The sequence below is a fragment of the Vigna unguiculata genome, chromosome 3, assembly GCF_004118075.2.
Source record: "Vigna unguiculata cultivar IT97K-499-35 chromosome 3, ASM411807v1, whole genome shotgun sequence".
Lineage (NCBI taxonomy): Eukaryota > Viridiplantae > Streptophyta > Magnoliopsida > Fabales > Fabaceae > Vigna > Vigna unguiculata.
The window spans coordinates 39,437,162-39,500,714 of NC_040281.1; the positions used below are offsets into that span (position 1 = coordinate 39,437,162).

Here is a 63,553-nt window from a genome sequence, read left to right on the forward strand (position 1 = left end):
GCGACTTCAAAAATTACTCCAGCAATTCGAACGTCGCTGAACTGCGATTCGCCACCTACTCCGACAACACCGTCAATAGGAAGCAGTCGTTCTCCAGCTACAATGAGGACTCAAACGCAGGCGATCAGTCATTCCAGAGCTATGGCAAGAACTCCTTTGCAGCGAAAAACGAATTCACAGGCTATGGAACAGAGTCCAACGTCGCCTCCTCTGGCTTCACCAACTACGGCAAGAAAGGCACAGGTGGCAATAGTACGTTCACCAACTACGGCGTTAACATGAACGATCCCCAAGAGAAATTCCAAAGCTATGGCGATGGAACCGTTGGTGCGACGCACAGCTTTGCCAACTATAGGGACCAAGCTAATGTAGGAGACGATTCGTTCCAATCCTACGAGAAGAACACGTTTGGGTCCACAGTGAATTTCAAAAACTACGGCAACTCCGCCAACCCTGGTTCCGACACTTTCAAAGGTTACGCTAAAGGAGCAGAACGTAACACGGTTGGCTTCACCGGCTACAGCGCTAACACCAACGCAACCTTTAAGGATTACGCCAAAGAGGGTGTTTCCTTCGCTTCTTACAACACCTCTTCCTCTTCTTCCACTGTTGGTGTTAGTTTGGTGAAAAGGTGGGTCGAACCGGGTAAGTTCTTTCGCGAGAGCATGCTGAAGGAAGGAAGCGTGATGGCCATGCCTGACATAAGAGATAAAATGCCCCAAAGATCATTTCTGCCTCGCTCTATTCTGGTGAAATTGCCCTTCTCTTCTTCAAAGATTGAGGAGCTGAAGAGCGTGTTCAAGGTGTCTGATAACTCCTCCATGGAAAAGATGATGATGGATTCTTTGGGTGAGTGCGAGAGAGCACCCAGCGTCGGAGAGATCAAACGTTGTGTGGGCTCTGTCGAGGACATGATTGATTTTGCAACCTCTGTTTTGGGCCGTAATGTCGGGGTTTGGACAACTGAGAACGTAAACGGGTTCAGTAAGAATGTAATTGTGGGTCGGGTCAAAGGGATGAACGGTGGCAAGGTAACCAAATCCGTTTCCTGTCACCAGAGCTGGTTCCCTTATCTGCTTTACTACTGTCACTCGGTTCCTAAGGTTCGGGTCTACGAAGCGGATCTCTTGGATTCGGAAACGAAGGCGAAGATTAACCACGGTGTTGCCATATGTCACTTGGACACCAGTGCATGGAGCCCCACCCACGGCGCATTCGTGGCTCTTGGGTCGGGTCCGGGTCGGATTGAAGTATGCCATTGGATCTTCGAGAATGACATGACTTGGACCGTTGCAGATTGATTGAGGAAAGAAGTGATAGTGATTAGAGTCGGTTTGCGCCAGCTAGCTGCTAATAAAAGTGAACGCTGTCTCCACCGCATGTTAATGTGTTTTTTCATTTTTAGTTTGTTATTTAAAATAACTAAATGGTTTCTGGAAGAATCCTCGTGTTTATGTAACCTGTCAATTAATTTAAATGTTTGCGACTGTTTGTAATTATATATGTTGTATCATATGGCTTCCTTCCTTTTATGATTTAAATGTCTGGAAATTTTATTTACCTTACATTACAAAACTTTAAACTCATTTAATCGAAATCACACTAAAAATATATTTTATTAATAATAAATTTCAATATCTCATTAGTGATTAATTTTAATATTTAAAAAGTTAATACTCATTATAATAAAAATTGGTTACTAAATATTAGTTATCAAAATTTTTATTATTAAATAAATTAATTTCTAAATTAGTCTCAAATTAATTAGTAATCAATTTAGCGACCACACAATTAAAAATTTGGTTAAATTATTCTATTAGTTTTCATTTTCGTAGGAAAATATTAAGTAGGTCCTTTTTTTTATCTCAATTAGCTTCTTATTTTGAAAAATATGTTTTAATTATGTCATTTTCGTTAGTATATTAATGTTAACTATATGCCACGTGTTATTAACACATTATTTTTTTAAATTTTCTTTTTAATTTTAATTTTTTCTTTTTATAATTTTAAAAATAGTAATAATTGTTACATGTTAAACTGATGTTGTGCCATGTAGTAGAGGCAGTGTGATTTGAAAGTGGTAGTGCCCTGTGTGAAAATTCTCAATTTAGTTCATGTATTTGTTATTTTGTTTCAATTTGGTCCTAATTTCGTCCTAATTTTTTTAAAACGGAAACAATTTCATCCCTATTGCGATTCAAACAAAATTTAACCTTTATATAAATGTCACAATGATATTTCTAACAAGATTATGTTTTTATTCTACATTGTACTTTATATTTGAATTTATAAAGTTGTTATTAAAGTAGCTTTAACATTTATCTATAAATTATAGATGTATAAATATTTTAAAAAAATTATAAAGTTCAATGAAAAATATACATTTAAATAAACTTAATTTTGTTAAAAATATCAATTATAATGAAAATACCATTGCAAAAATTTTATAAAAATTAAATTTGGTATTGGGATGAAATTGATTTAGTTTTAAAGAAATTGGACCAAATTGAGACAAATAACAAATACAAGGACTACACTTAGACTTTTCCCATCTAATAGTGACAAGTGCCACTATCACTGTCACAACACACTGTGACTAGGGATGTCAAAAAAATCCGTACCCGCGGATATCCGCGGATAAAACCCGCAACGGATAGAAAATGGATATTAAAAATGGATACCCGCTACCCGCGAGTACGGGTATTTTTGATACCCACATGTTAACGAGGCGGGTATGGGTATCATAGTATCCGTACCCGTGGATACCCGTACCCGCTAAACTTACACCCCTTGACATTTTTCTTTTTTCTTTCTTTGAAATTGGGCATATACATCAAACCTTATATAGACAATGACGTTTATGGTATGCTTGTTGCCAAATGATGAAATCAAAATAAGAATACTTGACACGTGACAATTGAGGTTTATTATTTGTTTATTTTTTAGAATCAATCAGAGAGAGTGGATTTGTTGATCAAAACATTAATTAAAGAATTTCCATTGTGTTGAACATCATTTTATATTTACTTCTACAATTATTTGGACTTGTATCAAATTGAGTTTATCTGAACTTTATTTAAAATTTATGGCAATGATGTATTTTATTTTATTTTATTTGAATTTATGATTAAATATTTATTTTTAAATAATTTTGCAAACACCCGCGGGTACCCGTGGATACCCGCCCGCGGATATGAAAAAAATAGGCGGATACCTGCATAACGGATACCCGACGGATATGGGTACGGGTACGAGGCAGATATTTATCCAGCGCGTAGGGTACGGAGGAGCTACTACCCGTACCCTACCTTTGACATCCCTAACTGTGACACAACGTCAACTTAACATGTGACAATTTTATTTTTATTTTTTTTAAATTAAAAAAATCAAAAAACCACGTGCTGACATGTGACACATCGTTAACACCGTTAGTATACTACTAAGGAAAAGTACCTAATTGCAATGAATTTTCCAAAATAGAGATCTAATTGAGTCAAAAAAAAACGGGACCTATTTCAGATTTTTCTAAGAAAATAGGGACCAATGGAATGATTTAACTTAAAAATTCTCGTATTACATGAGATTTTTCTTACAAATTTGTTAAAAAAAATTACAAGAGTTTTTTCTTTGCCATTTTTTCTATGAATTTTAATTAACAGGTAATTTTTTCATAAATAATTATTTCTCAAAAAAATTATTAAATTCACAAGTCTTTCCTACAAAATCATTTTGCGAAAAGTGTTTTATACAAAATATTTTGCAAAAAAGTTGACAGCAATTTTTTACAATTTTTTTTAATAACAAAATTTGTAAATATTTTTTATTAAAAAAATTTCAAAACAAAATTAATAAGAAATATGAATTTTTTAATAATATTAATTATAATTTTTATTATTTTAATAATTAGTAACTATTTATTTTATAAATTTATATAAATTCATCGTCATTATTCAGTGACGAACATTTTTATTCCTTAAAATTGGTTGAATTTAATTTTCATGTAATGTCAAGTCAATAATTAGACAATGAAACCAATACGTAATTTAGATAAATGTTTACCTCAAGGTAATATTTAAACAATAACCATTGCCTATTCTTAAAGCAACTAATAACTGATAATAAAGTTTAAGAACAATTTTGTATTAATAATGATTATTACTTTAGTAAAATTTCATTGTATATTTTTAAACAACAACCATTTTTAGGTTAGTCAATATAATTTTTAAATTTAAGTAAAGTATTTAAATTTATTAGAGACTAAATTAAAAATACAATAAATTTTCCACTAAATAACAAAATAATGACTTAAAATAACCTTTATTTTTTGTTGAAAATAAAAAAGGTATATGACCAAATACATTGTAACATCCACACTTAATCTTGAAATAGGAGTGTCAAGCAAATGTGGAATATATCATGAAGGTAACACATGAAAGTATATGATGTAAAGATGGCGAGAAAAAATTTCTTTGACTTAATATGAACATTTTAGAATGCAACTAAAAGAAATAATTTTAAATGTGAAAAAAAAAGATACAAATATCACAAATCATTTGTTGTGCTTGATAAAACTTTTGAGAAGGAGTTGAATGTAAGAAATATAAATGCTTTGATAGATCTCAACAACCAAAGGTTACTCCAATATCTTAATCAAAAGATTTTTTTTTCACTATATATGTGTCTTGGATCTTTGTTTGACGAGTTATAAGAGATTATGAATTAGAAATTAATAGACTACCTAAGTGAGAATTCAATGATAAAAAGAAGAAAGGGTGGACATTGAAAGTAATAATACAACAAGAACAATAAAGTGAAAATTAACTAATGGAAGAGAGTGATGTAAAAAATATCACTAGTGCAACAAAAGCTTTTATTATTGGTTCAAAAAGGGCTTTTTATGTCATTTCTGGAATAGATAAAGATACAATCAACATAGAAAGTTCAATTCTATGTTAGTTTTAGACACAACCGACATATAAAGTTACTGAGAGCAAGAATGTATTGACCCTTATTTCTTCCATCACTCATGCGTGGCTAACACTTTCTTCCATAAACCTTCACCTAACCTTTCATTACTAGTATTAGGCCATTGTAGTGCCACCATTGATGTAGTTTGTCGTTGCACCACTTCGTTAGAGTCGGTGCCACCAATGTTTTTCATCTTCCTCTCCGTCCAAGGGTTTCTACTTCTCCTCCCACATTAATACCCTAAATCACAAGAACATCAGCTCTCGACCTCTAGCAAACCTCCAAGTGTCACCATTGTCACAAAGTTGACCAGAATTGAAAAATGTCACCGCTTGCGATCGGAGCAACCGTTCTCCTCCTCGTGTGAGGATTCTTTCTACCAAATCTAGTATTGGTACCCCTACAACCGTTCTCCTCCTCGTGTGAGGGTTTATACTTCTCCTCCCATATTCTCTCCCCAAATCACAAGACCACCATGTTCTTAACCTCCGACAAACCTCCAAGCGCCACCACCGTTGCAAAGACTGTGATCGAAATCGAAAATGTCACTACTTGCGACCGAAGCAACCCTTCCTCCTCCTTGTGTGCTCCCTCTTATTTTGGGTGTTTTGAAAGTTGTTTGTGCAAATTTTGGATGTTCTGAAAACCATTTATGCAAAGTGCGGGAGGGTGAATTGTAGAGAAGTGAAAAAAGTAAATATGATTAGGGTGAAGTGAAGGATTAGAGTGAAATACAGTTGAAGTGCATTGAGTGTGAATTGAATGTTGCACGAAGGAGGGAAGAGAAAAAAGTTAAGATATTATGTCGGTTATAGTTTAGTAAGAAAACCAAAGGAGAGGAAAGGTATCGGTATGGGTGTGAAAGTGGGAAAGAGATTCGTGAGTTTAATAATTTCATAGATAAGACTAATGTTAAGGACATACCAGTAGTAGGGCGAAAGTACACTTGATATAGGCCTAACAAAACTGTAAAAAGTCGGCTTGATAGAATCTTAGTAACAGATGAGTGGTTAGAGCAGTGGCCAAGAAGTAAACAACACATTTTAGATAGGGTGATATTTGTTCACTGTGCACTCGTACTTAAACGGGAATAAATTGACTAGGTCCACAAACCTTTTAGAAGTCTAAACGTTTGGCATAATGTTAATGGTTTTAAAAAGTATGTGGAAACAAAGTGGGGAACCTATAATGTGTATAGTGATGATCTATTTGAACTAAAAGAGAAATTCAAGGAAATGAAAAGGGATCTCAAGTTATGGAATAGAGATGTGTTTGGATATGTTAATCTACAAAAGAAAAACATTGTCAATAAAATACGGGAGTTGGACAAGTTGGATGATGAGAGCACTTTAGAGGATGACCAAAGAGTAGAGAGAAGGGAGCTTTTCAATGAACTTAGTGTAATGAGTCATAAGCAAGAAGCGGTTTGTAAACAAAAGTCAAGAGCCAAATGGATAGGAAAAGGCGATTCTAATTTTAAGTATTTTCACTCTATAATGAAGTGGAGAAGAAAGAAAAATGAGATCAAAGACATGGATATCCTAGGGCAATGGTGTGAGAAACCAGATGTGGTAAAAGTGATTGTAAATGATTACTTTAAACAAAGGCTTATAGATTCAACATTATTACAAATTAGGTTGGAAAAAATGGAGTTTCATACTATAACATAGCAGGATAATGAAAAGCTAACTAGGATGATTACAAAGGATGAAATTACTCTATGGTAGTGTGATGACACTACGAGTCCTGAACCAGATGGGTTTAATCTTGGATTTATTAAAAAGCATTGGGAAATTGTAATAAGGGATGTTGAATAAGTTATAACTGAATTTCAGGTAAATAATTTCATACAAAAAGGGTGCAATGTTTCTTTCATATCCTTGGTGGGCTGCTTATATAAAATAATAGCTAAAATCTTATCTAATAGACTTGATCTTGTTTTGCCGAGTATAATCTATAGAAATCAATTCGCTTTTATTGAGGGCAAGGGTTTATTGGATAGTGTTATTGTGGCTAATGAAGTAATTGAGGAAGCACGCAATAATAGGAAGCAATGCTTGATAGTAAAGTTGGATTTTGAAAAGCCATATGACTTAGTTTGTTGGGATTTCTTATACTTTATGTTGGGCATATTGGGGTTTGGAACTAAATGGGTAAGTTGGATAAAGGCATGCCTTGAGTCATCCACAATTTTTGTCCTTGTGAATGATAGCCCAACTCAAGAGTTCACTCCAACAAAAGGACTAAGGCAAGGGGACCTTCTAGCACCTCTCTTATTCCTCTTAAAGGTTGTCGGCCTTAGTTAGACAAGTCGATAACATGAATTTGCTTGAAGGCATAAGGGTAGGGAGAAACAAGCTTAAAGTTAATATGTTGCAATTTGTAGATGATGCTTTGTTCTTTTGCAAGCGAAGTACTAATGATCTAGTGGTTATTAAAAATAAATAAAAAATCAACTTGATGGAAAGGAAGGTTCTTACCTTTTGTAGGGAGAGTGTGCTTACTTAAATCGATTTTGACATTTGTACCATTGTATTATATGTCCTTATTCAAAATACTGATTGTTGTTAGCGAGGATATACGAAGAATAAAAAGAAAATTCTTATGGGGTTGGGGTGCAAAATGGAGAAAAATAGCATGGGTGAAGTGGACAACATTATGTAAACCAAAGAGGAAGGGTGGTCTAGGTATCAAAAATATAAAACTATTCAATGAAGCTCTCTTGGCTAAGTGGAAGTGGAGATTAGGTATTGATGAAAAAGGTTTATGAAAATATGTGTGGCTGGTTAGTCTAAATGGAGTGCCAACAATGATTAACTTAAAGCATAGAAGGGTCTTTTAAAACAATGTTAGTTGTGTTATGTGCGGTGAGTAGGACGAAACCATAAGTCATCTTTTGTTTACTTGTAAAGTGGTTACCAAAATATGGAATATGTGTAACAAATGGACTAGGAACTTGAGGGTAAGCCATAACCAAATTCAAGCACATTTTGATCATTTTCATCTATTAGAGCTAAACCTCAAAGGTAATATGATATGGAAGGGGGTGTGGATTGCTATAGTGTGAACTTTATGGAATCATAGGAACAATATTGTCTCTAGGAAGGGTGTACTAGACCCAAAAGAGATTTTTAGTTTGGCCCAAGTGAGGGTATGAGCATGGTTGAAAAATAAAATGACAAATGTAAATTTTTCATTTTCTGATTGGTGCCTATGTTCTATATTGTGTTTAAGGTCCATAGCTTAGAAACTCATTATCCTTTTTGCGTTACTGTGCTAGGGGCAGTAATAGGCTACCTTATAGCCTATACTTTACAGTCTAGAGTGCTTGTTTTTTCCTTGCAAGTGTGGTCTTCAACTTTATATCTATGAAATAATCACTCTATATTATGCTTTGATGAACTCTTTATAAAGTAGGTGTAGGGAGATGTTTACTTGGGAATTAATTGGAACCACTTTCTCTACATGCATGTTCAATATGCAAGAGGAGTGTTTGTAACTTATGACAGGTTGATATAATGTGCTTGATGGCTGAAAAGAACATGAATGAGTAAAAAAATACGGATAGAGGACTATTCTTGGAGTTCATATAAGAAGAACTTGAAGATGAATCTTTACAATTCAAAGGACCTATGACAAGGGCAAGAAGCAAGATATTGGAAGATCAAATCTATTCAAGGATCTTAATGCTATAAGCAATTGGAAATTCAAAGGATTTGAAGATCATGACTTTTAGCACATTTGAAGGATAGTTTTTAGGAAAATGAGTTTATGTTTTTGGACTTTGAATTTTCTTTTAGAAATTAGTTATGTTTCTATGTTTTTGGGCTTTGGATTTTCTTTTATAAATTAATTTATGTTTTTATGTTTTTGGGCTCGACCCTTCTTGTAGGGTTCTCAGGGTTTCTTAAACTTATGTGCTTATATATAGAGGCACCAAAAACTAATATAGACACTTTTGAGTCATATTATATGCATTTTTATTATTTGAGAGATGATTGTCTTATTTCTTAGATTATAACTCTGATTCTTATTAAAGATTAACATCTTTGTGGCGAATCTTCACTTGACTTATCAATTTGTGGTGCCCTCCATCTTTGTCTTATTTTGTGTTCTTCTCTGATTTAATTTTATTGTGCCTTTGGAAGATTCAAATTCAGAAAAGATCAGACTCTTTCTCGGATACGATCGTATCATCTGGTATCTAGAGTAAGGTTTTGATTTGAATTTTAGTTCTATCTTATTTTTTTTCATAAAAAAAAACAACTAAAATTTTTGAATGTTTGTGTGTTTTGTGTTTTGTTTTGAAATTTTGTTTGTTTCATTATTCTTAAAATTTTGTAAGGAGTAAAACTCCTAAGGTTTTTTCCAATTCGGTTGAGTTTTTCTTTTTTCTATTCTCCGTTTAAATTGTATATTTTTACATTTGATTCGTGGAAATTATTTGTTTGTGTTTAGGGGTTTGCAAGTGCAATTACATTGATTAACATGAATTTAGGGATTTTAAGGATAATTTCCTTCGTTTGTTTGTGTGTTGAACAACAAAATTTAAAAAAAAAATATGGATCAAAGTCAAAAGGAAACAAATATATATTCAAAGAAAAAAAAAGGAGTTCAACATAAATTTTTGTTGCAATTTTATTTATGGTTTATTGATATATTTAGTTAGAATGGGTCTTTTTCTTATAGTCTTTGTGTTGTCTCCTTTAGCTCTCTTTAGTACTTTTCTAATTTTGTTGTTTTGTGTTTTTCAAATTCCTTGAAGTTTTGTCTAGAGTAGGGATGTCAACGGGGCGGGTAGGGTACGGGTAGTAGCTCCCCCATACCCTACCCGCTAGATAAATATATGCCCCGTACCCGTATCCATATCCGTCGGGTATCCGCCTATTTTTTCATATCCGCGGGTATCCACGGATACCCGCGGGTATTTACAAAATTATTTAAAAAATAAATATTTAATCATAAATTTAAATAAAATAAAATACATCACTGTCATAAATTTTAAATAAAGTTCAAATAAACTCAAGTTCATACAAGTCCAAATAATTATAAAAGCAAACATAAAATGACGTTCAACAAAATGAAAATTCTTTAATTAGTGTTTACATAAAAAAGTCCAATTTTTCCAATTGATTCCTAAAAAATAAACAAAATAAACAAATAATAAACCTCATTTACCACGTGCTAAGTATTCTTATTTTGATTCCATCATTTGACAACAAGCATACCATAAATGTCATTGTCCATTGTCTATATTGGATTTGATGTATATGCCCCATTTCAAATAAAGGAAAGAGAAGAATGTCAAGGGTGTACTTGGAAAAAGACAACCTACCAATACTTAGAAAAATGAAGACAAAATACTTTTTACTAATATATATATATATATATATATATATATATATATATATATATAAATAAGGGTACTTTTGTGAATTAAAGTTTAGCGAGTACGGGTATCCACGGGTACGGATACTATGATACCCGTACCCGCCCCGTTAACATGCGGGTATCAAAAATACTCGTACCCACGGGTAGCGGGTATCCATTTTTAATATCCATTTCCTATTCGTTGCGGGTTTTATCTGCGGATACCCGCGGGTACGGATTTTTTGACATCTCTAGTCTAGAGTTTTGTATTTTCTTTGACCTCTTAAGTCAAGATTTAGATCTCGCAACGCTTTTCACATTGTTTGTTCACTTTTTGCTTAAGCTATTGCAATCTTTGCCAAACCCTAAAGAGGGGATTTTAGTGGTAAAAGGCAAGAAAGCACATTCAAGAAAGAACCTATAAGTGAGATACACGAGTGAAAAATTGAGTGAAACACTTAGAAGAGTGATGAGGTCCAAAAAAAATTATTATTACTAACATTTTCTTGTAGGACCTAGCTTCTTCCTAGAATAATGGTCCTCCATCACTTAAGATTGCAACAATTATGTTGCACTTGATAAGCTCACATTACAAATGAATCAAATGCAACAACACAATCAACAACAGTTCGAAAGGCTCCAAAAATCTAATGAAGATGTGAGTGTGAGATTATAGGGGGTGGAGAGAAGAAGAAGGAGACATGATTATTTAGATCATTCTTAGAGGAGCCACATTTTTAGACCAAGTAGTAGAGGTCAAAGACGATAGGCGTTTGGGAACCACACGCCTAGGAGGGATAATGATCTCTTTCCTGGATAGGATCGTATCAAATACCCTCATGTATTCACTTTACTTGTGTGTATAGGATAATATACATAACTCTGTGAAAATTTATAGGAAGATAAAAAATGATCTTGGTAGTTGATAAACTAGTTTTTTCTCTGTAAAAGGGTTAAAGCACTCCAAGTGCTTTATCACTAATATATCTTTCATTTACCGATAAAAAAATCACAATGTTATAAGATAAAATCGAGCACTCTTCCTTTGTGGGGTTTACTAATGTCTAAAGTGAGCTGGAAGAAAAAGACCAAACTATTAAAGCGAGTATTCAAGATTTATAACTTAGACATGTTTTGCATGCATCAATATTTATGGACAGTTCAGAACAAATATAACAACAAATCACAATGCTATAAGATAAAATCGAGCACTCTTCCTATGTGGGGTTTACTAATGTATAAAGTGAGCTGGAAGAAAAAGACCAAACTATTAAAGCAGGTATTCAAGATTTATAACTTAAACATGTTTTGCATTCATCAATATTTATGGACAGTTCAGAACAAATATAACAAAAAATCACAATGTTATAAGATAAAATCGAACGCTCTTCTTATGTGGGGTTTACAAATGTTTAAAGTGAGCTGGAAGAAAAAGAACAAACTATTAAAGCGAGTATTCAAGATTTATAACTTAAATATGTTTATGCATCAATATTTATGGACAGTTCAGAATAAATATAACAAAAAATCATAACATTATAAAATAAAATCGAATTATAAAATAAAATAGAGTACTCTTCCTATTAGAATTTACTAATGTCTAAACTAAATCGAAAGAAAAAAACTAAATTATTAAAATAAATATTCAAGATTTATAACTTAAATATTGATGGACTTGTCAGAACAAATATAACGTTGATCAATTTGAAACAAATAATAAAGTATGTGGGGACTACAAAATGTAGAACCGCTTTTCAACAGGTGAAATGTAATAACTCATTAAGTGAAAAAGTTATTTCACCAAAAAAATAAGTATATATTATAAAAAATGATGGTATCAGCATTAATGTGAAATTGCATACATTTGGGACCACAAAAAATTGGTGGTATCAAAACATTAAAGTTATTGACATCCGTTACTAATATTTTGACAATCCTTCATGGTCTTAGCAAAAAAGTAAATTTTTATACTTTAAAAAAAAAGAAAAAAAATAGTAAAAAATTATGCCAAATAGATGAAAAAAATTTGGTTCTAAAGTTACATTGTCCAAAATTATGATATCAAAGTCAGGTCCACAATTGCGCTTGAGAATAGTCCTTTTGTGTTTCCTTTGGGTGGAACCTATAAAGGGTAATTGACCACAATTTCAGTGCTCTTTTCCATCTATTAATGTTTCATCTATTATCATGCATTTTAAAATAATTATGGTACCTGTCTTGTATGTCCCATCGGTCTATCGGCCAGGGCCAGTCCTCAGGTCCATCGGACAAGGCTGGAAAAGCTAATGTATAAAACATATCCACCGGTCGAACGACCTCACGAATGAACTGTATAAGACCATCGGTCAATCGGTTCTACAAATAAATCACGTATTTACGTCGTAAGAAAACATCAGTCGATCGGTCTCGCAATCGAACCATGTTAAGGGCCATCGGTCCATCGATAACACAAACGAGTGACATTCTGAGACGGTCGATCGACCTGCATATCAATCACGCTTTAATCTGCGACGGGACACCGATCCCTCGGTCCTACACGAACAACACCTTAACTTAATAAAGGACAATCATTTGATCAATTGTCCATCGGTCGGTCAATCTCCTGAGGATCGTGTAGCGCTTTATATACGTCCATCGGTCGATCGGCTATAAACGAATTATTCACTTGTTAAAATCAGGATATAACTAGCCTAGTCAGGCGGCCATCGGTCGCACGGCCAAACAACACCAGTCGATCAGATTAATTAACATTAAACAAGTCAGTAATTTTGATTAAAGGATCATTGGGCCGTGATTAAGGAACCCTGATCACAGGCCCACACCGGAAACTATAAATAGGGCCCAAAGGTAGGTTGGTGAGGATCTTTAATTCGCATTTATTACGGCAGTTACACTGATACACCGATCGGCCCTTTAACTGACTTAAGCATCGGAGCCTTTTAGACAGGTACCCCGATCGTCAGCCCTGCCGATCGAGCGAAGGAGTGGATTTCTTGGAGAAGAAGTTATTGCAGTAGTGAGAAAAGGAGATTTGGAGAGAAGGAGTAAGATCGAAGAGGCTTTTAGTAGACTCTTGGTCCCTATACCCGAAACAGTACCAAACCTATAAATGTTGAATATTTGTTTATGTTCATACCCGTTATAGAGATAATTACCAATTTACAAACTACTTGTGTATTGACTTCTAAGCACATTTATAATGGTGATACCTTAAGTGGGTATCTTACACAATAATATTATAAACAGTTTTTTTCGTTTCCACAATACTCATATAAAAGTTTTCTGTCAAGAAACTTGCATTTTTAACTAGAAACTGTATCATATCTTGTTATTGATGGCGGTATGGTTGTTAAGAAACTTCATTAATACATATCTAATGCATAATTCTTTAATGATAGGGCTACTTGTTTTGTTAAGAGACAACAATAATAAAATTTATCTATAAAGAATTGACATCATTTTTACCTAAAAATCTTAAAATAATAGATTTATGATCTTTATTATTGAAAAACACTCCCAAAATCACTTTATTAATATAGAAATAAAATAAACACAAAGAAACACATACACAACACACCATGCTCTTTGGTTCCAAGTACATCCATACTCTCCAAAGTAGTAATTTAACCAAAAGCTCACAACGCTTTTATTACAAGAGTATTAAAAAATAAGAAGAGTCAAATATAAGCTTGAAGTATCTTTGACTCAGGACAAAAAACATCATAGACTTAGAGTCCATTATATAGTCACTAACAATCATTTCCTTAATTGTCCTAGGATATGTGAGACTTTTCAAAACATTATTTTCATCGGCCCAACATTATATAAATGTTAACATTCTTATTTTTATTGAACATGAGACTAAGACTCATTCTTCAATTTTCAAAAGAGTTGAAATTAAAAAAACAGTTGGAGATTCTGAACTATGTTAACTTAGTTAATTGAGGGAAGTTTCCCTCGTTCAAAAATCATTAGTTTATGGAGGATAAGAAGGATTGTTGGAATGCCATGAGATGCTACTTTTAGCAAAGTTTATATTTAAAAACTTATAAAAAGTCTGAAAAAAATAAAGTTTGTCCTTGGATAAAGCTATATATATTATGGATAAAGGTGAAATTTGGAATGAGTTTTCATGCTTACGTTGTATAGAAAACACATATTTAATAAATCACAGTCCCGTTTCTGAATTGGATGTAACTAAAGAAGAAATTATTAGTACGTATAGTAGTAAAGAAAAAGCAGAGAGTGTGATAAAAGAGAGAAAAGGAAAAGTACGTACAGTTTCTATAACCCAATCTTTTGTCATAGAAGAGCTCCAAAATTTTTTGTGCTCTTTCATTGAGCAACACCAGAAACAGAAAGCTGTTATATATAGTCAATTTTGTGAGAATTTTTACTTTGGTGTCAGCTTTGACTAAAGTTGCAGCTACCTCATGCCATAATCATTAATTACTATGTAACTATTTCTATAAACAAAAAGAAGTATATTAATGTTGAGTATGAGAAATATTCAGCTCAAAGGTAACAACTATAAACTCAAAACACAACTAACCAAACCCTTCACATTTATTTTCTTACATGCAAAACAACATATCTGGTTGGGGAATTCTAGTATGGGGACAGTCACAATTTCTCCATTACAACCATAGAATAACCTTAAAAAAACTTAAGTGTTTAAATCTAATAATTATATATATATATATATATATATATATATATATATATATATATATATATATATTTCAAGTGAGAAAGAAGAAGGAAGGAAAATGAAAATAAGAGAGGGACACAGACGTTGACATAAACGTGTAAACACGTGGACAAACACATCAAACAATATTTAATACCATTTGTTGATAAAGAATAAATTTATTTTTATTTTTAAAGTTTAAAAATCAAACTAATTCAGAGTTTAAAACAGAGAAAAAATTTAATTAACTTTTGCGTGATAGTTTAAGTACAGAAAACAGAATTTATTATCATTCTTCTGTTATTGTAATGATTTCATCTTAATTATTCCAAAAGACTAAATTATTAAAAGAATATATCACACTAAATTATTATATTAATGTAATTTTTTATAGAATTTATGTTAAACATTAATTAGTATGAACTTATGACACTGAAGTTAAACTAATATTCCAATTCAACAAAATCATTAATTTAGTTTTCAAAAACCGAATTATTTTTAAATAATTTAAGAAGACTATCTAAATCATTATATAGTTTAATTTTTAATTATTTAAAATCAATAAAATTTAATTCAATTTATTTTCTCCATCAATAACTGACATATATCTAGCGTCATGTCCATCAAATTCAAATCTAAGTTGTGGAATTTAATTAGTTATATTGTTACAATGAGTAACAGAAGCTAAAAAGTCAACTCCACACATAGACAAGTGTTTTCGAAAAAAACATTCTGTAGTGATAGCTTTTAATTAATTACCAATAGATATAATTATTATTAAAATAATTAATAATATATATATATATATATATATATATATATATATATATATATATATATATATACACTAAACATGTTATAATTAATAACATGGGAGCCTCCACTACATGGTTCTCAACAATATCATCATCACCATGCTGAGTCCAAGAACAAATCATAACTCAAACATTTGCACATACTTTTTACTACCAAGTGGCTTCATGAATCACAGATCAGTGGAACATGGGGTGGCTATGATGTCATGCATATACATATTGTCTTTGTTTAAGTCACACTCAACTCCCATAATCATGTATTGGATTAGTTAATTATGCTTTAAACACATAATTACGATATTTATTGTAAAGTGAATTTTGTAAGCGAAAGTAAAGTGAAAAGAGAGAATTACATATTTGAAAAAGAGAGGTTCAAAGATTACTATTGATAAACGTCGTCAGAATTATTATACGTATTAAAAGTTGGTATAGTGTCGGTGAGATATTGTTATTAGAACTTAGAATTGGTATAACTTTCTTAAAGTTCGCAACTTTTTATGCTTCATTAATTAGTGACAAACAGGATAAAACATAAGTAGTTTTACTATTTATGGCTTAGATCTAACATCGAATGCTGTGGAACTCACTAGGACCGACAAATAATGAAAAAGCTTTTAAATTTAAGAGGTTTTCTTGTTCATTTTGATTTTTATTTTAAATCTAATTAATGTTTTGTAGTGATGATATATATAATAATAACGTAAAGAGAAATTGTATTTTTTTATTTAATGTTTTATTTATAATTTTGAAACTTATAATAAAATTAGCTGAGAACAAAAGAATGTATTTTAAGGAAATATGATTAAGTGTGTTAAATAATCCTAATGCAAAAGCCAGGATTTCTCCTAACGAAAATCCATATTTAACTCTGAGTGCAATTTTTCTACTGAATTTTTAATTATTTTGTTGAATTTTGTTGTATTATTTTCTGTTGAGTATTAAAAACATATTTTTTTTATACTTTAAAGATAATTTTAATATATTTTAAAATTTTAAAATCATGATCATCGATGTGTATTTTAAAGAGACATAAGAAAAACAACAGAAAAAAATTAATAGAAAATTCAAACTCATTTATCTCCCGGCTATCAAGCTAAATTGAAGATTAATTCTTCGTGAATGTCTTTTAGACTACTTAGAAAAAGAAAATAAAAAACGAATTAATAAATTCAATTTTGTTTGTAATGAAAATATAAAACTCTCCCCTTTAACCGATTCAAGAGTTTGTTTTTAGGTTATAATAAGATAACTTTAATTTGTTGAAGAAACTTAATTTCTTTTCTTTTCTTGGAATGCTTATTGAAATATTTATCAACATATAGATAACACATAGTTACCACAAAATTTATTAACTAGTTACTCATACTGATATAAGTGCTTATGAAACGAATCTGCATTCATATAACTAGCTATTTATTCAAATAAACAATTATATAATTTGTGGTTTGAATACTCCAAATATTCTACTTTCAATGATTTTTTTTTTTTGCTAATTAAACCAGAAAATATGCTACAGTTTTATATCAGTATTTTTCATTATGCATCACTGCAGTACTATATAATTAAGGGAAGATATAACTTGTTATTATGAAATCATAAGTTTTACAATATATATACAAATTAAAATACAGAATATTTTAACCAGCATATCAAATATTAAGTAACAAAGCAGGGAGTAAATAACCCTCCTCGTCTCTATCCACTTTTTCTTTTTCTTTCTTTTCTTTTCCTTTTTCTTTTTCTTTTTGAAATGGTCACTCATCAATTATGTTTATCGTGCTTGAATTAGTACCCGCGAGATCATGATGCATCTACTTTATGAGTGGAGCATGAAATTTTCTTTTTGTTTTCTCTATTATCCTTATAAATGTGAATGTTAATTTTACCACTAAATTTGACCAATAAAAGAACTTTTAAATCATCTAATAAAGATTTTTAATGACCATTAGCTCAAAGTTATTTTTTTAATAACATTTATTTATTTTGAACATCGGAGACGAATATAATGCTAAAGCTCTGAATTTACCGTGATTCACGAAGTATAGAGGAGTCTAAAAATGGTTCAATTGCTATTTTCATGTAATATTTAGAAAGTGCTTACTTATAAACCAATTAATTAAATAATTAATTATTAAACGAATACATAACTAAAAGCACTATTTTGGATGACTTTTGTACAAAACTAGATTCAAAATATTTTAATATCTCCGATCAAGCAGTTTTTTCTATATTATGTGACTTCATTCTTAAGATTTTCTTTTACAACATTTATTCAAATACAAGAATTTTGTAATACTCACGTCATTAATATTTTATTTAGTTATTGGCAGAAACATATATTTTTAAGATAAAAAATAATTATTTATTTATTTTTATAATCTGACTTTGAACCTTATTTTTGTATATTATGTTAGCATGTTCCAATTAAAAAGGTATCGTAAGACTCACATCTTAATGTCATTACTATTATATATATCTTTTGCCATATAGATGCTGAAAAGTTGTTAGTATGAAAACCCTAGTACCAAAAGATTTAGTCTCAAATCTCTACACCTACTAAATCAAGACAAAAGAAGCATTTGTGGTTTATACTTCTAATGTCAGTATTTTAAAGATTATGTTGTGATAAAAACAAATGAAAATCAAGTTTAAAGAATATATTTATTCTTACACCTTTCTTTTACGTGCAAGACACTACCAGCTACTATTCCAGTATGCTTGTAACGGAAAAAGAAAAATATTAAAAGTATAAAATGGTAGTAGATTTTTATTTTTTTATTGACAAAAATATTAGTTATTAGTATGTGAATTAAAACTATAACTTTTCTCGCCCTTATTTTTAAATTTAACAAATCAACTTTATAATTCTTGAATGTTAGTAACCTCCTCTTTCATCTTTCCTTCAATTTTTTTTTTATGTGATCTGTTTTCGAAATACACGTGCGAATTCTTATATTTCAAAATATATTAAAAATTTTATTATATTAAAATTAAGTATTGTGAAAATATAAAATCAACAAGAGACCCTGAATTGAGAATTGAGTGTACAGTATTTCTGCTTTCATTCGATGAAATAATTATTTGAATTTTTTTTTCTCTGATGCCATATTTCAATTTCTTCCCGTCACTGAAAACATAAAAGGAGTGATAAATAATGTGAAAGAAATAACTGCACATTTGATAGTTAAAAATAGATCTATGATCAACATAGAAGTTACTTTTCAGTAAGGGATAAATCATTTGATTCCTATTATTCCCCACCTCTGCCATGCCACGTTCATACAAATAACAGGTGTTTCTTCATAATTTAGTTTCTACTGATATCTTATTATTATTTAGAACTAAATCAACTCGATGCAAATTTTTTCTTAATGTAAATTTTTTTATTTTAGTGGACGATTGTTTTTCGATCTAACTATAGTATCTTGTGTTTAAGTGTCGACGAAAAAAAATTAATTTAATGTAAAAATTAATAATTTCCTGAACTAATCTCATCCACACACACAACGAATTCGATATTTTTTTACTTGGACCTTAATGAGAATTTCTTGCACAATACAATCTATATTTTTATTTCTTTTTTGTTTTTTGGTAAAATGGAAATGGGAACATACTAACAATGGATGAAGTGTAATGTAAAGATAGTAAAATCTAAAATGGTATGTGTGGTGGTATGAGGAGAATTACACAAGTTGCAATCAAATGGAAAGAACAACAAAATAAATTGTCAAGGAAAGTAAAGAAATGAGAGTAGTGACCCAAATTACAACGACCAACATTGAATTATTCCACAATTTGTCACTTTTGTAAAATACAAAATAAATCTATTTATATTTTCTAGCATTTATCAGACAGTTACAAAATTTTGAATTTGAAATTTAAAAAAGTTACATACCAACTCTTTCTATAATTATCCTATAAACTACCATTAAGGGTTTGAAGTCCACATATCTTAACGGTTAGTACCCATCACACTTGCATAACGGTTGTTGTTTTGCTCTCATTCTAAATTTGCTTCGACCCTTTATTTCTATTATTTTTTTCTCGGTCGATGTTTTAATAGGGGTAAATAATCTGCTTAGATCACCTGATCGAGGTTAAATAGTCGGTTTCTAACGAGTCACAGGTGTCTTATGGCATTATTCACTTACACTATTTCAGTAAAATATTATGCATTGTGATTCTTTTTCATAAAATTTGGCTTTCGATCGATTGAACGACATAAAACTTGACGAATGATCTGCAAAACATACTTCTATTAGCACTCAATCCCACATCGACTCTCGATATTTTCAATAATTTTTCTTACTTCTCTAGTCCTCAACCATAGACAAATAAACTTGATTTTTATTTGCAAATTTGCTTGGTTAGTAATAAGTTAAAAAAATGATATTAACTTAACCTTACAAAATTAATTAACAAGAAAATATTTACACTATTAGTGAAAGTGATAATGCAACATTGGATCAGAAAAGTTGATAGAAACTGGTTGTGTTGAATTTTAACCAAAAGAATAACATATGCATGTGCAGCAGATGAAGACGTACTGCTTCATCATAGCCAAAAGAAAAGGCCAAGAAAGGTTAGAAAACAACCAATCCTTCCAAAGAGTATCCCTTTTGTTTCCTCTAATCGATCATTACTTAGGGAACTAAATTCATCACTCTATGCTATGCAGCCATGTTATGTGGTCCAACGCACTATCATGCAAAATCCTTTGCCATTGCGTTATGACAAAACAAAGTTTTCTTTCTCGTCGGGTTTTCTACTCTAAACTGGAGGGAAGGAATTTTTGATGGAGGAGGTAAGTTGCATAAACCTTCATCTTTTTCTTTCATCAGGAAAACACAAACGCATTCATCTGCATCGTAACTTTATTTTACCCTAACTTCTTTGTCTGGATGCATGCATCGTCATAATTTCATAATCAAAAATGCCATAATTGAAGAGAGACGTAGCAGAAAATGCTGAGAAAATACATAACAGTGGGGAGCATTTTCTGACCTCACTTCCAACCAGATACTCATATTTAAGGTTGTTTCTAAGCTAAATGGGGACCTTCCATTTATTTAATATGAATTCAATTTTTATGATACGGATATTTATCGTGCTTAACTGTTGAGAGTACGTTCTCCTATTATGTCCTGCGCATGCGAATAATTTTCTGCTCCAAAGCATATTGGGGACCTTGCACTCATGCTTGCTTTTAATTAGCTCAAATTTAAGAGGTACACTCAATAAAACTTTTTATTTAAATACATATAAAAGTATATTTTTTAATACATTTCATATATTATATAAGTGAGTCTTAATTAATAGTACAAGAAAAGTAGATCATGAAAATGAAAATAAGTGATACTAGTAGGACTCACCTAATTTCCTCAATCTTACCTAATTCACTCCCGCATCATTAATAGGTCAATCGATCTTTAATGTGAATGCATGCATAAGGGTTATATGATATTTGATCTAACATCCGGACAAGATATATCTTAATGTGATCTGATAATAAATTGGAATTGTAGGGTGATGCGATTTGGATTGGACGAACCGTTTACTTACAAGACATTTTTTTGATTAATTGAGTGATGTTTCTTGGTTCTTTTATGATATTTTGAAAGATTAAGAAACAATTAATGATCTATACTCTTTTGTAGAGACTGAATATCACTCTATGAGGATGAATACATAAGTTAAAATGGCTCAAATAATTATTTAGTGATTTGAGGTTATTGATTTTAAAGGAATATGATTGTATTGTAATAGTTAATCAATATATAAATATATAAAACTCAAAATCTTATTTTTCATAAAAGATTTGAAATTGATTGTTATTTTAACGTAATGATATAACAACTGACATCATTTATCCCTTGTACGTCCCTACCATATATAATACAACTAAGAGATATTTTTACAAAGGCTCTGGGAAAAACAATTCGAATTTTTTATTTACAAATTAAGCATAGATTTTTATGTTCGAGTTTCTTATTATTGATTAAGGGATATATTATCAACCTATTTATGAGTATAGCTATGATCATGTTTATGGAGATTAGTTGAGAGACAATTTTTGTAGTTGTAATTTTGCCTTATTTTGGGTAACAAAGTCCTATATTATAGCTTCTGCAAAAATTATGAATTTTTTTCTGTAAAACTTACCGGATGATTTAAGAACAACTATATTATTACACTGCACTAAAAAATCGTATAAACATTGTTTTATGTAGTTTCAAGAATGTTTGTTAATAAACTTGGTTTTATTGTTGAAAATAAATCATGTTTTATAATTTTATTTTAGTTGTTAAGAGCTGAAGAAACAACCCTAAAATTTTCCCAGGACAAAGATAACAGACAATGAGTGAGGTTGTGAAAGCCTCAAACCAATGAAAGATAAAAGAAAAAGATAGAGAAATTAATCTAATATCATACTATTACTGAAAAATTAAAATGTTGTATATTATTCTTCAATAAATTATTTAAGTATAAACAAGAATTTATCTAGTAAAAAAAAACTTATCAAACTAAATTTATATAACAAAATAACTAATTTTATTTACTAATAAAAGAGGTACTCTTTGCTGAAAAAATAAACACATCTAAAATTAATTCCTGGATAAATAATAAGTGAAATTCAGGTTAATATTGTTAAAATACTTAATAATAATAGTTTTACTATAATTATTTTGCTGTTTTTTGTCCACTGAGGACAATTTGGATTCTCAGTATTAACCGTGTCGAACGGAATGTTTCAGTTCTCCACATTGAATTGAACGTGCAATGGAATAACGTTTGCATTATTTATCATCTATCTCTGTAGCCCCACAGGGGACTTTTGGTTGCTGCACTCAGAGTTTAAGAAACTTCACCAAAATAATTAAGGTTATCCAAATATTCTTCCAACACCAATCACAAAATCTTATTGTGCTCAGTAAAGTTGGCTACGTAATAAAACTGCCTTAAAAATCAAATCACTTTTAAAGTCCAAATCTCACCACAAAATTCTTACAATAAATAAATAAAGGTAATATTCTCCTTGTTGTTCCCGTTAAAGCTAGTAGGATGGGCTGGGCCGTTAGGCGCTCCAAGTTTTCTCGGCCCATCCAAAATAATAAAAGACAGTTTTCAGAGCCTATAAATCGTAAAGAAAACCGCTTTGTTCATGCAGAAGCAAGCATTGACGACAAATTGGTCGGGTGAGAATGTGATAGCATTAATCTCCACATCTTTCTTCCTTCTTCATTCAACTGTGGCCTTCAAATTGTAGCAACGATTATGAAGAAGAAGCAGAGTGATAACATGAGTACTCTCTTTCTCTTCATCCTCCTTTCAACGCTCACTGTAAGAATATATACTTCTCCTTCACTCTCACTGCTTCATCGTCATCACCATCTTTAACATCTAACATCGCAAATGCAGGTTGCTTACGGTGGGGGGAACTCAGCAGATCAAAACCCCTTCACGCCAAAGGCTTACGTCTCACGTTATTGGGATAGACACGTTCGCAACACCCTCCCAAAACCATCCTTCCTTCTCTCCAAAGCCTCTCCACTCACCGCCACCGACACTGCCTCCTTCACCAACCTCGCCGCCACCAACACCCTCTCCACTCGCTTGCCGGATTTCTGCTCCGCCGCGCACCTTCTCTGCTTCCCGGAGGTCCGTCCAAGCCTCGAGAAACACACCAAAGACGAGAATTTTCAAACCTACGACGACGGCCAGAATTTCACTAACTACGGAACGAATAGAGCAGGTGGAATCGACACGTTCAAAAACTACTCCAACGATCTCTTCAGCACTCCGGTCAACGATTTCCGCCGATACAGCCGCGGAGCCGCTGGCCGCCAAGAAACCTTCACCGCCTACGCCAGTGGCACCAACGTCGCCGACCAGAGCTTCAGCACGTACGGCACCAGCACCGCCGGAGGCTCCGGCGAGTTCAAAAATTACTCCAGCAATTCAAACGTCCCCAACCTGCGATTCACCACCTACTCCGACTTCACCGCTGGGAGGACACAGTCGTTCTCTAGATACAGCGAAGACGGAAACACGGGCGGGCAGACATTCCAGAGCTATGGCAAGAATTCCGCCGGCGCTGGGAACGACTTTACTGGCTACGGAACAAACTCCAACACTGCCTCGTCTGGTTTCACGAACTACGGCAAGGGAGGCGCCATTCCCAACGACACCTTCACCAACTATGGCGTGGATATGAACGTCCCTGAAATAACCTTCAAGAGTTATGCAGATGGAACGCACGGTGGCAGTGAGAGTTTTGCCAACTACAGGGATCAGTCCAACGTTGGTGATGACTCCTTCCAATCCTATGCTAAGAACACCAAAGAAGGGACCCAAGTGGACTTCAAAAACTACGGCAACTCCGCCAACCCAGGTTCCGACACTTTCAAAGGCTACGCCAAAGGAGCAGAAGGCGATCACAAGGTTGGCTTCACCGGCTACGGCGTTAACACCAACGCTACGTTTAAGGATTACGCCAAAGAGGGTGTTTCCTTCGCTTCTTACAACACCTCTTCCTCTCCTTCCACTGTTGGTGGCAGTTTGGTGAAAAGGTGGGTTGAACCGGGTAAGTTCTTTCGCGAGAGCATGCTGAAGGAAGGAACCGTAATGGCCATGCCAGACATAAGAGATAAAATGCCCCAAAGGTCATTTCTTCCCCGTTCTATTCTGGTGAAATTGCCCTTCTCTTCTTCAAAGATTGAGGAGCTGAAGAGCGTGTTCAAGGTGTCTGATAACTCCTCCATGGAGAAGATGATGATGGATTCTTTGGGTGAGTGCGAGAGAGCACCCAGCGTCGGAGAGATCAAACGTTGTGTGGGCTCTGTCGAGGATATGATTGATTTTGCAACCTCTGTTTTGGGCCATAATGTCGGGGTTTGGACCACTCAGAACGTAAACGGGTTCAGTAAGAATGTAATGGTGGGTCGGGTCAAAGGAATGAACGGTGGCAAGGTAACCAAATCCGTCTCCTGTCACCAGAGCTTGTTCCCTTATCTACTTTACTACTGTCACTCCGTTCCTAAGGTTCGGCTCTACGAAGCGGATCTCTTGGATCCGGAATCGAAGGCGAAAATTAACCACGGTGTTGCTATATGTCACCTGGACACCAGTGCATGGAGCCCCACCCACGGTGCATTCACGGCTCTTGGGTCGGGTCCGGGTCAGATTGAAGTATGTCACTGGATCTTTGAGAATGACATGACTTGGACCATTGCTGACTGATTGGGAAAAGTTGTGTTAGTTAGCAGCGGTGGGCAATGGATATAAAAGTCATTAAGTTTGTATTTAATAATTAATAATCACTAAGGAGCTTGTGTTTGTTTGTAACGGTAAATTATATGGCTTCCGAGTACAAGCCAAAGTGTTATTTTATTTAAAAAAACAAGTATTGTGATGGCTGCATAATCCATTTATTTATATGACTACGAGTGTTTTCCACCTGGTCGTGCATTGCAACTTCAATCATTTGAAAAATAATACCGTGGCTTTCCTCTAAACAAATACATTCACAACCCATTCTAATATATAATAATATATATTGAAATTTCAAGTTAAAAGTAAAATAAATGTAACTAAAATATCTTTATTTTGAATTATTAAGGAGTTATTTTATATTTGGTGGGTATTTAAATATCATCGCTCTTACAATTTTATTTTCCTGGATTTTAGGATTTGCATTCTATTTTATGTGTCTAATCTAGTTTGTTAATATTATTGTAAATTATATTAATTATTCCGTATCAAAGATCAAGTGAATTAGGTTATTATTAAATCGTGACGTTTGAATTATTATATTCTTAAATAAAAAAGGTTGTGTCCTGACTAATAACTATAATTTTTAAATTAGTAATAAGCGTTATCATAACAATTGACGTCTGAGTCAAAATCATGAATTTAAATTTTAATGGACAATTATGAGGAGATTATTGCGATGAGATCCTAAAAAATAATACTATCATTTGGAAAAAAGAAAAAGTTTTAAACATTATAAAACAATGTGCTGGAAGAGGATATTATTATTATTATAGCCAGTTCATTTCATCTCTTTATTTACTTTAATGATTGTTGTTATTAAATTTGTTAAAACGTATAGAGTGCTAAATAATGTTATTTATTAAAATTGATGTATTCTTTGATTTATCTTCAACATTGGGGATTAAGATATAATTAATGTTATAACATTAGTTAGTCTAAAGAAGAAAATTACAAAGAAAAGATAGTGGTTAACATACTTTTACTATATGAATTGTCATTATTTTTCGAGAAGCAAGATATTGACACTCTAGGTTGTTTAGACAGTTGGTTAGTACAGGTGTAAAAGAAATAAAAAGAAATATAATATCTTTGTATTGCTTTTATGTTAAGTACATAACCTTTTATTGACTGTAAGTTGATGTTTCTTTTCAGATATATAATAATTTGATTTTGTTTTTATCACTAAGAATAAATAGAATTTATTATTAAATATTAAATATTCGAATCAATTAATATATGAATATTTAATACATGACCTCGAGGTTGAATATAAACATAGTTAAACATAGAAGAAATTATATTTCATAATAAACTTGTGTAGCTCAAAAATAATTATTTGATGTTGTTGGTTTCCACTTTACTTCTCCTCAAGGTCTGCAACTTGACCTTCTTGTTCTTGTCTCCATCTCCATACGTTTTCACTAAAATCTCCTACCATTCCTTTGCAATTGTAGCTTTCGAAATTTTGTTCAAGATTTTCGACCCAAGACATTGATAGATGAGGAATTTGGCTCTGCTGTCCAGTTTTTGCATGTTCTTGAAATTTTTCTTGCCTTCAATAGTAGCTTTGCTTCCAAAAAATCACTACATTACCAATTATTTTCAAATTTCTACAACTCACACATATTGTTTTTATCGTAATTAAAATTTTGAGCTTTTAAATTAGTTTTATTTTTCAGGGTTATCCTATTAATTAATCACGTACAAGCCGTTTTGTTCAATGGAGAAAGTTATAATAGTTTGAGGTCACTCTCTCAAAATGGTTCCTTTTTTTTTTTTTTTTTAAATTTACTTATTAACAATAAACAAAGATTTTAAATTGTTTTAGGACTGTCCATTTAACTTTTATTTAATTCTCTTTCACTCTTTCTATCTAACGCAAATCCTATCTAATTAAAATTATATTTGCTACTGATATTCCTAAATCTAAATTTAGTAGCTATTTGTAGTTATTCTAAAATACTATGTAATCAACTTTTGATATTTATAATCTAAATGAATCATTTATGCATAATTGCACAAGTATAATACTCAACGTTATTAAAATGCGACCATGAATTCTCTAAGTATGAAAACAGTACATTACAAAAAAAATCTTAATTAATAATCTGTAGTGACAAAAAATAAGTATTATAGTGTTTAATTTAGATATCAATTTATTAACTAAAAATAAAATTATTGGTAACTAAAATAATTGTAAGAAATTATAATTAATTTCTAAATCGGTAACTGTCACGTCCCATCTAAATAGAATAAATCTACTCAATAAAACATCACATAATTATAATAATAAAAGAGCAACTAGATGAATAGTATACATATAAGGATCCACTATTACAGTCATCCATAAATACACTTAGAAAGGAAACTTAGACATACCACAATGCCATAAACAAAACATAAATAAAGAATTTTCACAATTTTGCAAAAGAGATGCTCCTACAGCCAAGAATTACATAGGTCTAAGGGCCTTACGATTGCTCATAAGAGCCACAACTAATAGATCCAAACTAAGCAGCTGCATCACCACCATCAGATCTATCATCAGGAATTCTCCCATCTGCTCCCACCATTAAGGTGATCATCGCAAAAGAGAAACCAAAGCCCGGAAACAGACAAAAAGGAAAGGGTAAGCTAGTATAAAATAATTTTCAACATGTTATAGCAAATAGGTACTTAAAACAGTTCTCAAGCATACAAGGTAGGCACAAAATCATGTTATAGCAAACAAGCAGGACACTATGACTCAATCATCTTGGATACATATAATAAGATCGAATTCATTGGACGCTTGCACTTGTGGTGGCCTCTACTACTCTGCAGAGCCATTGCCAATGGGTTTCACCCTACCACACACAAGGTTAGCCTTCAAGCATCTAAGGCCATTATCCTGCCAAAGACTAGGGTCTCCCGCTACTCTCACCACTTGGATCAGTTTGCTCTACGTGAGACAAACTGATCCTTTAGAGTTTCGGGATGCGATCTTTACTTGAATCCTTTTCTTAATTATATACACTACACACCATCATGAGATCTCCCCACGAGACTCATGGAATTACATCTATCTCATACCAAATTCATGTTCCTCATATCATAACCACAACTTTTATCTCAAACATCCAATTCTCGTGCCAAAACACCACCAACCAACAATTCCATCCCTCAATTCATTCCAAGCATACCAATTTTAGTTCTCACCAACCAAATAACACATGCATATTCATATACTTCACGCATTTTCAAGATAAACAACCAGCCACAATTTAATTGAGAAAGTAAACCACAAAATTTGCACTGTTTTTGCTTAGGCTAGAAGTCTTCACCCAAGCGACAAGGACTGTCTCGCTTAAGCTAGGCTCTCTCGCTAGAGCGAGCGTGTTACAGTGACACTCTATGAGCTCTCTCTTGGGCGAGACCTTCTTGCCTATGCGAGATTGTCACTCGCCCAAAACTAAAGTCCCTCGCCTGAACAAGGATTCGCGCAGAGGACGCAACTGGTTTCCTCAAGTGCTAGCAGAGCCGTTCTCGTCTGATCGAGATGATGCATCGCTCAAAACAAAAACTCTCCGCCTGAGCAAGATGCTCGAGCAAAACCAGGGCGAGCTTCTATTACTCTCGCCTAGGCGAAATGAGCTCGCTTGGACGAGAATATCAATTCACGTCACTATTCTCACGTGCAGGGCAGAAACACAACTCAAAGCAACATCCAAAATGCAAGCAAGCTAGTTTCACACGATCAAAAATATTATTCAAGCACCAAAGACATAGAACAGACCGAAAACATGCAGAAATAACTTTAAAACGTTAAAACCTAGCTTCCCTTACCTGGAAAATGCTAGCAAATAGAATGGTAACCCAAGGAAGAGCAACAGGGCATTGAAGCAAGCTAAGGAACTGAAAGCAAACACACAGAGTCGAGAATGAGGTACTAGGGAGAACCAAGACAAAATTAGAGCCTCTGAACCGGAAAAGAGTGCGAGGGAGAGGAACAATTCTGGAAAAGAGCATAATGAAAAGGTTTGGGGCGGGAAAGGGGATATTAGGGGTCCCCTAATGGGCTGGCATTGAGCTCAAGAAAAAGGCCAGGTCCAAACACTTATAAGCTAAAAAATGGGGCTTACAATCACTAAAATAGTTTCAATTATAAATTGATTTTTAAATTAGTCACTAATATTAGCTATCTATGTTTTAAATTCAAAAGATATTGGTCTCTAAATTATTCTCTAATTAATAAATTAGTTATTTGATAGTTTTTTTTAGTGATACTAATTTTGATGTGGTGAACATATTTTTTTTTAGAAATTTATCCTTACTGTTTTTTAATACTCTTTTATCCTTACATATATATGCAATAGCACTTATATTTCATTAGTTATGACGTTAGTATTTTGAATTTTTCATATTTATTAGCCTTTGCAAAAAGTCTTATATTTTAATAATAATCAATGTTATTATCAGCAAAATTATAATTTTATCTTATGCAATTTAAATAATTCCCGGGGTAACAAAATTGAAACTAGCTAAACTGATAATATAAAATTGGTCTGAACCAATTATTTTTTAAAAATATATTTTATTTTAATTTTTGAAAATGATTTCAAAATAATTTTCAGTAAAATAGTACTGAAAGAACAAATAACTAAGAGGGAAAGATTGTATTGGAGGAGGAGTTTGAGCGTGAGGTGCGTGATGGCTATAGGAGCAGTTGCAAATTCCACTCTTCTCCTATCTTCTAAACCCAATCACTTCTCCTTCTCCCTCACCAAAACGTCGCCGTTTCTTTCTCTTCTCTCTCCTCGCCTACGCCGCTTCCTTTCTGTTTCTTCTCTAACCGCCGACCACCACAACCTCTCTGATTTCGGTCACTACTCTTTCCCTAATTTTAAATAAATGCATAAATCCTTCTCTTGCTTTGTGTACTTTATTTTTTTTTTCTTTTTGTCTCTTTAGTTCATTACGTGTGTTTGATGCAGGAGATGGTGATGGCGTTGGAATTTCAAGTCAAGGTTCGAAGACCCTTCTCAAAGGGATGACTTACCCTGATCTTGAAGTATGTTTTTCTTTTTAACTATTTAAAAAGTCTGTGCATGTTTATAGCGTAAATGGTAATGAAATTTAAAATGTAATTTAGTATGTCATTTACCTCTGCGTCTGCATCACCACGTTTGTTCTCTTTTGGTTCTGAAATTTAACCTTTCTACATTCATTTTAATTTGTCATTTTAGTCTCTAGTTCCAACTGTCATTTGAGTGACTTAATTAAAAATTCAGAGGTACTGTTGTACACTAAAACATCTGGAAGTAAGTTGTTGAGTTCAGAGACTAAAATAACAGTAGGTCCTTAAATTCAAGGATCAAAGTAATAAAAAATATGTGATATAGACACACATATTAACTTTAAGGAAGATTTTCTAGCGGCAAGACTAAAGTGACACACAAATTACACTTCCTGAAAGCATTTTAATTTTAGTACTCTCAGCCAGCCCAGTGAGGTTAAATTACACACTAAAATGACTGTTCTCCCTTAATATTATGATACAATACATGTATGTATATAATCGTTACTAAATCATGATGTTGATAAAATTCCAGCAGTTAATTTTCTAATCAGTCTTCAGATTTAGCTTTTATCTCTCAAAGTGTACTTTATTTTAGAGGATTTAAATTATTTTACTTTTGGTTTCTCTTATGTTTGTGACAGGATAAGTAACATTGAATACGTTTTACTAATTATTTTTAAAAATTCTACATTATGTCTATGCTACACGTTGAAAAATGTTTGTGCTCTTTAACATCTGAATAAAATGTGATAAATATGATGTTTATTGCTATGGATGTGTATTAGGTTAGAGATGAGAGTGGAAGCGGAGTAAATATTTGTATGCAACATTTAACTAAAATAACGTTTAATCATTCATATATGATTAAGATTAACTCTTACTTCTCACGTTCTAACTAGATACACCCGCAATTAGTTATTTCTTACGGAAGTCACCAGGATTTGAACTTGTTTTAGTTCCCTTGTCGGATTCCCTGTTTTTGGTTCATCAGTTTCATTCTGAATAGCTCATGAACAAAAAGTTTCCGCATGTGACTCCAAATTTTATTGCTAATGGTTTATCATTGGACAGAAATGGGTTTACTCACATGGATACAGGCCTGGGCAGGCCATGATGTTATGGAAGCGAATGTATGGAAACAACATTTGGGCCCAACATGTTGATGAGTTGGAAGGTTATTTCTTCTTCATTTAATGCTGTATGTATTTGGGAGGGGGTTAAAAACTATTGTTTTATAATGTTTGTACTTGGTACGTCAGAAAATAATGTTTGTAAGCATAGTTCTTCAGACCCTCCTGGTGAAAAGTGAAGTTTTGCTTATGAATTTTGAGTTGAATAATTTGAATTGACTAGTAATTCTAGTAACTTTATTATATCTTATTCAGGATTGAATAAAGATTTCAAGAAAATGTTGAATGAAAATGCCGCGTTCAAGGCACTTGCTCTGAAAGAAATTCACACAGCATCTGATGGAACAAGAAAGGTTAAATTGATCTTTCTCTGTTTTATTTTCATAATTTTCATCATTCAATCAATCTAGCTAGAAAATGATATGAAACCTGGATGCTATTTATGTTTATGTTTATAGCTTCATAGTTACTTGCATACCTTGCTTATATCTGGTTGTGTTTCTGTAGAGTATTCTTGTTGACTTTAAACTCACAGGATATTGCAGATTTTATTCACATTGGATGATGGGCTGGTCATAGAAACAGTTGTCATACCTTGTGACCGAGGTAGGACTACTGTATGTGTTTCAAGTCAAGTTGGGTGTGCCATGAATTGTCAGTTTTGCTATACTGGAAGGTAAGTCTTATTTTTCCCTGAAGATGGCTATTTGATGGTTATGGTTTACTTTTCATGCACTTTATTATGCTTTATTATTTTTGCAGAATGGGTCTTAGGAGACATCTTACTGCTGCAGAAATAGCAGAGCAGGCTGTTTCTGCCAGACGCTTGCTCACAGATGAAGTTGGCTCCATCACAAATGTTGTCTTTATGGTAGGTCTGTCAGATCTTTGACCGCATTTAATGTGCATTTTGTTTATTGCCATGCTGACAACTCAGTATAACGATACCTATGTCTCTTATCCTTGAAATTAAAGCATGGTTTCTATTTCAATGTGCAAGTGGACTTTTTTTATATATTCATGTTATAGTGCAAGCAATGTGCTCCTTTCTTTTTTAATTGTCTTTGCGTATCCATAATAATGTTGTAGATAGGCCTTCACTTTTCCAAATGGTTTCCAAAGTACTTCTGTGTATGGTTTCTTATGTGTCAGCAATATAGAGCATGTTAGTGAACCTGTTTGTATTATTGTAAATGGATGTTCATAGGTCCATTACATGAAATGGAGAGGTAAGAATTTGTTTCTGGTGTTTAAACATGGATTTAAAAGTCTGGATAACCAAACATGCTCTTAGCTGTACTATTCTAATCTTCTAGTTAAAAGTTTGGATACCCTTCTTCAGATTCTTTATGAAACTGGTACCTAGAAAATAAGAGAATTCACGCAGTATGCAGAGAGGTAGAGATAGAAAGAGAATTTCTGTGTTGTCATATTGAGATTTCGAGTCTCAGCACCCAACACTATATTGAGTTTCCAGAAACTGCTTCTGAAGTATTGATAAGAACCTTGGGTGTATCACACAACAAGAGCTGGCAAGACTGGTTGGAGAACCCAAGACCTTATGATTTCCACACTGAAATTCTGCACTTCTAATATAAGACAAAATTCTCATTCCTAGCAATTGGATATTAACATGCACCACACGTTGCACCCTTGGCACTCATGCAGGATGGCTGTGTGCACTAGTCTGCAGTGAACATTGCAATTTTGGTGTCACCACCTATACTGTTCTTTTGCAGCTAAGAGATAAATGGAATGCTCTAGTACCAGTTTCTATCTCTATGAATTTCCGAAAAACTGACTGTCTTATTGATAAGTCCAGACTAAGACAGATATGTACAATCCCTGTATGATCTTATTATGGCTATTGTTCTTTCACTTGAACAAGAACAGTAACAACAAACGTTTACAACTTTAAAGGTCTTTCGAGAGGACCCCCTTCTCTCCTAATCTCCCACACTCCAAAACAATTCAAAAACTCCCCACCAATCCTAAAACACAGACTATTTATATTAGTCTTGTCTGCAGGAGGTTATAACTGCAGGAGGTTATAACTGCCCCTCTGCTTTATTTCTCCCAGTGTAGACCTTGCCACTAAACCTATCAGTACCCCCTCCATGAAGATTCACCTTGTCCTCAAGGTGAAATTCAGGGAACTCCTTGATGATGGTTGCTGCTGTTTCCCAACTATTTTCACTGTTTGGAAGATGCTACCATTGGATTAAAACTTCCATGTCGCCTTGGCTATTAATTCGTGTATCCAACAGTGTTGCAGGGTAAACTTCTAATATCAACTCTTTTGTAAGCGCTGTGGGTAATGCCTGGACATGAGTGGCCGGTTGGACCGCGCGTTTGAGCAAGGAGACATGAAAATCTGGGTGGATTCTGCTGTGATCAGGTAAAGCTAGCTTGTATGCAACCGTCCCCATGCGTTCGACAATTTGGAAAGGTCCGTAGAACCTAGGACTGAGCTTTTCATTTGGTCTGCGTGCTAAAGATTTCAATCTATAAGGCTGCAGTTTAAGATAAACCCAATCACCTATTTGATAATCCACATCACGTCTATGTTTGTTAGCCTGCACCCGATTTTGCTCTTGAGCTTTGCATAGGTTCCTTTTTAACTCCTGTAATAGGTCATCACGTTCTTGTTGGAGTTGATTAATACTTTCGATTTTAGATGGAATGGTGGTGCCCTTTAAAAGTAACGGAGGGTCTCGTCCATACAGAGCTTTGAAAGGAGACATTTTTGTAGAGGCACTGTAATTTGTATTAAACCAAAATTCAGCCCAGGGCAACCATTGTGGCCACTTCCGTGGTTGAGAACCTGTCATACAACGGAGGTAGGTCTCTAAACAGCGATTAGCAACCTCTGTTTGGCCATCGGATTGGGGATGGTAAATTGTACTGTATTTAAGTTTGGTGCCTGCGTGTCTAAACAATTCTTGCCAGAAATTACTCAAGAATAATTTGTCTCGATCGGAAACTATGGTGGAAGGAAATCCATGTAGTTTGACAACTTCGTTAATGAATAATTGAGCTACCTCAACTGCTGTGAAAGGGTGAGCCAAGGCAAAGAAATGAGCATATTTGGTGAATCTGTCCACCACCACCAGAATAGTATCTTTGTGCTGGACTTTGGGTAACCCTCCAATAAAGTCCATAGAGATGTCAGACCAAACTTGGGTGGGAATTGGTAATGGCTGTAAAAGTCCAGCTGGCGCTAATGTTTCTGTTTTGTTGCGTTGACATATCTCACATTGCATTACAAACTCCTTAATGTCTCTTCTCATCCCTTCCCAATAGACTACACCTGCTATCCTCTTAAAAGTGCGAAAGTACCCGCTGTGGGCCCCTAAAGGAGATTCATGCAGCTCCTTAATGAGGCAAGGTATGCGAGAATACTTCTTAGGTAGCACCAATTTCCCCTGATAGAATAATCTCCCTTTCCTTAACTCATAACCTTCCTGAGCTTTAGAATTCACCAACAATTCTTGGATTAAAGAAATCAACTTAACGTCCTGCTGAATTTCTTCCTCCCAAGTCTCCCATTCATCAGTTTGGAACATAGACACAACCCTAAAATATTCTCTTCTAGATAATGCATCAGCCACTTGATTTTCTTTGCTTGGTCGGAAACGAATTTCGAAATCACACCCAATGAGTTTGGAAGCCCATTTAAACTGTTCTTCTGTCAATAACCTCTGCTCAGTGAGAAACTTTAAACTTTTTTGGTCTGTAATGATAATAAAATGGCTACCCATTAGGTAGTGTTTCCATTTTTGGACTGCTTGAACTATTGCCATCAACTCCCTTTCATACACAGACTTTTGTTGACCTCTGTATGACAAAGCTTGGCTCCAAAAAGCAAGGGGTCTACCCTCCTGTAACAACACAGCCCCCAAACCTTTGCTAGAGGCATCTGTCTCCAAGGTGAAGGATTTAGAAAAATCCGGTACTGCCAATACGGGCAACTGGGAAACCGCACCTTTAAGACTGTTAAACGCCTGTTGAGCTGTTGCAGACCATAGAAATCACTCCTTAGTCAATAATTGTGTAAGAGGTTTGGCAGTCTTACCATACCCTTGCTCAAATCTTCTATAATAGCCGGTTAACCCCAAAAATCCTCTCAAAGCCTTAGCATCCTTAGGAACAGGCCAATTCCACATAGCTTCAACCTTCTTTGGATCTGCAGCCACACCTTCCTTGGAAATTATATGGCCTAGATATTCTAAACTCTGCTGTCCAAAACTGCACTTCTTTTGGTTGAGTTTCAATTTATGCTGCTGCAATACTTGTAGGATTTCCTGTAAATGTTCCACATGCTTGGCCATAGTAGGGCTGTATATCAAAATGTCATCAAAGAAGACGAGCACAAACATCCTTAAAAATGGTTTAAGGATATGGTTCATTAAGGACTGAAAGGTGGCTGGAGCGTTAGTTAGCCCAAAGGGCATGACTAGAAACTCATAATGGCTATCATGAGTGCGAAAGGCCGTCTTCTCAATGTCACCTTTTCGCATGAGAATTTGATGATATCCGGATTTTAAATCCAATTTGGAGAAAGTAGTTGCCCCAGCCAATTCATCTAGCAATTCTTCTATAACAGGAATAGGGAATTTGTTTGGAATAGTGATTTTATTGAGAGCCCTATAGTCCACACAAAACCTCCACCCTCCATCTTTCTTCTTGACCAATATGATTGGGCTTGAATAAGGACTGATACTGGGTCTGATGATTCCAGCTTGCAACATCTGTTGCACTAGTCTCTCGATCTCATTCTTTTGGTGGTGCGAGGACTTGTAGGGCCTGAGGTTAGGAATAGAACCACCTTCTTGAATATGGATGGCATGATCATAGGTGCGGCTAGGAGGTAGGCCAACTGGATCATGGAAAACTTCTTCATTCCCTTTCAATATTTCCACTATTTCTGTAGGAACCATGATGCCTGATGCCTCTTGGGCCTAGTCCCATGTAATGAAATAACATGCTTCTTCATTTTTCAAATCATGCAACATGGATTTGAAGGAAGATTCTGATTTAGACAGTGTGGGATCACCCACCAGAAGTTTCTCCTTCTCACCCTTACCAATTGTCAACCTCAAATTCCTGAAATCAGCTCGCACCTCGCCAAGAGATGCTAACCATTCCAGTCCTAAAACCAGATCAGCACCACCTACTGTGAAAACAAAAAAATCTTGTTGAATTTTCAGGCCCTGTAAATCCAAAATGAACCTTGTACACTTCCCTTGGCACTGTACCTTGTGCCCATCTCCCACCTGGACCACGTAAGGCCGAGTCTGCTCCTGTTGTAATCCACATTTAGATATCAATTCGTGTGAAATGAAATTATGGGAAGCACCACAGTCTAATAAAACCACCATGTCCTCTTTCCCAATTGATCCCCACAGTTTCCAAGACTTCTTAGTAGTAAGGCCAGCCATGGTACACATTGATAATTGCAAGGTCTGGCCTTCGTCCTCCAATTCTTGCGCCTGATTGGAATTCTTGTCTGGCAAGGCATCCAATCCTGATAATTCCTCTTCCGACATAAGCAACATGTGTAATTGTTTATTTTTGCACATATGGTTGGGGCCGAATTTTTCATCGCAACGAAAACATAACCCTTTTTTGATTTTATCTTGCAACTCTTCTTGGGTTAATTTTCGAAAAGGAGCCCCTCTTGGCCGCTGCATTCCCGAGGTACTGCTACCTATACTCGCAACTTCATTGCCCTCCCCTCTTCCTTTATTGGAGCCATCCAGAACTACTGAATTTCCTCCTTCCTTGGAATAACTTCTGGTTACCGAGAAAGGTTTGTAAGTGTTGTTGGTTTTGTTAACCACTGGTGGTATTGTTTTTGCTGTCACCCTTATCTTTTCTTCCACCATTTGGGCCTTCATCATTAACTCAGCCAGATTTGCAGGTTCATACAGTTTGACCTCTGCCTTGACCTCTTCCTTTAATCCATTCAAGAAAATACCGACCAAGTAATCTTGGTTAATTCCCTTCAAGAAACCGGCATATTGTTCGAATTTCTCAATATAATCCTCCACACAGCCTGTTTGTCTCAATCCAATCAGAATTTCAAAAGGGTTTTTTAACATATTCGGTTGGAATCTACGCACCACAGCTACCTTGAATGCATACCACTTTGGATTGGGGTTGCATGTTTCCGACCATTGGAACCAATTCAATGCTTTTCCTTCTAAAGCAATCATAACAACACTCATTTTTTCCTCATCACTGACTTCTTTTAATTTGAAATATCGTTCCAGCCTATTAATCCACCCGTAAGCCTCTTCTCTAGCAAATACTGGAATATCTAGTTTTCTCCATGTGGAGGAGAACCCAGAGTGCCCTATCACATCCTCATCATCCCCTGTTTTTCCTTCATTGACCACAGAATTGTCATTAGAAGCTTTTCCACCACTACCGTAAGCCCCTTGATCATGTCTTCCGGTCTTTGAAACCGCTCATGTTGTTCATTTTCATTCTTGCCCTGATCTTGAACCAAATCTTGAATCATCCTTTCCAGCCCATCAATTCTTGACTCCATTCTGGTATTCACCATACCCTGTCCGTCGTGCTCCACAGAACCAAGATCGCCGCTCTTGATACCAATTGATAAGTCCAGACTAAGACAGATATGTACAATCCTTGTATGATCTTATTATGGCTATTGTTCTTTCACTTGAACAAGAACAGTAACAACAAACGTTTACAACTTTAAAGGTCTTTCGAGAGGACCCCCTTCTCTCCTAATCTCCCACACTCCAAAACAATTCAAAAACTCCCCACCAATCCTAAAACACAGACTATTTATATTAGTCTTGTCTGCAGGAGGTTATAACTGCAGGAGGTTATAACTGCCTCTCTGCTTTATTTCTCCTAGTGTAGACCTTGCCACTAAACCTATCACTTATCTGCATGGCTATTTGTTGCAAACGAACCTCTAACTGCATGACTGACCGATTTAACTGCTTATATAACTGACTTTATGAGTCTGTTGGATCTGTTATCTTCCTTTTCTTCCTAGAATACCGTTCGGAAATTTGGATCATTATTGCTAACAATTATCCCTCAGTCTTGCTCTTTGTTTAGCCAAATGGAACCCAAAGCTCCCTGATATTCTATTTCTGTAACCATTTAGTATTGTGAAAAATGAAATATATTTTTGGTTTTAAAAATTGTGTCGTTATGGACATCTGCTTCTAGTACACCACTATAAATTCTTTGATGCTTATTAATGTTGTGTTGTGGGTTGTAGAGATGGGAAGGGGAAGAATATGCTAAATAGAACTCCTGATCCTATGTCTTATTATTGATAGGATGCTAATAACTGCTATACATATTTTAGGGCATGGGGGAACCATTTCATAACATCGATAATGTCATTAAAGCTGCAAATATAATGGTGGATGAGCAAGGGCTTCAGTTCAGTCCTCGCAAAGTCACTGTCTCAACCAGTGGGCTTGTTCCACAGCTCAAACGTTTCCTCCATGAATCTAACTGTGCATTAGCTGTTAGTTTGAATGCAACTACCGATGAGGTGAATTACTTAATACTTTGCTGTTATTGGTTGCTGGATCACCCTTAAAATTAGATATGAAAAGGCAAGTACAGCAATACAATAGAGGAATGAATGGTCACATTTGAATCTAATGTCAGGTAAGAAACTGGATCATGCCTATAAATCGAAAGTATAAACTGGACTTGCTTCTTCAGACACTTCGAGAGGAGCTTCGTCTCAAAAAGAACTACAAAGTCCTGTTTGAGTATGTGATGCTTGAAGGAATTAATGACAGGTTAGACATCTTTTTGCAAATAAAACTTACGACAGTGAACTATTTTGAAATGGATCATATTCATACTTGTAACTGTGCATAAAGGACTTTGTATGTTAGCACTGCGTCTTGTCATATGCACATATGTTATGTATTAATTGCGTTGACAATCATAGGTGTTTGAGTTGGAATGTTATAATGAATTTTAGATTGCACGATGTTCTGTACAATATTTGTAGAGAAACCTTAAAATTGTATTGTTTTCAGACGTTCTCAGTTTCCTTTGCGTTTTCATCCTATTCAGGGTAGCATTTGCCCTTTCATCCTCTGCATTCATTGCCCTCATCAACCATACCATGCATATGTAGTGTTATTAATATAATCACCGCATTCATTGCATTCATTAATATTGTGATTGTTTGATATGTTCCATCTCCTTGTTCCTTTTTTATTTGTAGCTGTTAATTTTCATTATGAATCATGAAGATAAACTGCTATGGTTGAAGAAGTCTTGGTTGACATTTAACTTTTCTGGTTTCCCCACTGTACACCTTTATTATATGTTAAAAGTAATTTTGTTGGCTGATTTACATATTTTACGGCAGTGATGGAGATGCAGAGAGGCTTATCGAGCTTGTGAAGGGCATTCCTTGCAAGATTAACCTAATCTCATTCAATCCTCACAGTGGATCATTGTTCAGACCAACCAAAGAGGAAAGGATGATTGAATTCCGTAACACAATTGCTAGGGCAGGATTGACAGTCTTTTTAAGACTTAGTAGAGGTGATGATCAAATGGCTGCTTGCGGTCAACTGGGTAAGCCTGGCACCATTCAAGCTCCACTGCTTCGTGTTCCACAGCAATTTCAAATGGCAATTGGAGGTTCATCTTGATTCATTGTGGAAGATACTGTTAACAGAATTCTTCCGTACGATCCTTGTGGTGGTGGTAGCTATGCTCACTTCATATTGAGAATGCAAAAGACAAAGAGCTAAACAAGGGGGGTGTCTGTCTCCATATTGCTTAATTCCTATTTTACAGTTAATTGACATTATTTTTTATAAATGTGAAAGATCCAAATTCTTTACTGACTAAAAACAGGATATAATAATATAAAAAAAAGAGATAGAAATAAGAGACATATATAACAATGTAGAAAAAAATATAGTTAGTATTTAATGGTATGTATTTTTCTTAAATTACTAGTAACATGCAATTTAAAGGCCTTTTAAATACAACATTATATATTTTTTAATATTATTATTTGATTATAAATTATGTCTTATAAAGAATTATAGTTTTATGCATGATAAGATTATTTGCTCTTTTGTTACTTTAAAAGTTATAGCCATTGTGATTCTAATTAGTTGACATTGTGTAATTTGTTACGCAAATAATTTATAGAAGTTAAACTCTAGTTTAAGTCCTTTAGGATTTTCAATTTTTTAGTTTTGTAAGTCATAGCGTTAAAGAAATCAGTTCAACATCAAAAAATGTTCAACTTGACATTATTTATAACAAAATATAACGAGATTTTCTAATTACCTTTAATTATTTTTTAAAATTAAAATAAATAAATACAATTTATTTATTTAGTATATGATGAGATTTTTTGTATGATAAAAAATCCATTGTTCACATTAACAACACAATTCACTGATTTCTGAAGAGTATAACATAATACAGACTTACTACTTGTTCTTTATGTAATTATCATTTATTTTACTTTTGTAAAGGAAACGTAGACATGGAGTAGATACTAATCACGGAGTGTCTCTCGTCACTAAAAATTAATTACAAAAATAAGTAGTACAAAAATATTGATATTATTATTGTGAATATTTTTCACGCTAATAATTACTTTTTAATATGTTATTAAGTCAAAATGTTTAATTTTTTTTCTTAAGTTTATGAGACAGCGTATATTATATTATTTTTTAGTATTTTTTTACAAATTAAATTTCAGAATTTAGAAAATTGAAATTGTAAAAAAAAAAACACGAGAAAATGCAAAAGATTAAAACAATGATTAATTCATAAATTCAAAATTTATGACTTTTTTATTATAATATTTAGAAAATTATATTTAAATTTGAATAATTAACGGATTCAATTGACAAACATTAAACCAAATATACAAGTGTAATTAAAATATCAAATCAAAATTGAATTGATAAAGTTAGACACGCATAATGTAATCATAAAGTTTAAATCTTAATTTAGATAAAAGAACAAACTCGGAGCACCGATGCTAACCACAATTTGACCGGTATAATATTGATTTTGTGAATTGAATCTCAATGTTTAGTTTTATGTTGATCAAGAACAATAAAATACAAATAGAAAGAAGGTGAAAAGACAATTGGGAAATAGAGAGAGAAAGAAAGGGAGATACAATTTCTAAAATTAAAATCCTAAATAAATTATTTCTATCTATGTGATTAAAACTCATTTAGCAATTGATTTCTATCTAAATGACTATATATAAGCAATTGTGTTGAGCCATGGATGAACTCAAGAAAGAAAGTGTTTTAAATTCTGTAATTTAAAAGTTATTTTTAACTTTTGAATTGTACAATTTTGAAGTAAAAAAACTTTCAATCCAAAAGTAATTTTTAAGAACAAAGTTGAAAATTTTGTATTTATAAGATTGTAGAAGAAAAATGTAAGTGCCAGAAGAAATGATCTTGAAACTTATTCTTTCTTCTATACGTAGAATGTTCATTACATCATTTCGGCTTGATCCACCAATGTACCGAGAAGCAGAACGTGAAGATTTTCTCCATACATAAACAAGATATTCTCCTTTAAATTCTCGACACATTCTGAAAAATATAGATCGAATGCATTATTACTCTTTCAATATTAGGTCACAAATAAACGAGTGAGGATGTTTCTTTAATAAAAAACTAATTACATATTATATTTTGATATTTCAATTATGTTGATAGTCCAATAACATCTATTATTTGTTATCATATATAAAAAGATATTAAAAGAAAAAAAATAATAAATCCTAAGGAAACTAGACCTAACACATGATAAAATAATAGAAGCCAAGCTTCAAAAGGAAATAAATACTCATATACATAAGAAATTAGTGCCAATTATAAAAAAAAAAAAAAACTAAAATTAGGAACATAAAAAAATACAACTTAAACTGTTTCCTATTTACCAAGCTCAAATTAACGAATTCATCAACAAAATGGTTCCCTTGCCTAAAACATGTAAAACTTAAATTTCATATCACTGTAAGCCTTAAGAAGTTTCTTTCAATCTGAGGACAAAACTTGTTAAAAACACAACTGGCCTTCAAAAGTAAGAAGAGGATGAGGATAACATAGTTTTAAAATTAATGGTTAAGATTATACCAAACTATCGTGCAGTTCAGAAACTAGAAAGCAAAGTCTGGATAAGTTGCATGGAAATAATAATATGAAAAAATTATTAAAGTATAAATAAGGGGTGGATACGAAAGCTATTAACTCTAATAGACAGCTCTGTGCCGTTTCCTGCTATACATTTGGAAAGACGAGGTAACCCACAAGAAATGGTTGATTGTTATTTGTTCATACCAAAGGGTGACCCATTCTTTCTTGTATTAACCACTGCTGCAGTAACCATCCAAAAATTATCAGCTCAATGGCTGATGTCTGTACAAACAAAAAAAATATCAACAGATTGTTGGTTCAAGGAAATCAGAATTGCAATTCATGATTGCATGTTACGCCATAGAATCCTTCGCGGACTCAACACACTCAGTTGCAAGGCCACCAGATGATGAAGGTGAAGAAGATTCTAAGTCACAATTATCCATCATTGAATTCTCTAATTTTTCTACAAGCAATTTACGGATTTTCACTCTCAAATTGGAAGCCTCTTCGGGTTTGAACCATCGTTTTCCAAACTGTGAGTTGATAAGTATAAGTAAACAAGCAAAACTAATTTTTTGAAAAAACTTATCTTTATAAAGAAGCGTAGCTATTACCATTGCCAAATCTTTCTTTTTCAGTCTCTCAGGTGCCTCCTCCATGAAACGCTCAATGAAGTACAATACAAAAAGACCACAGTCATACTCGTTCTTCTGTTGGGGAACCTGGTGCAATGTGTAAATGCAACACGATGAAAATTATTTTCAGGAAAAAAAAAAAGAATAGGACTATAATTGTTGAAACAACTGCAAAAAAGTTTTGCTGCTTTCCTTTTCATCATCAATTTTAAAAATCTAACTTCAATAAGAGGTCAAACATTCATTTCACCAAGAAAATATGGTGAAAGATATGCTTATCTTCAAGTTCAAACTATCATAAATAGTATCACCAAGTTAGCACAGTACTCTAGATGTACAGCTTGCAAATTTACCGCAATGATCTGACATTCAATTCTACGAGGAAGGCACTTCCATATTCTGTCTGCAATTGAAACATTTGAAGACACATCTTCCTGATCCATATAGTTCTTTTCTTCAATCAAATAGCTACAATACATAATTTCACATCATTAAGTCTTGATGTTTGAATTAAGAAAAAATGCCTATAGCATATACAGAATTGGTTTGCACCGTTCAAACCATCAATTTTACTGAGCTCACGAGGTTTGAGAGAAAATTATCATGCACTTTAAAGGTGCTAACTAAGTGTGCCTAGGTCAGTCACTTTCTCAGAAACAGTGACAACAACGTTACAAAGCCACATAACTAAAGCATGTATTGACGAGAATAAAGTGACCACATTTGGTTGCAGCTGGGAATGCATATAGAATATAAAGTAAAAAAGTCATCAAAAGAATTCCAGTCAAGATTCTGAAATCTGAAGATATTTAGATGCATAAAGGTTGAGAAAAAAAAAATGATTGCTAACTAAAAGTTTACAAATACATAGATGTGAAGTTGAAATAGAATTTGGATTGCGGCAAAAACATTCATTTCCATTAGCAAATAATATACTGATATCTATTCCAATACTTCCCATGAAAATGGTAAATCAAAACACGTGATTTTTTTAAAATAAGACTTCATCTTTGTACGTTACAAAAACTTGATCAAATAATATTTGCTGACTACAAGAAAACCTCATCACAATTTAATAAAAAAAAGAATATATATATATATATATATATATATATATATATATATATATATATATATATATATCATGCCAACTTTACAAGCACCTTAAAATTTATAGCAGAGTAGAAGTGGCAAGATGTGTGTTTGAGCAAATTATCATTTGTATCGATGAAATGTTAATGTAACATGAGATACAATCATACATACAATTCTTTAATCTCACCTTTTAATATTATCAAAAACTGATTTACTAGAGTGAAGACCCAAAGAATCCAAATGAAGTATGATTGGCCCCGATTCATCTTCTTTGTCTGGGATACAAATAATGATCAAGCTCCAGTGAAGGCTGGATATATCAAACATCATGAGTAACAAACCCAGAAATGAGTAAAGGGAGAAGGTCATACAAAGATTTGACAATATGCTCTTGTCAACTAAAAAATTTGGCAGGAAAGGCATAATAGAATAAAGCATGGACATGAGTATAACAGTAGCCAGTGTTAGTTAATCATATGAAAATAATGTTAAGGCAGAAGAAGAGATGCTTAGAAAAGTTATACCAAAGAAAACCAACAAAGCATGAAAATCGCCGGAGCATCCAAAATGGTAAACCAAAAACAAGAAAAAGAAAATCCAAAATAAATTAGAATCCAATTGTTAGATATATTTCATTTTATGTTAATTAGGGAAATACGGTGTATATTATTTATTAGGAAAACATAGACATTGTTTGATATTAGTAAACATTGTTAATATTGTTTGTAACAATATCTTCTATTTACCATATTTATGTTTGATTGCCATATATACTTGTATCACTCTTTATTATAAATATATTCACCCTATGTATTTTAGACACATGGGAGATTCATCCTTTACAGTTTTTCTCGATATTTAACACAAATATTTGAATGAAATAGAGATTTTGGCTACCTTACTATGATATTTTATTACCGTGCCCCGTATCAAATTTAGATCAACTTTTGCAGTTCCTTTCCCTATTTCGGCAAACTCCAATTTAATTTGCACTTTCCAACTTGTGCTTATATCAATTTATATATACCATTATATCAAATTAGCAACAATACCATATTTATCTCTTCGATTCCTTCTTACTCCTCTTTCCATCTTGGCATTACTTTCCAGTCATTGGGCACTTTAAAGAAAAAAACTCCCTATGCTATTTTTAGTTTGCATCTTATTCCTCCATATTACCAAAATTTGCTCCCAAAAGCATTCAGTATCCTAAGGAGGACCTACTGTCTGCAATTGATTCTGAATTACGCATTTGTCTATACCTCCAAGAACAGCTCTTCAAATATTGAAGAATTTTGTTTACTGCCTCTAAATATGTGAATCATACATAAATTGACTAACCATAATAATGCCACAACCATGAGTCTGAAATTTCCCACAAGCACTGAAAACAATGGTCAAGATAATGATGTGTAAATTACACACTTCAGAGAAGGACCCTGCGAGTGCAATGCATGGAGGTCTTTCTGGCTCATATGTTCCGGGAATTGGCCAGTCTGGTGGTGGCAACTCTGTCAGGGGTGCTCAAAGTCAAATAACGGTCTACTCCAATTATGGGTATTCCACTGCAAACAAGGAGATGCAGTGTGTATACTACTATAGAAATTATCAGAGTGCTGCAGTCCAGGGAACAAATGAGGAAACAGAGCCGCCAAGATCAAGCACTCTAATACAAATTTGGAAAAAATTTACATTTTCACTTACTTCACATTGCAGCAACAAAACAACTATATATAGGATCCATAAAGCTCTTCCATCACGGTGGGTAGTTAGAATTAAATCAGGAAGCCCACAATCCTAGCCAACATTATTTGTGAACTGATGATTTGCACTAAAACAACTTCAAGATTGAAGTTTGGTGACACCGGATGATATTATGCTGTGATCATCAGCCTTCACAAACCTTTCAATTCAGTGGTTCATGAAAGAACTGAATATATAATGAAATTGGCTGTCATTTTTGTTCAAGAGAAAGTTCTTTTGAAGGAAGTGAACACTGAATCTACTGGTTCCAATGATCAACTATCAAACAATTTCATAGTTTCTCGAATTTCAATATTTTTGTGTCAAGGTTGGAGCATTTGGTTTATATGACCAACCTTGCAGGGAGAGTGTTGGAAATACGAGCGTGAATTGGTTCAGATTCATGTATTATGTAATTTGTGCACTTAGAATTAAGAATTCACAAGCATAGGAAGTAGCACTCTAGTTACTTCCCACTCGCCATAAAGTATAATTATTTCAAAGTGTGTATATATGTCGATCTTAACTAGTATTCAATCTCTACTATAAAATAATCTACATATTTTATGTTTTAACTTATAAATGAATATTTTTCAGATATTATAAGTCATAACCCAGTCCAAAGCTTTGCATGACCAGCCCCAAATGTTTACGGGACAAGGAAAATGCCAGAAGTACACCAAAGTAAATGGATGGACACTTTAATTGGCTAGCAATTACATAACAGTAGGGATATATATATACACGAAGTATAGGATGTTTCACTTACGAATTTCCACCTGTAACATGCCCACTACTTATAATCAAATATATTCATCATTTAATTTCATGGAACCCAATGTGTTTTTATCAAATTTTAGTAAATGTCAAAATATAAAATAAGGCCTTTCCGTCTCGTGAACAGTCATTTCTTCAGATAATAGAACATAATTCCAAGAAAAGCACAAAAAGAACTTCTAAACATTCACAAGATCATCATTTACAAACAAAAGTTCAATGATAATGAAGAAAACTTACTCCTCGTGTATTGGAATCAAAACATATGCCTTCTGAAAAATATTTACACCCTTCCACCATCTTCTGAACTTTGCAAAGATCACATCTCGATCACTTTGCTAGATATTTAACAATAAATAATAAATTAGAACATGTATAGAAAAAAGTATAAATTGAAAGGAATTTAAGGAATGCAAATATAGAAGTTAATTACAAACAAAAGCATCTTTGCAACAAATAGAGAATCAAACTAACAGATTCTCATTATGTTCTGACCCAAAAGACTCTACACTCTTGTTTATTTAAACGTTCATTATTTTACATTTAAATTAGTTAAGTTAGCAGGCCTCTGAATTATTTGAGGACTTCTTTATAAAAATAAGTCTTATACTTTAGAAGTTTGTAATTATATCCTTAAACTTAAAAATAATTTTTGATTCGGTCCCTGGTCCCCATTTCTATTATGCAACAGAACCTAGTTAAAAAAATTTGAAAATTTAGGGGAGCCAATGAGTAATTTAAACTACTGACTTGGTCCATGAACATTTTCAATTAGATCCATGTACTTAACGGAAGTACGGAACCCAGATGCAAATATGCTATGACCACAATGAAAAATTATTTAAAAGTTCAGGGACCTAATTATCAACATCCAAAATACGGCTAGTAGGGATAAATATAAAAATCCTCAAATAAGTCAAGGGCGCAGAGATAATTTTTCCTTTACGGAATAGTGTTATAAGAAACAATTTCAATCTCATAGCTCCATCCATTTTCTATTTATAGAAAGGACTTATTTATGATAAAAGATAAAATAATAGGGAACAAAATTAATTAATTAATTAATAACTATAATGAGGACTAACTACTAAGATATTTTCCAATTTAATGTAATCAAACCAAAACTTTAAAACTCCACCTCATGATGGATCATATATGTCATAAGAGCCAACCTTGTTGCATATGATGTCAATAAGAGAGCCCTTAAGGGATTTAGTGAACAAGACTGTGATGGTCACCAATGTTAATAATGTCGGTGATGATTTCTTCTGAGAGTACTTTCTCTCTCATAAAATGACAATCAATTTTTATGTGTTTGGTTTGCTCATGGAAAACTGGATTTGACATCATGTATATGAATTTAGTATCATGTTGCTCCTTCAAGAGATCAAATTTACTTCAATAATAACACTATCCAAAGTTGGACTTCTGTTATCTTGTACAATTCACACCAAAGTAACCAATGATTTGGAATTACCTTCATATTGATATATTAATTTGTGAATGGTGCATTTTTTGTGTATAGAAGGATGTGCATTACAGCTTTCCAATCACATAGATCATTCACGAAGTGGCTAACCATGTTAGTTGCAAATGTGATGTTTGACCTAGAGACAGTGAGGTAATTAAGTCTCCCTACTAAACAATGATATCTTGCAGCGACTTTCACTGGCCCCACCTAACCTGAATGAAGTTTCACACTAGGATACTTAGGAGTGTCACTTAGGCAACAACCAAGCGTACCAGTTTTATCAAGATGTTTAAGGCATATATTCGATAGGAAATGACAAAGCCAATGGATGATTAAGCAACTTCAATGTCGAGGAGGTACCTAAAGTCCTAGGTTTGACTTTGACTACGAAAATGAGACTTGAGACAGGACTTCCTCAAAATCATTGGCATTGATGATGGTGTCATCGACATATACAGTAAGATATATGCATAGTCCACATGGAGAACGAAGGTGAAAGACTAAGTGATTAGCTTAAAAGAGTCATATCAAACTCAAGCAAAGCATTGTGGAAATGACCATACCATGCCCAAGGAGATTGTTTGAACTCATTGAGGGAGTGGAAAATCCCACAGACAAGATGTGAGTCACTTCAAAATGTATACTTAGGTGGCTGATACTATACATCTCTTCTAGCAACTCACCATGAAAGAAGGCATTTTTTATGTATAATTAATGAAAGAGGTCAATGAAGAAGAATCATGGCTAGAGAAAGGTTACGGTGATTTTGGCCACCAAAGGGAAAAATGTCATCGTAATCAAGTCCAAAAAATTGAGTATAGCACCTTAACCACCTAGCAAGCTTTGTAGAAACCAATAGTGCTACTATTTAGTCTGATCTTCACATAATGGCTTTGTTAGGAGGCAAGGGGATAAGGTCTCTGTGTTGCTAGTTTCTAATACGATTGCTTCTACTAGCTTTGCTTGTTGGCAATTGTGATTACCATGGTGTGTCATCCATGGACTTAGGAATAGATACAAAGTCCAAAGAAATAAACAAGTAACAACAGGGAAACAGACAATTATAATTTAGAGTAAAAACATATTTAGGATTAGGATTACAAGTGGACTATATACATTTGCAAAGTTCTAAGGTAAGTTCAGGTGCAGGCAAAGATAGTAGAATGGCATTTGAAGCATGAGAAGATGTTGGAGGATTTATTAAGGTAATAAATCCAATGGAGCCTATATCCATTGGTGGTATGTGAGTAGTGGAGCTGGTGTAAACAATAAGTGGTGGTGGAACAGGAGGAACAAATGGGAGTTGAAAAACAAGTGGATCCTCTAGAGAAACATCTCCATTGGTGGAAGCAAAGAAAGGAATAGATTCAAAGAATGTAAAGTTGGTAAAGCTCAAAACTATTGAAGTTGTGGAGAGAAACATCGATAACCCTTAGGGAGGCGCGAGTAACCAAAACATATATTGTAGTAATGAAAGAGACGTGAGTAACCAAGAAAAATATATTATAGGGACTAGCCATACAATTTTTTAACTAGTCAGATATGGTCAAAATGTGTACTTCCAAAAACACATAGGAGAAAAGGATGAAGGTCCTATTTATTATGCAAGATAGAATAAGGAATTTGACTGTTTACAACTAATGAAGGAATGTGGTTAATAAGATGACATGCAATAGGAACAACATCCCCCCAAAACCAAAGTGGGATATTGGTGAGGAAGAGTATGAGTTATTTCCACCAAGTGATGGTTTTTATATTCAACAAATATTGTCTTGTTGTGGTATATGACGTTTGATGAAGAATCCCCTAAATATATAAATAAATAAATAAATAAATAAATAAACATTAAAATTGAGAAGACAAATATTTTTAAATTGTCAGTTCTTAGAACTTTGATTGAGGAACCAAACAAATTTTGAATTTCAGTAAAAAAAAAATAAAAAATAGTCAAAACATCATAACAAATCTTCACTACTAACAAGTAGCAATTAAGTGATATGAGGATTCTGGTGTAACATCAAGCAGTATAGGATGTCTACGGAGTACTTCAATTGACTTGGTATCCCCTACTAACAAGTAGCTTTTAAGTGAGGGCTCCCAAGCACTTGGGTGTTTATCGAGTAATATTTGAGTTGGTTAGATGTTTTTCAAAAAGACTACCTACAAAGAAGTTGAATACAAAGGTCGAGTGAAGGACTAGAGTCTCTTTTCGAGACATCGGCTCTCAAAGGCAGTGTTGAGATATGGACTTGGGTACTACTATGGGGTGCCAAAGTTTCACCTTAGTCTGAGATGCTCAGTAGAGTACTTAGGTGACATGGTTCTACTCCTGGCTTTTAAGGACAGGTTCCCCAAGTGCTTGGGTGTTTATCAATTTCACGAACTTCAATCTGCAATGTTAGTTTTCCTATGCACCTACAGTCATGGTTGTCAAACTCGCCAATTCAATAAACTCACAAGATTGCCATGGGTAAAAAATGTTACTTATCACAATCTTTTCTTTGCATAGACTAGGGAAAACATGGTCAAACTCAATCAGACTTCAATAAAATTTGACAGTCTGATGAGCCCAAGTGAAGAAGACTGCGAATTACAATGAGACTCTGACAACCCTGATTGACGTGTAACAAGCCTGAACAAGCTTGCAACAATATGTCAAGCTACACAGTGGAGCATGATCTGCCTCTAACAACCCGCAGAATGGTGTGCAACCAAGGCACCAAAATCTAACTGAAACATTATATCGTGTATGTGAAAAAGGTACCAATTAGAAAGTATCAATGACAGATTCATTATTTTATAGTACCAAGGTAGTTAAAATCAAAATTATGGTTAGAATTCTAAAGGGTTTACACAACTGTAAATCATAACATAAATGGAAATTTACTTTGAATTTTGTACGGAGGAGAGACACATGCTAGGTGAACCAGTGCCAAATCTAAATTTCTTAATTATACATTTAATTGGATTTGGGTGAAGAAATGCATTTGCACCAATGCAAGTTACGTGAAGAAGAGAGATACCAGACTCTTGGGTTCTTTGCAAAGTTGTTTCTAGAAAATCTTGCCTACGGCAAAAAAAATGTAACATGAAGTTTCTAGAAAACTACAAAATGTATAAGTTACTAATTTCTGCTGTTCAAGGTTATCGGGTCATCAATTCACATTTTACACATTGCTGACGTTACCTAAATCCCAAATTTATACATTCAAAACTATCAAGAAAAACAGAATTTTAATAACTCAATCAAACAATCAATTATGCATTATATAATAATGATTAAGAATGTACTTCCCGAAGAAAAATAATCTGTTCACGCAGATACAGCAATGAATTAGAAGATAATTAATCACCTTGTATGAAACAGCTTCTTTAAGCTTCTTGTAGAAATATGTATTGAAAAAATGGTAGTCAGTTGTCAACAATACTTGCTGCTGCAAATATCTATATCCAATTGAAAATGCCATAAGTAGAGAATTCAGAAACTAAACAGGGAAAATGAGTCCCAAGGACTATTACTGTGCTGCAGTATGTAATTCATGTGTTGACCATAACTAAACCTTAATAGAGAAAAAAAGAAGTCATAACATATAAACATAATCAGTTTAATAGGTAATAACACAGTAGTAACAAGTAGGGTTGTAAATGAGCTAATCTATTCCTAAATATTCAAGCTTCATTCTGTAAATGTTTAGTCAAACTCATTGGTATTACTAAACAATCAGCCTCAAGCTTTGCTTTAAGCTTAATTAAACAGACGAGGAATGCACAAGTTTACAAACTTGGCATTTAAAGCTTTCGAATAATTTACTCCTTAAGGTACTAAACAACCAACCTCTAGCTTGGCTTTAGGTTCATTATATAGAAAAGGGAACAAATTAGCAAACTTGACAATAATCGCTCCTGAAAAGTTTCCTCTCTTTGTTACTGTGTTTAATTAGTTGCATTCAAATTTCCTCTCCAATGCCTTCTACCTGCAAATTATCAATCTTGACTTTTGTTAAGAAGTGGACTTAACTCCACAAAACTGACTTGTCAGGTGAGGATTACACTCACTTATATAATATAAATTAACCTTATTTCTAGTTGATGTGAGACTTCAAACAGACCCCCTCACATCGAGGCATATACATCTCAAGCGTGGAACTAGACATTAATAAGTGGTCCGATAGCGACGATAACAAATGGAATAATAAAGCCAACAAACAACAAAATTTGCTAGGATAAACTCTAACCAGAATATGAGACCATGTTAAGAAATAGACTTTAAGCCTAACTCAACCTTACAAAATTGGCTTCTAAGGTGAGGTTTGCACCCACTTGACCTTATCTCTAACCGATCTAGTACTTTCAACAACTTTCATCATGGTCAAGTTGACAATTACTATTCATGGAATTTCCAATGGTTCAAGGGTGTCAGTAGAAAGAGCACTTACCCTTGACTCAAATGATTAGAATTCTTCTTGCATCAGGTAAGTTTGCTTTTGTTGCCTCTAGTATTGTATACTGAAAAGATTCTTCGGATGGTTAGTTTTTTAGTTGGCCCTGACTAGGAAACAGAAGTGCCCTTGTTAGAAGCAACTTTAGAAACATCCATTAGAAACATCCATACGAGAAATGTTTGGAGAAGTATCAAGAATACTAAGAGTAGTATCAAAACGAGATGTTTCCTGCATAAAAGGAAGAAAAGATGACTCAAGAGATTCAAAAGACTTGGCTTCAAAAGAAATCTCCCTTTGAAGTTAAGGACACATGTAAAAGGATTTAGTTTCATCAAAGAACATCCATGGAGGTAAAAAAATTTCAAATCAGAGGATGGTAACAATGATATCCCTTTTTATTAGATGCATAACCAATGAATATGCATTTAACAATTCTAGGATCTAACTTTCTACGGAATTGACTATGAATATGGACAAGTACACACACCCAAACAGTTGACTATGAAAACTAGAGAGAAAAGGAATAGATGGAAAGAAGGAGGACATGGACTCAATGGGACTTAAGGCATCTAAAACCCGAAAGGGTAATCATTTAATAAGATAGGCAACAATGAGGAAAATCTCGCACAAATAAGATTTAGGGACATATATTTGGAAAAGAAGTGCCCTTGTCACCTAAAAAAGATGCATATTTTTCTTTCAGAATGTCATTTTGTTGTGGTGTGTCCACACATGAATTCATGAACAACAACATTATGGGAAAGGAATTTAGACAAGTCAATGATTACATATTCCCTTCCACTCTCAAAATGCAAACGTTTAATTGACTTTCCAAATTGTGGTTTTTAGCATACGAAGGAATCTAACGAACAAGTTAAAACTTTAGATTTTTCTTTCACGAGAAAAATCCATGTAACATGGGACAATCATCAACAAAAAGTAACAATCCATTTAGCACTAGATACACTAGAGTTTGATGTAGGCCCCAAATGTTAGAATGAACCAAATCAAAAGAATGAACACTCTTTGTATTACTAGAAGGATATGTGGCACGATGGTGCCTTGGAATTTGACATACATCACATTTGCTGATGCAAGGCTCCCAAGATCGGGGCTCTAATTCCAACTTGAAAGGATTAATCTAAAAGAATGAATATAGAAAACTCCCATGATTAATTTGAAGTAGTACATCAACCTCTATATATAGAAAACTCTAACCCTAAAGTAATAATTACAAAGAGATCTCTAAAATCTTCTAACAACTTCTAGGAATGACTTAACATCCTACTAACAAAACTATATATATATATATATATATATATATATATATATATATATATATATATACACACATATATATATATATACATATATATATATATATGTATTTACACACTATTTGAAATTTAAGAGTATTCAAATGGGCCTTAAAATCTGTGAAATGTGTAATTTGATGTTTTTGCCATTGAAATGGGCTTGAAATCTAATCACATTGGTCCTTGAAGGACCAAACTTGTGGCATTAATCATCAAAGGACCAATTTAATCAATAAATGAGCAATGTGAAGTTTCTTATCTCACTAGAGGTTCCCAGTGAGCGTTTGTCAAAATTAAAACATGAAGAGACTAAATAACTCAAGCAGAAATTAAAAAATAAACATAGAAAATCCCCTATAATTTATTCAAGAATAAAAAATGTTCAATCCTCTTCTTCAATGCCCTATCAACCAAGCATGCATTGATTTATGTTTTTTTCCATCAACTATAATGCATCAATACTTCAATTTGGGTCACGTATCCGTGTCCGATACTTTAGGATATTTTATCAATACTTATCAATGAAGTATCTAATTTATGAAGTCATAATAAACTACAAGAAAATCTTTGAATAATGACCAATTTTAGTGACAAAAAATAATTAGTCACTATAGTAACTAAGTTAGGTACCAATTTATAAACTAAACATTATTGACAACTAAAATAGTTCAAAAATTATAATTGGTCTCTAAATTGATAACTAAAATAATTTCTATTATAAATTGATTTCTAACTTGATCACTAACATTAGCTACAAAGGTTTTAATTTAGATTCACACAATAACAATCATATATTTATCATGTTTTTAAGAATTATTTTACACTTCTCAATATTCATATATCACATATCTATCATGTATCGTATCCTATTATTTTCAAAATAAACATATCGACATATCTTCATATATCACATATCTATCACGTATCGTATCTTATCTTATTATTTTCAAAATAAATGTATCGACGTATCATATACGTGTCGTATCCGATACATGTGCATCATAGTCCATCAATACTCCTTAAAAATTAAATACAATGAGTTCAGGTTAATAAAAGAAAGAAGATAACATCTACGTCCTCATCACAAAATGAAATTCTTTTAGAAGGACCAGCAAATGAAAAACTAGAGAAAGCTAACTAGACTTACTGAATGTAGAAGTTCATTATTGTTGATGTTAAATAGCCTTCAGGGGCAAGGCAATCTGTATCTTTGTAACAAATTTCTACGCACTCTGGATCATCTCTGAGCCATCACAAGGAAATTCGACAGGTCAGGCAAAGCAAATAAGAAAAAATTTATAGTCGAATGACCATTTTATTGTATTATTCTTTAGAATTACCTTGATGGAAAATAGATCTTAGCGTCTTTCAGGCTGAAAAGAAATGGAATCAAATCAAATAATACAAAGGATTTTCTGGGAATATCACAGAAGATGAAATAAATAAACAAAAAATTAAAGCAAACCATATTCACTTACTATTCAGGAAATTGATTTTCAGTTTTCTCCACAATATGAGCCTCATCGTCATCATCGTCAACATCAAGAACAATGGGCTGACCCTGTTTAAAACATGTCAAATCATCAATAAACTACTGATTAAATTAGGATTTGGGACTTTTGTGACCAACAACTATAAGAACCATGTGTCCTAAGCTAAGTATAATTTCAATGGATATATAGGAAAAAATAGACACACCTTCTTGGACCTTGAGCCATCTAATTGAATTGCCTCAGAAACGTCCTTCCTACCATGTGGGTAACGAGTAAATAAGGATCTAACAATATGAACTTATTCATTCAGAAAACCTAGCTAGAACCAAAACTAACAAGCCATATTGCCATCATCTTCAGCATAAATAGAAAAGGGTGCAGAAGAGGAAATCATATGAATAATTTTCTATAGCAAATGATGATGATGTAATGACCTTTGAACACAAACTTTGTACAGAACATGAGTGAAACATAATTGCAATACACAGCAAAATTAACATTCATATTTTATTGTAAAAATCATAGATGCACTAATTTAAGCATGAAAGATCATAAGTTACACTAATCTTTTCCTGTGACATCAGAATAGCTCAGATAGATATTTAATAAACCATCCTCTAGCAATCCAAAGTGACACTTCAACACAATGGAATACTTGGAATAGCATGGCAGAATTCCTCTCAGCCCCTAAGAATTTATAATAAATAAAGAATTACAATTCAAATCCCTGATCAAAGTACCATTGAAAATACATTGGAATCACATGGAGGGAATGAAAAATAACCCTTTGTGCATATGGATGAAATGGACTAGCCTTTATTGTGGATCCTTAAATATCCATAGATACCACCAAATTTAAAAGCATACACAACCCCATAAACCAATGGATACCCCAGAGCATATATCTAATTGGCATACAGTCCAAAATGCACTACATCAGTTTTATAAACCACAACAAATACATTTCAAGCAAAATGACGATGGCAAAACAACTAAATAAAGTAACTAAATACATCAACACCAAAATCACAGAATAATGTTAAAAAGCATTGGAATGAAAAACCACGAGACGTTTTCACTTACACTTTTGGGTAGCATCTTGACAGATTTCTCCCAATATTCCGCAGAGAAAAAGTGGAAGTTGCTCTACAAGTTTTATCATCACTAAAAGTATCATGTTTAGAAAGTTTACTAGGACACTGAAACGGCAATTGTCTTGATGATGAACGATGTCTCTTTCTTCTTCTAGGGGTTCCACGGTTTGTTATTTTTCGGTTGTCAGAGTGATTGACATGTGACGTCTCTTTTCCAAATGCATCAGAAGCTGCATTTTCTTGTATTTTCTGGTTCTCACAATGTTTGAATTGTGACTTCTCTTTTTTAAATGCTTCGGCAGCTGTACAACTAGTCTGCTCAACAAATTAAAGTCAGGTAAGGGATTATCAGATGAGTTAGAAGGAAAAAATTGAGTAATTTAAAATTATGCAAAGGACCTTACACTATCTTCCATTTTTTTAAAAAAGCAAGATGTAAAAGTGGATAGTGGTTGAACTTGAGATGACAAAGCCTCTTCTCTCATGTCATTAGACACACCTACAAAAAACAATCATTTCTTAGAATACAAAAGTTAGGTATTTTAATTGTTCAAAATCATTAATTCTATATTTATGGCAATAATAGTGGCTTATAGCATATAATCTTTTGATTTAGAGGAAACAAAATATCCTCTATTTGTGAATAGCTAATGTAATAATTTTATACCACTCGCAACCACCATGTAATGTAATAACTTGAATTGTTTACCTCATTAGGTTTACTTGTATATGGTATACCAATGCTGTCTTCAAAATGATAATGCACATGAATATTTACCTCAACAATTAACAGTGTCAAAGGGCATTCTCCATCAAATATCTTGTGCCCACACACCTCAATAAAATGGGCTAATTAAGGGGGGAAATAGACATCTCTCAAAACCACTTTGACTCTTTCCGTCCACGGTTATGCTACCCCCTACTTTTGGAGAAACATTGAACTTTCAGTCTTCTACCTCATCAATCACATGTCATCCTTTGTCCTAAATGACAAGTTCCTGATTATGTCCCATTTCCTTATTCACCTCTTCATACACTTCCTCCTCATGTCTTTGACTCCGCTTGCTTTGTTCATAATTTGAATCTAGGCCTTGACAAAGCTCTCAATGTGATCTATCAAATGCACCTTCTTAAGATATATGATCATATAAAGATTATCAGTGTTTCTCTCCTAGCCTTTAAAATGTATTATTTCATTTCAATTAATATCTCCTACCCTTATTACGAGTCCGTTCACTCTTCTTTGACATGTGGAATTAGTACCCCCTCTCTTGCCCCCACTTTCTTTTGTTTCCCATGATGAGTATGCGGTTCACCACGATGTTCCTCCAATGAATCTCCCAATTATGAGACCCCTTCAAACATCAGCAACAACCTATTAGTAATATTGCACCATCCTCTACAACAATTTGTGAAAACATAGCAAAGGCCATGTCATACACTTCATCATTGCCATCTTCTTTACTAATCTAAGCCTACCACCAGACATTGATGAGCGCAATGCTCCATAAAAAGATATTTGTTCCACTTGCAATGCACTTCCTCACTATGTTAGTATTAGCTATCATTGTCTTTCTTCTTTGCATTATCATACTCTCCTCTCTTCTTAGTCTTCTATGTCTATCCCTAACTCTCCAAGTGAAGCATATCTCACCCAAAATGGAAGCAAACAATGATTAAGAAGAATCGGGCACCACAAAGTAGTGGCATATGGGATTTGGTTCTTCTTTCCCATGGCATGTTCATTTTTGGGCGTCATTGGTTTTACACCCCTAAAGTTGGTAGTAAGGGAAACATTGATCATTTCAAGGTTATCCGGTGGCAAAGGTTACACCCATATATATCGGCAAGACTATATACGTAAAATTGTTTTTATCATACCATTCTCCATGGTTGTCATTTGCTATTAGTCTCTACCAATTTAATATTAAAAATCATTTCTTGCACTTAAATCTTAACGAAGAAGTCTACATGAAGCAGCAACCTCCAAGTTTTATTACTAAGTCCTCTCCTATGGTCTATTAACTTCACAAGTCCTTATATACACATTAATTTCTCGGGCTATTTTATTATTATTATTATTATTATTATTATTATTATTATTTTCAGCCTTCAAGAAAAAAAATGTCCCCAACATATAACATCAACCTCTACAACAGATTCTCCCATCTTTTCTAATCATATTGTTAGTATTGAGAAGATGGACGAGTCTAACTATTCCACTTGGGCTTCCAAAACCAAGTTATGGTTAAGTAGGTTTAATGGCAAATCCCATCTCACTACCACTGTTGAATCCATTCCAACAGAAAATTGAGAACAATGGATAAAGATCGATGTTCAACTCCATAGTATTATTGAATCCACTATTCACACCTCACACAGACCTATTTTTTGTCCCCATGAGTCGTGTGCATCAATTTGGATTGAGGTTCGTACCCTTTATACCAATGGCACACAACGTTTTTATGTTGTGTGCCAAGATCTCTTAATGCTTCTTGCTCCATGACATTTTGATGGCCTTATGTTTGCTTATCTTAGACGGCTTCATGCTGTCTTACATGATTTTAATGAGCTCCTTCCACTAGTTTCCTTACATTGGGCTCAAGTTTAGATACAAGCTAAAGCGCTAGAGATGCTAGAGAATACAAACAAGGAATGGCTAAATGTGGTTGCACAGGTCAGCAATAGATGGAAACTATTGAGAACAGACATTCAAAATAGAGCTCGAATGCCATGCAAGTCAAGGATGGCTAGAAGAAAGAGTTACCCAAGAAGGGCGAGTGTTCATGACAGAGAATGCGGACAAGTGTGGGAAAAGTACGCTTTCACTTGAAACCTCTAATTGAATAAAAGAGGGGGGCAGGGGAAATTCACATAATTACTCCCTAAAAAGCCCTACCAAATGTCACAATTACCCAGCTGAATTAAAGTTTTTGCTGCTAGACAGAGTTGCGATTGCTCCAGCCACCCGATATCGTACTTTCTCAACTACTCAAAATCAAAACTCCATTTGAGTTCCAAATTGCCCAAAAGCATATCTGCGACGCAATCCCACTATAGCACACAATTAAAAACAATTACAGGTATATAATGCCAAAACATCAGGTTCCCAATGTTGATATTTGTAATCTCAAAGGACAACAATTTCTTCTTCCTTTTCCAAGAATGAACAAAAACGACACTCGGTGGACTTAAAACAAGATATTTTTCCCATCTTTTCACCATAGAATCAATAATAGCAGGACCCAAATACTACGCCATTGCCATTGCACACCACAAGAGCATTGCATTAAAATACATATATATACATCAGTCTCAACAGTCACTTTGTTGGAGTTTTCATAAAATATCATTATATTCCCTACCAATACCAAGCTTGACTTTCAAGTTTCAACCATATTATGCTTTCCATTTAACTACCATTGCCATGTAAGCAAATAAAATCCTACATACTCCAGCGTTGAATCTTCACAGAAATCGCAATACAAAGGGGGGAAAACCTACCCTTGGTAATAGCACTTGAGCTTGTAGTTTGTTCGGGCTGCGGCTTCTGGTCCCCATCAACTTCCTGTTCTACAAAGGAAAACCAAAACACAAACAAAACATAAGTAATCAAAATAAACAGAAACAAATAACAAAACAAATAACACAAATTGCACAAACAAATAAATGGAAAAACCCTAGAAAATAAATGCCTCAATGAAACACCACATGACAAAAACCGAGGAAGCGGAACCTTGCTAAGACGCATCGATTCCCGGCGACTAAGTTCCTGCTGGTACCGGTCGATGGTAGCGCGAAGCTTGGCGCCATTGTCGGGCAAATTCTTGCCAGTAACGTCGAGTGTTCTCTTCTTGCTCTGAATCGACTCCTTTAGCTTGTGATCGGGAATAGCGCTGAGGTCGTCCTGATCAGAGGCCATGGTGGAGGACGGCACGATGACGACCTCCCTCGGCGGCGAGTCCTGTTGAAATTGTCGGTTCCAGTCAATGGAAAGAGGAGCCTGCGGTTGCTGTCGTTGCTCCTCCATGCATTTGAGGAGAGTGAGTGAAACTGTCTGTTACTGTTACCTTACTTGTAAATTGTTCAGGGCGGAAATAGAAGATGGGATTGGTGGCGGTGAGTGGCGCGCCACCACTTGTGGGTTAGCTCTTCCTCTCTTCTGTCCCCCCGTCTCTCTGGCAAATTATTTTATACGTTATACGTAACGCTCTTCACTTTGATAATGTATATTCTAAACTATTTTTTATATTTATTTTGTTTTTATTTTTTAATTAAATAATTCTATTATGTAATAAACAGCAATAATTACTCTAATAATTATACAATTTCTTCATTACAAAATATTAACATGGCTTATTTATTTAAAAATAATTAGTATTCTTTTAAAATTATTTTGTTCATAAACTTTTACTATTTGGTTTAATTACTCGGATCATATCCATTTTGGTTCGAAAATTTCAAAATGGTATCCATTTTGAACTTTGTCTTAATTTAGTACCCAATTTTAATTATTGCATCAATGTAGTACCCTCCGTTAAATTTTCACAAACGACATTAACTACCTTGCCACGTGTCAGCCTCTGGATTTTTTATTTTTTTTAATTTTTTTTTAATTTTTTTTTTTGAATTTAAAAAAAAAAAAATTGCCACGTGTCAAATCTTTGATGTGACACGTGGCATTGTCAGTGACACGTGGCAAGGTATCACCACGTGTCAAGGTACTTGGCAAGTGTCATTGTCTTCATTTCAACTTAGTCCCCGCATGTGTCTATTTGTTTCAATTTAGTAGCCATGTATGTTTATTTGTTTCAATTTAGTACCCAATTTATTTGTCTGAATTTTATTCAAATATTTTTTTTAAATGGAGAAATATTGTATCTCTTTTAAGACAAAATTTATTATTTATATAAATGTTAGATTGATATTTGTTACTAAAAATGAGTTATAAAATTAAGTATTGAAATTTATATTAAAGTTAATGGTAAAAGTCATGAATAACATATTTGTAAGTCATTTTTAATAACAAATATAAATATAACATTTATATAAATAATAAATTTGGTCTTAAGGGAAATACAATATTTCTCTATTTTGTAAAAAAATATTAAGACAAAATTAAAACAAATAAATTGGGTACTAAATTGAAACCAATAAATATATATGGGTACTAAATTGAAACAAATAGACACATGTGGGGACTAAGTTGAAATGAAGACAATGACACTTGTCAGGTACCTTGACACGTGGCGATACCTTGCCACATGTCAAATCAAGGATTTGACACGTGACACAAATTTAAAAAAAAATTCAAAAAAAAATTCAAAAAAATTAAAAAAATTAAAAAATCCAGATGTTGACACGTGGCAAGGTCGTTAACGCCGTTTGTAAAGACTTAACGGTACTACATTGATGCAATAATTAAAATTGGGTACTAAATTGAGACAAAGTTTAAAGTGAGTACCATTTTGAAATTTTCGAATCAAAATGGGTATGATCCGAGTAATTAAGCTTACTATTTTAATATAATAAAAATATAAAAAAATATACAAATAAAATAAGCCATCGATTTAATGAATCGAAATCTAATAATTATAACAAATTTTGCTTTTTTTTTAACATATGAAGAGTCATTATAATAAGATATAAGAAAAAATAGTTTTTCAATAATTACATATGATATTTCCCTAACTTAAAAGAATAATAAAGTATAGATGAATTGCGTGAGTATTTCATTTGATATTAATCTTCAATACTATGGATAGCTAACAAAATATATATATATATATATATATATATATATATATATATATATATATATATATATATATATTTTGGATTATTAATATGTAATATCAACTCTCAATTCCAAATTCAATATTAGATTGTTCAAGTTATTGAACAATGAGCAATTATATCCAGATACATGTAATATATGTTAATCCAAGAAATAAAGGTGTGTAAGTATACAAGTCCCCCAAATTTAAAATCCACATAATGATTTTTAAATAAGCACGTGGGCAACCATTTTAAGGATGAACCAGTTCAATGAGATTTAACTCTTGTAACTTTTTTAATGAGGTCGGTATTCTACAATCATTTCAATGAGACAAATATTTTATAAGCAATGAGATCAACCTTTTACCATTGTTTCAATTTTGTTTTCATGAGAAATTACTGTACACTACCTTCAATGTTTGCCTTTATAGATAATCATTTGGAAGAAGATACTATTATAAGCATTAATTAAGGGTTTTTAAATGTTTCAACATTTGTTTGACTAGTTTCGTATTTAGCCGAGCATTATCTTAAAAGTGATGTTTGAAAAATAAAGTATCACTTTATTTCATGTAAAACCTTTTTTTTTTTAAAAAAAAAACACATCTTCAATTTTCATAACACAAAGTATCTTCTTTCTCTTAACATCAGTTCATTTTTTCCTTTCACTCAATCTTGATCTTTCACTTTTCTCACATTGTTTTCATTTGAATGTGAATTAGAGACTAGTGCTAGGATCGTGTCAGAATCCTCTTCGAATTGGGGTGTAAGTTGAAAATCCAACATGTGTCTTCTTTTTTTTTCAATTTAGGGGTTTTAAAATCTGCTTTGATCATGATTATGACTTTTCCTCTCTACGTTCCTTCATTCTGGTTTTTTCTAGATTGAATTAGGGTTTTGATACTCAAATCACCTTAGGGTTTTCTTCATTTCAATCCTGGTCTACATTTGAGATAAGGGAAGCTAATTCATCGTTGGACCTATCTAGGTTGATGAGCTCATCTGGCCCATCCGAGACAGCGGGCACATCCAGGTCGTCAGGTCTGATCGGGTCCTTTAGACCATTTGGGTTGTCAGGCCCTTTCGGGTTGTCAGGCTCGTTCGGGTCGTTGGGCCTGTCCAGGTCGTCGAGCTCGTTCGGTTCGTCGAGCCCGTCTGGGTCGTCGGGCCCTTCCGGGTCGTTGGGCCTGTCAGGATCGTCTAAGTCTTCTGGATCGTCGGCCATGTCCGGGTCATCGTGCTTGT

The 63,553-nt window shown here is 33.5% G+C and overlaps 4 protein-coding genes across 6 annotated transcripts in view; 3 read left to right on the forward strand and 1 right to left on the reverse strand.

Annotated features, from left to right (window-relative positions):
- LOC114178438 (polygalacturonase 1 beta-like protein 3) overlaps nt 1–1,541 on the forward strand; it is a 2,371-nt gene extending 830 nt beyond the window's left edge. Inside the window, exon 2 of the mRNA XM_028064342.1 lies at nt 1–1,541. This exon is cut by the window's left edge and continues 517 nt beyond it. Coding sequence (XP_027920143.1) covers nt 1–1,301 — 1,301 coding nt within the window. The 3' untranslated portion in view covers nt 1,302–1,541.
- A 21,443-nt stretch (nt 1,542–22,984) lies between these two features.
- LOC114178532 (polygalacturonase 1 beta-like protein 3) lies at nt 22,985–25,299 on the forward strand. Its single transcript, XM_028064501.1, has 2 exons — nt 22,985–23,184; nt 23,263–25,299. The coding sequence occupies exons 1-2, from the start codon at nt 23,119–23,121 to the stop codon at nt 25,081–25,083; spliced, it is 1,887 nt and encodes a 628-aa protein (XP_027920302.1). The 5' UTR covers nt 22,985–23,118; the 3' UTR covers nt 25,084–25,299.
- A 4,468-nt stretch (nt 25,300–29,767) lies between these two features.
- On the forward strand, nt 29,768–40,188 carry LOC114175372 (dual-specificity RNA methyltransferase RlmN). Its single transcript, XM_028060147.1, has 9 exons — nt 29,768–29,977; nt 30,090–30,166; nt 31,247–31,349; nt 31,561–31,658; nt 31,851–31,981; nt 32,068–32,176; nt 38,663–38,854; nt 38,974–39,110; nt 39,695–40,188. Exons 1-9 carry the CDS (start codon nt 29,806–29,808, stop codon nt 39,981–39,983), a joined length of 1,308 nt encoding a protein of 435 aa, XP_027915948.1. The 5' UTR covers nt 29,768–29,805; the 3' UTR covers nt 39,984–40,188.
- Nucleotides 40,189–42,503: 2,315 nt separating this feature from the next.
- Nucleotides 42,504–60,726, reverse strand: LOC114178516 (ubiquitin-like-specific protease 1D). Of its 3 annotated transcripts, none has more exons than XM_028064472.1 (14): nt 60,267–60,726; nt 60,035–60,098; nt 56,935–57,029; nt 56,520–56,845; nt 55,642–55,690; nt 55,422–55,504; nt 55,284–55,316; nt 55,091–55,186; nt 51,539–51,629; nt 46,955–47,052; nt 44,382–44,504; nt 43,453–43,567; nt 43,079–43,186; nt 42,504–42,997 (listed from the first exon to the last, which is right to left on the reverse strand). In XM_028064472.1, exons 1-14 carry the CDS (start codon nt 60,558–60,560, stop codon nt 42,815–42,817), a joined length of 1,758 nt encoding a protein of 585 aa, XP_027920273.1. In that variant the 5' UTR covers nt 60,561–60,726; the 3' UTR covers nt 42,504–42,814. The 3 variants fall into 3 exon arrangements, with proteins under 3 accessions (XP_027920273.1, XP_027920272.1, XP_027920274.1); XM_028064471.1 differs by having other exon boundaries at nt 55,642–55,720; XM_028064473.1 differs by having other exon boundaries at nt 55,642–55,720; nt 60,035–60,103; nt 60,267–60,382.
- Nucleotides 60,727–63,553: the final 2,827 nt, after the last annotated feature.

Excerpts from the sequence above, each read along its gene's own strand:
- LOC114178532 (XM_028064501.1), top strand. The coding sequence starts at position 23,119 with ATGAAGAAGAAGCAGAGTGATAACATGAGTACTCTCTTTCTCTTCATC. Across the intron at positions 23,185-23,262 it reads TCCTCCTTTCAACGCTCACT|GTTGCTTACGGTGGGGGGAA; the intron begins GTAAGAATATAT and ends TCGCAAATGCAG.
- LOC114175372 (XM_028060147.1), top strand. The coding sequence starts at position 29,806 with ATGGCTATAGGAGCAGTTGCAAATTCCACTCTTCTCCTATCTTCTAAA. Across the intron at positions 31,350-31,560 it reads ACATGTTGATGAGTTGGAAG|GATTGAATAAAGATTTCAAG; the intron begins GTTATTTCTTCT and ends TATCTTATTCAG. Across the intron at positions 38,855-38,973 it reads TGAATGCAACTACCGATGAG|GTAAGAAACTGGATCATGCC; the intron begins GTGAATTACTTA and ends ATCTAATGTCAG.
- LOC114178516 (XM_028064471.1), bottom strand. The coding sequence starts at position 60,560 with ATGGAGGAGCAACGACAGCAACCGCAGGCTCCTCTTTCCATTGACTGG. Across the intron at positions 47,053-51,538 it reads AAGAAGCTGTTTCATACAAG|CAAAGTGATCGAGATGTGAT; the intron begins GTGATTAATTAT and ends TTAAATATCTAG. Across the intron at positions 43,187-43,452 it reads TTGAATGTCAGATCATTGCG|GTTCCCCAACAGAAGAACGA; the intron begins GTAAATTTGCAA and ends ACATTGCACCAG.